Genomic DNA, 65,187 nt, shown 5'->3' with positions numbered 1-65,187 from the left:
TATCTGATAAGGCTGCTGTGATGGCGAAGGTTAGCTTTGTGTTTGTTTTAGACTGACGTGAGGTGCTTGGCGAATATCTTTTTATGCTTGGTATCATATGAAAGTGCCGCTTTTCTAGTTTAATATGATACCCAATATGTTTGGGTGAAGTGAACGGATCACGCGTTGTGTTGCATTTTGTTTCGGGTGTTATTGGTTGTGGTGGCGCTGTTGTTTGTGGCATACGTATTTTAAAGTTGTTATCAAACAAAATACTTTGTTGACTAAATGCACTTGGAGAGTTGATTTAGTGGCATTAGGTATTCTTCTTTAAGACACATTATAAATAAAATATCCTAACATCACTAAAGAAACTTTCTTACACACATGAACTTGTGTTTACACCTGTTGGACCCACCGGTGGGTCTGTCGGGCTTAAGGGGTTAATAGGCATTAATATCTGCCGTCTGGATCTAACGCGATCAGCCAGTGGAAACTTTGCATGTTTCATTGCAGATGCTAAGTGATGCTAATCTTAAACCAACACACTTTATGTAAACTTGTCCAAAAGTGTAAACTTTTGATTGGGTTTAGGCAATAAGGATCACTTGTTTAGGGTTAGAAATAAAACTACTATTGTGTTTTAAAATCTAGACCCTCTATTCTGAAGCTACAATGTTGATCATAGATCTTACTAAGCTTTCTTTACCAGAAACCTTTTCTTATTTTACTTTGGTTCAAAATATTAATTTTCCCTATCTTTCCGCTCTAAGCCTGTTTTGATGGAAAACAGCTGGGTTCTAAGTTTAGAACATAAAACTCAGTATTTGTGGATGTATGACATAAACAGTGAAAATAATTTACAGTTCATCCCTACCTTACAAGAGACTTACAGAGTCTTGTAAAAAGTTCATCATTTCATTCAGCAGTGTAAGATTGATGAAAGATAATGTGCTCTACAAAAAAGGGAATGAATTGTTTTATTTTCCGAGGCAATTAGGTCTTTTAATATGTGTCAGATGATGCTCAGGATTTTTAATGACTCAACAAACTGAACAACAAAGCCAGTAATGTTGTGGAGGTGGAACTGGGCTCTCTGATGGAGGTTTCAGAAGAGAGGATGTTGTTTAAGTTGAGGACAGTATGGGACACCTGACACCTGCTTTGTGACATGTTGCTCAGTCAGGAGCACATTCAGCACTTATCCTGTCATGATGCAAAACCAAAACAATATGTGGCCACCAAGCTGCCAAACTCTTCAATCTGACACTCCTACAACATTTCATTTCACATAAAATAGGTGGAAACCAAATATTTTCATATAGAATATACATAAAATATCCTCTATAAAAATTTTAATTTATTTTATTATTATTAATTAATATTATTATTTTTTTTAACTTGTCCTGTTTAACTTGTCTTGTCATTGTTGCAAAGACAATGATGGTCTGGCTGCTGTGTTGTGCCAAACAAATTTGCTCTGCCAAGAGGAGCTTTAAGGATATAAGGCTCCTCTTGATAATTCTATTCTATTCTATTCTATTCTACAGTCATTTAGCAGACGCTTCTATCCAAAGCGACTTATATCTAATTTTTTATTTCTTTATTTATTAAATATATTGTTTTATCTTATTTATTTGGAATTATGAAAATTATGTAATCGTGTTGGATCTGACTAGTGGGGACAGAAGAACAAAAAGGACACTAATGGAGAGGAGTAAAAAGGAAATAGAAGAAAGCGGTAACAAAGATACAGTGGATAGAAGCAACAACCCTTCAGTCCAACTTAACACCAGACAACCAACTACTACACCTGTACAGAAACATCACAAAACATTTCTTACAGCTTTTACAAGTAAACCAAGCTGACAATCATCAAGAGTTTGTAAAAAAAAACAAAGTAACCGAGACAGCAACAAGATGTATCACGACAACAACCAAAGTACCAAAGACACACACACATAAAAAAAAGGAAATTACCCTAAACAAAGGTAGCTCTTGTATAAACCCACTGGAAACTCAGTGACTGTGTCAACATGCAGAGTATGACGAATCAGGAGTGAGCAGAGATGAGTGTGATCGTGCAAATGTGACCATGCCTCTATGAACGCTAGAGGCAGACTAGGGTGGCCCAGAGACCTGGGCTATCAGTGGCGATCCCAGAACACAAACCCAAGCCCCCCCACCACAAAGATTAACCTGGACCTACCCTGAGGGCAGCAGAGTTAGGCCATTTATTCTTGTATGTTTTCTTATGATTTGCATATTGGTATTATAGGTAATTCATTTAATTACAAATTCATATTTCTCATGGAGCATAGTGAAGTGTGACAAAGTGGGTGAACCTGTAGTTCACCACTTGTCCCTATTATTTGGACTTTATTTCTTCTGGCATCTGTTATACTCATGTTTAACAGTGTTCTGTGTTTGAACCCATATTACAGGCTAGGAGTTTGGGAGTGGCCAACCCAGCACTTCAGAGCTACAGGTGTGGGTGATTTAAGGAAATGGTTTAGCCTAAATCAGAGCAGGTGTGTTTTTACAGGGGTATATAATCAGTTTGTTGGGGAAGCTCTTGAGAGGGGAGTAAGGAACCAGAGAATGCTTGTGGATACAACTGGGTTTAATAAACCTTGCTTCATTAAGAAACACTGGACTGCTGATTTTTTTTCTTCCATCTATTCAACCATTTTGGCCTCTATCTTTCATGAAGACATAAGTTTTCTCCAGGGATTAATTAAAGATAACAGAATCTGAATCTGACTAGTTGAATCATGACTAACCCAGACAACAGAAAAACCTGTATCAACGTGCCTGTCTTAAGTATTTTGGGTTAGGTAATCTCTTATTGAAATGCCTGTAGGCAAGCAACAGAAAGTCTCTGGCAGGAAGCCTGGCTGCCTGCAGCGCTTTCGTTATCATTCTAACACATCCACTGTTTCCTTTAATGCTATGCACAGAATTTCAGATATTATGTTGTAGATATGAGAAGAGCCCATTAAAGTATAAAGCAAAATTAAATAAAATAATATAAATATTTCAAAAGCAGGATATTGGTTTAGTTGCTCTTAATCTTTATAATGTGACAAGTTTATGATTATTTTTCTTTTAAGTGTTCAAACCCAATTGCAGCATTATGGACGAGACACTTAAAAGTTTTTTCTCACTGTTCACAATTTACTAGAAACTGCCTAAAATATTTCAGTTATTTTCTTCAGTGAGGACTTTACTTGGACACTTAAAATTTCAACAATCTGAAATTTTGAAACACAGTGTGTGAGTGACCTTGTCACTATATTTAGCAAGTTTTCAGACCTCTTTAGCACTTTTTTGTTTTAGTCAAAAAGGTGACTAGCAACAAGTCTAGCGACTTTTTCTTCTTTTGTAGACTGACGTGAATGAACGTAATTTATTCTTCTCAATGAGGAATGGGTGCTGCACAGACCCCTCCACCATCCAAAAGCACTCAGAATAGGCTTCACGCAACAGCAGCTCCCAGCTGCATTCAGAGCAGTAGATGATCAGCTCTGTTTCATGACCAGGCTGAAAATTAAACGTACAAAGCTGCTGCTGGATGATCCCACACTGGCTTACAGTCAGATATTAATGTCTATTAATGAAGAGTGTGGAGGAAATGTTGCAGACTCCTAATTAGTAACCCACACTTAATAAAATTAAACTACAAAAAAAGAAAATATTAACAAAAGAATATGTTTTATTTGTATTATTTTTGCCTTTTTAAACATTTTTATCTTGTTTTTTCATCAATTTTTGCCTTTCCCATGACATTCCTCTACATGGCAGCCTCCATTACAACTATATGTACCAGGGTATTATGCACATTAGAGGATGTTGACGTCATTTAGCGATTTCTGGTGACTTTTAGGACAGCCAATAGCTACCTTTCTCACTGAAGAGTTGGTAACAGTGGGTGTGTGAGTGTAACTGAAAGAGAAATGCTGATGGGATATGAAGCATTACCAGTAGTTGCATGCTGTTGAATGAATATTTAAATAAGATGTGCTTTTTAGTTCTTGCAATTATAAACCGGTGTCTCACCAGCCATGAACTTCACCGCACGTCACTGTTTTCTTCTCCCGTGTTGTAATTTGCAACATTTCCATAAATTTTCTCAACCTCTCCCCATTTTTCTGCTCATGACCAACTTGCCTTGTTTGTGTTGTGGTTTCCAGTTTATGTTCATATTCTTGTGCTGCACCTCATGCACTGTTGTCGCTGTGTCCCCTTGATGACTTACTTGTACTGTGACCCCCTCAGATTGCCTGACAGTCTGTATTGTGAATGCCAGAGTGAGATCTGACGTTGAATATAACTTGTGTGAGAGCTCTTTATCCTGGATTCCGACCACAGTCCGGTCTCCAATGTGCTCATCATTGGCTGTTCCAAAGTTGCAATGCTCAGACAGTTCATAGAGAGCTCATATAAAACTCTTCGCCTTCTCCCCTGGCCGCTGGACACGCTTGTAAAAACACGCCCTTTCATGTATCACATTCCCCCACGAGAAAAAGTAATAATTGAACTTTGCTATCACAAGCTTAATGTCATCCCAGGCCCTGTCCTCGGAGAACATAAATGGCTTTAAAATATTTTTGGCTTCAGCACCCATATTCAGTTGTTCAGTATGCTAGATGTTGCTTCACAAAACTTTTGCTATCCTTCACAAAAAAAGATGGATCCGGACAGACACTGATTACAAGCTTGATACTGCACACAGCCTGTTAATGCCATTTTGCTCAGTAGGTGTTTGTGGTCTGCATCTGTCTCAGCATCAAGTCAACATAACACACACATATCTGACATTATGTCCATGTTAACAGAGGAAATGTTTCTTAATAAAGCAGCAGAAGATGGAAATGTTTTAAAAGAATCAGAACTAAACACAAATGTTCATTGTGGAGTAAAAATACTAATTCACTCTGAGCTCCATCATGAAACACCTGCTGCTCTGATTCTGCTCACAATAAAGAAAAAAAGGGATGTTTGTCCCAACTGTACAGTCCTGGTTTGTTACCCTGATTTCTACCAGACCTGACTTGCTGACAGCTGATACTGAAGGGAAAAACATAAAAAAAATGGCTTAAATTACCTGCAGTTGGAGGTTCACACGAAGAAATTAAGTTCCGCTACAAGGAAAAGAGAAACTGCTGAACAGACACACACAGTGATGCGTTTGGGACCAAGTTAGAAAATCAGAGACTTCAAAATCAGTTCCAAAACCAGTACAGCAGTGATATCCTGCAGTATTATAAATGATGCATTAAGTTTTCTTTATTTTTTATTTTCTTTATTTCTTTTTTTAATTATGGGACTGAAAAAATGTTGCAGAAAGAATTAATGTTTTGACAGTTTGGAGAAAAACATGATAGAAAGAGAAAGGTAGAAAAGGGAGAGAGAGAGATGGAGACACAAGCAAGCTAACGGTTATGAAAGAAGGCAGAAATTTTGTTCTTGGTTTTACAGAAAATGTGTTTAAAGATGTTTTCATGTCTAAAAACTCAGCATATAGTATGTAGCAAACCAAACTGAAAAATACCTCTCGAAACATCACATCCTCCTCATGTCAGGAAGCCACGTCTGTTTTTTTATGACACTTTGAAGATAACGTGCCACCTCAAGGAGGAAATGCAGCTGTTTAATCAAACAGCAAGCATTTGTATACTTTGTCTTTATGGCTGAACAAAAAAGGCTGAAACCAAATTTATTGAAGGTTTGAAACATGAAGTTTTGTTGATGGTGCCAAAAGCTTTATGAAAATCCAGGAACAAAATGAAGCTGTTATCATTACAGAGATCAGTAAGGTCAAGGACAAGCCTGACATTTATTAGCTATATGTCTGTTTGTTATAAAAACATTTTGGGGTTCATGAATAATTTCTTTTGGCAAAGATTTTAGTTAAAATTTGAAAATTGTCGTTGAGAAAGCAGATTGGAAGCCAATTATCAAGCAGAAGTGGGTCTTTTCTGGGGTTTGGTAATAAGGTTAAGAGACCCTGACAAAGAGTGGGAGGAAGCGTTTGTTTATCAATGCTCTCTTTAAACACACCATGAAGGAAGAGGGCCAACTGTTCTGCAAAAGAAATGTAGAATTCAGAGATTAGACCGTCAAACATTACTCAGGGTGTATGGCTGCAAAAGGAATTGTGTATATAAGAAATATAATTGTACACAGAAAGGAGCAGAAAAGAAATCAAAAGCAAAAGTTGGACTGCTTACATTTAGAGAGCGCTCAGATAACCATCGTGCAGGCTCGGAAAGACTCTGTTACTAATGAAGACAGCAACACATACTGTCATCATGGAGGTGTTATGGTGTCATTTTCTATCAGGTGTAGAAATTGCAGCCCCTCAAATAACAACAGCTTATAGAAAAAATGAATCCCCAACAGGTAAGTCTGGTTAGTAGAACAGTGGATTTTCAGGAATGAATGAATGAGTGGATATTGTCATATTGTTGAGTGTAATTTATTGATGATCTTGACCATGGTGGTGTTGTTAGATGTAGAAGTGACCTTCAAGATAGGGTCCCAAAGAATAGTGGCGATGATGATAGGGTAGCTCGTAAAGAGATGAAGAGGGCGAAAGGTAATAAAGTAGGGGAAGTAGTTGCCCCGACTTGCCCTCCTGTAGATCCGCCCCTGACTGGGAGATAAGGCAGGCAACAGGTCGTTTGATAAATATTAGGGCTGTGCATCTTGACTGGTCTCACGATTCGATTCAGCTATCTTGTCAAAGATTCAGTTTGATTCAACGATTCATCCTTATGTGCTGCATCCGCAGTTTTCTTTATGACTGCACAATGATACTTTCTTTACCAATGAATACAAGCAGTCAGATAATTATGAACTCTGTTTATTTATAATTATTTCAGAAATCAATCTGAATGTCTTGATATTGACAAACATCATAAACATGTAAACAATGACGTCATTTTTAAACTTCATCATTGAACTTTATTGTTCCATTGCTGGAAAATCAAGAAACATTATAATACTGTGACGTTTTGTTATTAAAAATGGTTTAGCAGCCCTCTAGTGGTGAGATTTCTTGCAGTAAACAGTATGTTTTGTCTCTTCAGTCTTTCCGTAGTCAGTTCAGTCAGAATATGAAGGTCAATAATAAGTTTTTCATGTTCTCCTTTATGGCCAGAAAACATTTACCTGTAAAGATTCTAGTCAGTTTGTAACTGAACACAGAGAATATTGTTGAGGTAAACATTTGTTGATGGACAAAGTTGTTTTAATCCTGTAGTTTCTTCACACATGCTAACCAAAGGTATTTTCCACAGACGTTTACCTTAAGCTATCATAAAGGATTTAATACATTTTTTTGTGTAATGTATTTCCAGTGAGATACTGATATATTTTTTCTCTGTTTGTATATATACACTGTTCAAAAAATAAAGGGAACACTTAAACAACACAATGTAACTCCAAGTCAATCACACTTCTGTGAAATCAAACTGTCCACTTAGGAAGAAACACTGATTGACAATCAATGCTGTTGTACAAATGGAAAAGACAACAGGTGGAAATTATAGGCAATTAGCAAGACACCCCCAATAAAGGAGTGGTTCTGCAGGTGGTGACCACAGACCACTTGTCAGTTCCTGCTTTCCGGCTGATGTTTTGGTCACTTTTTAATGCTGGCGGTGCTTTCACTCTAGTGGTAGCATGAGACGGACTCTACAACCCACACAAGTGGCTCAGGTAGTGCAGCTCATCCAGGACGGCACATCAATGCGAGCTGTGGCAAGAAGGTTTGCTGTGTCTGTCAGCGTTGTGTCCAGAGCATGGAGGCCAGGAGCCAGGCCAGTACGTCAGGAGACTTGGAAGAGGCCGTAGGAGGGCAACAAGCCAGCAGCAGGAGAAACAGGAGGAGCACGGCCAGAGCCCTGCAACATGACCTCTAGCAGGTTACAAATGTGCGTGTGTCTGTTCAAATGTTCAGAAACAGACTCCATGAGGGTGGTATGAGTGCCTGGCGTCCACAGGTGGGGGTTGTGCTTACAGACCAACATCGTGTAGGATGTTTGGTATTTGCCAGAGAACACCAAGATTGGCAAATTCACCACTGGTGCCCTGTGCTCTTCACAGATGAAAGCAGGTTCACACTGAGCACATGTGACAGACGTGACAGAGTCTGGAGATGCTGTGGAGAACGTTCTGCTGCCTGCAACATCCTCCAGCATGACCAGTTTGGCAGTGAGTCAGTAATGGTGTGTGGTGGCATTTCTTTGGGGGCCACACAGCCCTTCATGTGATCTCCAGAGGTAGCCTGACTGCCATTAGGTACCGAGATGAGATCCTCAGACCCCTTGTGAGACCATATGCTGATGCGGTTGGCCCTGGGTTCCTCTTAATGCAAGACAATGCTAGACATCATGTGGCTGGAGTGTGTCAGCAGTTCCTGCAAGACAAAGGCATTGATGCTATGGACCGGCCCGCCCGTTCCCCAGACCAAATGAGCACATCTGGGACATCATGTCTCGCTCCATCCACCAACGCCACATTGCACCACAGACTGACCAGGAGTTGGCAGATGCTTTAGTCCAGGTCTGGGAGGAGATTTCTCAGGAGTCCATCTGTGATTTTGTTGTCAGCACATACAACTATGTAAAGAACAAAGTGTTTAATAAGAATATTTCATTCATTCATATCTAGGATGTGTCATTTTTTCCCTTTACTTTTTTGAGCAGTACATATTACCCTATTAAACTGATTATGTTTTGTGGGGTCAGGCAGTTTTTCTAAAAGTGAAGCTTTCAAAACGGATTCAGCCTCAGATATGCTGGGTTGTTACGGCTGCCAACTCATTGTTGCCACCTGTGTCTTGTCTTGCATGCAAATACCCATTTGCTGTTGCCTGATTGGGACTGGCTGTAACTGACACACCTTCACCTCCTCCCTCCTGATTGGATAACTGCTGGTCCAATCCCTGCTCCTGCTCTATTTCACAAGGAAATAAAAGACCGTGGCGACTGCTCAGTCAGCAGCAATTGGTTGGGCAGACAGTTTTTCCTTGGCCTGCTAGAACTTGGTGACTTTGACTGTGTGCTTTGGTTGGTGGTATTGGTTTGGTAAGAATAGTGTTTTTCCAACAGTGTTAGAACTTTGTGTTTTGCTTTTTTTTTTACTGATAGTCTTGTTTTCTTTTGTGTTTGGTAAAATGTAAAACCCTTTTGGCTTCTTTCAGTTGTATTTATAGTTAGTATAGTTGTTAAAGTTAGAATGTGTTGGGCTAGGATAGTTTTGTATTTGTAATTGTATATGGTGTTTTGTGTGTTATATAAGCATGGCTATTAGATCTGCTTCACTTTCTGTTTGTAGAATAGCTTAGTAGGCCAGTCTTTAGTTTCACTTGTTTACCTGGTTTTGAGTTTATAGATATCTGTTTTATTGTTTTCTTTGCTTTAAGCAGCTTTGTTAACCCCAACACTTGTGAGTTACTTTCTTTTTGCTTGATTCTTCATCACCATGTGAAACAACAAATTGTAATAGTTCCTATTTTACCACCTTTCTTTTCTGTTATGCCTCTCATTCCCCCTGAGTCGGGTCGTAACATGGACTGTTATAGCAGGTTAGGTCACACCACACAAGCAAGTGACAGCAGAATATACATTACGTTTTTATAATCGATTATGTTTTGTGGCTGCATCGATGCAGAATTGTCCACACCCACATCGTGATGGATTGTTAAAATGATTAAATTCAGACATTAATCAGAATGGCTCTGAATGTCCCTTGGAGTGTCCCAGACCCCAGGTTTGGAACCACTGAACTGCATGATGGGCTAGTTCGACATAATTCAGAATCTCCTCTTGTTCAGGACTGATGTGTCAGACAGGGCGGGGTGGTCTTTTCATATGTATTTCTGCTCTGTATGTAATTACTTTCTGAATTTGTTAAAAATGAAACACTTGAATGGCATCAGTAGCCTAGAAAGAGATGACCATTAGTCTGGCTGACGATACGACTTTATTTTTGCTGGATGCCTTACAAGTGTCAGCAGCCATCACCATTATTAATCATTTTCCGGTGCCTCTGGACTCTACTTAAACATTAAGTGTGAGCTACTATCCCTTCCAATCCAATTACTTCCAAACAAAAACACCATGCTATAAACTGCGTGTACCACAAACCAAATCACCGTCTAAGTGAACTCCCAGTCCCAGACGACACCAGTGAGTGAAGGACGCTCCAGCCGCAGCACTAGAAGACGGGAGGAGACAGAGTGTTAAAAAGCTAAAACCACTTAAATGAATTATGCTAAAATGAAATAAAAAGGATAAACCAAACCATGTAAAATCAACTAAAACAAATGGCAGCCAGTGCTGTCCAATAAAAAGTTCATCTCACCAGCGGGCCAGGGAATCAATGCTCCTAGTAGAGTTTGCCCGCTGGGTTTAGCAGTCGCACCCTTCAGTCTCTTCTGATTGCTACTCAGCTCCATGAATCCCTTCCAGCCGCTGCAGCCCTCTAGAGGCCAACTGCTACATATATGTATTTATTCTAGCTCCAAATAAAAGACCCTCCACTTGCTTGCATTTGACATGTTGCAGCTATAATCTTCACAGTGGAAGGTTTTTAGCCTAGCATTGCTGAGTTTTGTTAAGAATGAAATGAATTTGTCACTACCAAAACAGTCATTACCGTAACATATAATGAAGTTACGGCTGTGACCTGATTGTTTCGGTAATGACAAAATAAATTACTGTCATTTATTTTTAACCAAAAAATACTTTTAAGTTTTCAAACATAGAACATTTTTATTTTTGTTTTATTTAGTATTTTCCTAGGGAGAAATGAAACATGAAAACCCTACTACAAAAGGAAAAAGTGGGGCAGAGAGATTAAGAGCGTACAGGGAACGAGTAAGAAATGACCCAATGAAATACCCAGAATATTTAAACAAAGGAAAGAGAAAGAAATCAGAAATGAAAAGACGGAAAGCTGAAACCCATCAATGAATTATCAGATAGAGAGAAAGGAAGGGTCAGGGCACAAAGGAGGAAAAGACAACAGGATCACCGGAGATTTGTGAAAATACAGGAGAGTTTGAGAAAATTTGTCTGGCTTCTAGAGATGTGACGTTCATGAATGAATTAATTCTTTTGAACGGCTCTTTTAAATGAACGATGGGAACTGAGTCAAAGCTGTGAGCCATTTTTTTTATATTACAAATTTTCCACACTGCCTTCATCACATTTGTGACATCATAGAAGTTTGATGTCCAACACACTCCATTCATGAGAAGCATTTATGGGCAGAGAGTTGTTCAGAAACAAATACTGTGAGTTCTATCCAAAACATTTACTAGAATTTGCTTTTTTTAATCGATGTTTTTCCTATCATTTTTTTTTATCTTGTATAGTAGATTTTATTTAGGTACATATTTTGATTGTCATTCTTACATATTGTGAAATTTTGTAAGATATTGTGAAAACGAGCCGGTCTTTTGAATGGCTCTTTGAAAGGAACAGCTCCTCAAGATCTGGCTCCTTTCAAAGAGCCATAAATCCCATCTCTACTGGCTTCCCCACCACCTAGCATCTCCAGTGAGAGTGATCAAACAACAGAGCAAACACCAGGGCCTACACCAAGGTTAAGACTCTGAAAGAGCAAGCTGAAGATCAAGAAATTAAAGAAGAGGGAGGAAAAGTAGAGAAAAATATATCGGAGGTTGAAGTTAAGGTTGGTAACATTCATTCATTCATTCATTCATTCATTCATTCATTATATCTACTGCTTAGACCATTAACAATAACAACAGGGAGATTTGTCTCCATTACCTGTCCCCATACTATTACAACTTTTAATGGTGATCCCAAGCATGGGATATTTTTAAATTAAATTTCTAATGTGAATTATGTTATTGGCTAAAATTTACAGCAAGAACAAGAAAAGTTACAATAATATTACCTTTCAATCAAATAATTTTGGTCACTACCATAACAGAATAGTCACTACCGAAACACAGGTAATTTAGTATAAAATAAAATATATTTTAATACCAACAAACATTTCATGATTCTGATTGTTTAGGTGTATGTCTAATTTCATCTATAAAAAATTCTGAACACAATATAATCAAATTTAGAAATTTTACATAGAAAGATGATATGCAGATTTTATTAAATCTTTTTTTTTTTTTTTTTTTTATATTGACTCAAATTTATTTGGCTGTGAAAACCTTATAAATTAATTTTAGAAAAATAGTTTGTACAGGGGAAGATTAAACAAAAAAAATGCAAAAGTAAAAATAAGACTTTTATTTTAAATAAAATAGAATTTTTGGTAGCAAGAAAATTTGGCACAGTTGAGTTATTAAGACATAGTTTAAAAATACTAAATAAAAACTGAGTGTTCTTTTACTAAATATGTATCCCTTAGATGTAGTGAATTAGATATATGGTAGAAGTGTTCATAAATTAGAATACAAATTTTAATGAAATTCCGACTCTGAATTTGACCCTATTTGGTAGAATGGTCCACTAACAACGTTATATTCATAATATCTACATAAGGGGGTATAGTATTTTTCTCTCTTATGTTAAATGTTGGGTTTGTGTGCAAATTAAGACTGAACATTTTTTTTAAAACAAATAAACAACTACTGCACCATTTAGCTCTGAGATAGTTTTACAGTTGTTCATTTTAGGTGCATTGAGATAAGATGACCACAAGAGGGTGCAGTTTTACCATAAATGCTCAGCATGGGCAGGAAATGTAATTTGATAACTACATTTATTTATTTGTTTGTTTGTTTATTTGTTTATTTGTTTATTTTATTATTTATGTATTTATTTATTTATTTTTGTATTTACAGTGGAAAATGTTTGTCCATGTAAGGAAACCTGACATTTTATCTAACAAATTAGTTGATATGAAATGGATTCTTTCCTGTCTTAATCTTTTCATTTGTGGCAACAGAGGTCATATTTATATATAATAATATTATAGGTCATATTTTGAATTAAAGAATGGAAAACAAATAACAAATAAATTTGTAGGACATAAGAATAAAAGGTGATCTATAAGAACAATTCATTTCGTGGTACAGTTGTGCTGCAGGGTGTTTGAGTTACAACAAAGTTTTACATATCAGAATATCAGATATAAATAGCAATATTTTGCTCAATGGCAGGAATCTGTTGGCAGTGTATATAATCCATGATTATAGTTTTACAACAGTATAGAAAGAAAAACAGCTTGAACAACATAATTGTGTTCGTGTTTGATTACTCAGTTAAATATATCTGATAAGGCTTGTATTGCATTCAGAACAAGAAGCAAATTTAGTAGCTTCACCTCAACAACATAGCTGACTTTGTGGAGGAGTTTGTTGAGTCTGTTGGCTTTCCTTTCTTTCCCTGAGTAAGAAAAACATGGAAAAAAAAACTTTTTCTTTGTTTATATTTCTTTTGTTTGTTTGTTTTTGTGAGATTAAGTGCAAAAAAAGAAATATAAATTACACGTCTTATATTTGTTACAGAAGAGCTAAAAGAATGTCCAAAGTATAAAAACAGTGGGACTAATTGGTGGATTTAAAATGAAAGCATTTCAGCCAGATAGGCCTGCCGCCAGGGATTTTTGTTTGGTTGCCTACAAGCAGTCTGTCTTTCAGCAAGAGCCAGCATATTAAAGACAGGCATGTTGGTTCAGGTTTGTACAGACAGAACATTTTTATAATTGAGCAAAAGGTCTATGATCAGAAGAACTTTTTCCATATGTGTGAAGAGTTCCTCAAATAACCCTTAAAGCTCTACTAATCTGGCTTTTTCTGGCTATTTTATAAATCTCGACTCTGGAATGCACAACTTATACTGGTTTAATGTGAACCAGCTCCTACAGCAATACCGGTCTTAGTGTTACCCCTGGTTAATGCCCCTTGATGGAACATAAAGAATAAAAAACAATACAATACAGTACAATAACAAATGAAACCAAAATGCCATAAAGGAATTATGTACAATTCATACAGATTATAAGAACTCTAACCCTTTCTTAATGTATTTAAAGCTGTTTTCCAGCAGTCTTCAGCGCTCTCTGCAGGTGTTGGCAGTGTGTAACAGCAGTACAGCTACTAACAGTAATACAGCTGCTCAACATGCTCTCAACAGAGCAGGTAAAAGTGTCCAAGTAAAGTCCTCACTGATGTAGACACCCAGCTATTACACATCAATACACACTACTTGCTTTTCCCTCTGGCTGTTCAGTGTTCCCACAGTGAAGCATCTGCCTCCATCAAGTTAATCAAGTCATCAATCAAATCAACTTCATTGTCAATTCTAAAGCATGTACAGGACAAACAGCATTAAAATTACAGTTCTCTCAAACCTTGGTGAGATGAAATATAAGAATGTAAGCCAATTAACAAAACAAACAAAACAAGTACTATCACTAGGTAAATAAAACACAATAATTATTAAACATGGCAAATTACAGTCAGTGTAATGTATGTTTATGATTATAGTGCAAAGAAAAGAAGAAGATTGAATTAGTTTTGGTTTGGTTAAAGTGATTAAAGTGGCTGTGTGTTTGTTCCTGAGGGTGTAAAAAGTGTGGATGGGGGTGTGAAAATAAACTGATTTGCATGTTGATCTGGTTTTACATTGGATGTCTTAGCTGACACAACCGTCTGTATTTATCCACTGGCACTGGCACGAGGAGAACTCTGGCTTGTGCTCCTTTGGAGCTTCATTCTACATCATTAAATACTATAAGATGGCAATTTACCAACGATGTATCCTTGCTTATTATTTTGCTGGCATATATCAGAAATCCCCACATTACTGGGTTTGTGGATCAAATTGTTTTGTTCGTTCTTTCATTAAAGAAGAAAAACATAGATAACAAAGTAGGAAGAAAGAATAACAAATTCATTTTTAAGGAGATAATTAAGATTTTTTAAGCAGTTTCTAGTGAACTGTGAACAGTGATGCTGCCATTAAGTTTGAACACTTAAATGCAAAATAATCATTAACTTGTCACATTATAGAGAAATTAAGAGCAACAAAACCAATATCCTGCTTTTAAAACATTAATCTTATTTTATTTATTTTGTTTAAAACTTTAATAGGCTTTTCTCATATCTACAAATTATTATCTGCATAGTATTAAAGCAAACAGTGGATCTGTTAGCATGAATGCAAAAGCGCTGCAAACGCTTCCTGACAAAGATTTTCCATTGCTCACCTACAGGCATTTCAAAAACAGATTACCCAACCTGAAATATTTCAGACAGGCATGTTGATACAGGTTGTTCTGTTATCTGGGTTAGTCATGATCCAGTCATGATTTCTTCACTGTGCTCCTTTAGAAGTACAAATACATAATTAAATTAATTCCTTATAATACAAACACGCAAATAGAAACAGAAACATGACAAACATATAATAATAAAAAAGAGAATCTTTTATACAAAATATTTTGTATATTCTGTATGAAAATATTTGATTTCCCCTGAAACAGGACTATTTTATGCCAAATGAAATGTTGTAGGAGTGTCAGATTGAGGACTTTGGCAGCTTGGTGGCCACACATTGTTTGGTTTTACATCATGACAGGATAAGTCTGCTGAATGTGCTCCTGACTGAGCAGCATGTCACAAAGCAGGTGTCAGGTGTCCCATACTGTCCTCAACTTAAGCAACATCCTCTCCTCATCAGCGATCACAGCCAACAAGCCGCCACCGACCCCAGAAAGCACCCACCCACCACACACCCAGGGGGGAAGGAGAGGAGTGGGAGGAGAATAGTGGGTGAGCCCAGATCCAATGCGCCCCATCCCCAGGCCCACCCAGGCCTCCCCCACAGGTTCATGTGGTCCCTCCCCACCCCACCTATTCACCCATGATCTTGCACACTCATACTAGCACATGCATGCACACACTCACACACACACACATACACAAACACACACACCATCCACAGCATAAACACATACACACACACAACATACAAACGGCCCGGTCTCACACCCCTGGATCTCCCCCTACCAATCCCCCAAACCCCACTCAGCCCCCCTTCAAACCCTTGGGTCCCAGGGCAGCAACCAGACACTGGGGCATGCACCAACCCACACCATGGCAGCACATCTGGGCAGGCCTAGACCCCCGGGACATACGGACCCCACCACCCCAAAAGGGGGAGCCACTCCTAGGCACTAGAGCCCATAATCCCCACCCAGCCCCCCTCATAATAGCCTGGCTACCTATCCGAGGGCCGACGCAAACCGAATCAAGCACCACCAGTGGCCTCAACCCCCGCCATAAGGCGACCCCAACCGCAGGCCCCCACAGCCCCCCGACAGGGCTGGACCCCACCACAGAGCAGCCCAGTCCCACACCTTGGGAAACCACCAAGAACCCGCAACCACTAGTCACTCCCCACCATTTTCCAGCCCCCAAAGCAACAAAGTCACAGTCCTCCACCTACACTAAGTGATGGAGCTAATCACAGGGGACCAGAGGGAATGAAATTCAGCTTACTGGTTCTTTGAGGAGACAGACATTGTCTCAGTACTGATGTGGCCTACTCAGAGATTTCTGAACTGCTGAATACACAGATTATTTTTGGTTTTCCAGTTCACAAGGATAGTTTTCTTTGCAATGCATAATGCCGTGTGTATCATGTGTGCAGAGTTAATTGCCATATTAATGTCACCCAAGTCACCTAGTAGTAGGGCTGGGCGATTAATCAATAAAATCGATAAATTGAATTTTCCATTTCTGGAGATTTATTTTTATGAAAATCTGGAATTTTTTCCATAGTTAGTTAGCAGCAGACTTGGCCCTCCCTCCACACCAGAATGGTGTTTGTCTGACAGATTTTCAGTGAAGTGACCCTTCACTCACGCCTGGGATTTAGCTGTGCATATATCTGCAGTGAGAAATGTTGCTCTCTATGAGATGCAGAAGTCAACTTTAGCCCACAAACTCAAGTTAAGAGACAACCTTCATCAGGGGAATTATTTCTGCAGTGGATCCTGTATGATAAGGATTCAGATGGAAAGAAATCACGGATGCAGTTGTGTCGCATATTTCTATGTAAGAAGTCATTTATATTTATGTATATATATATATATTTCATTCTAGAATGCGCCGCTAGGTGGCAGCAGCAATTGTAGTAGCTCTGTTTTTAACTTGTGATTTTTTGCAATATAGCCGTCTTTTTGGGACATCGGCTGTCGATCTGTGTCTGTTCGGGTGGATTTTTTCGCGCTGGTCAGAGGCTGTGCTATACGGGAGATTTTTCTGAATATTTTTCTTTTTTGCAAGACTTGTTATTGTGAGTCTCCATGGCAACGAGACTTGTTTACCATCGGGATCAACTGATAAAACTCTCCAAACTCAAGATTATCAGTGAAACAACACTTCAAATCCCAACTGAGTTGAAAAGAAAGAGAAGAGGATGCAGGGCAGGAGCGAGGCAGAGAGAAAAACGGTGGCGATTCAAACCGTTTCTTCCAACGGTTGTTATGGGAAACGTGAGATCGCTAGTTAACTTTTATCAGCTTTGCAGCAATCTGCTGGGGCAGCGGCATCAGAACCAGAGACTTGAAAAGAATTAACAAACTGATCAAGAAAGCCGGTTCTGTGCTTGGAGTAACTCTGGAGCCGCTGGAGTTGATCATCAAAAAAAAAGAACTCTGTACAAGCTGACGAAGATAATGGAAGATCCTTCACACCCTCTACACAACGCCGTGACGAAACAACAGAGTGTGTTCAGTGGGAGGCTTGTTCAAGTCCGATGCAAGACAGAGAGATACAGAAGATCCTTCCTTCCAGCAGCTATCAGGCTGAAGAACAAAGCCCTTAATTAATTAATGTCATGTTTTACTAAAATTACTACTACTACAATATTGAATTTCCCTTTGGGATTAATAAAGTATTTTTCATTCATTCATTCATTCATATGATGGAAAAGCTATGACATTATATGCTTTATTTTTGTTGGCATTCATCTATATAAACAAATAAATAAAAGAAAAAAATCTATTAAAATCGGAAATCAGATTTGGTTATAAAAAATCTAAGGTTTTATTTTTAGGCCATATCTCCCAGCCCTACCTAGTAGACACAGTGTGGGGTTTGCAGGAAATTTACATTTAAACCACGTTGACTTATATTCACAAGCCTGGAGCCAGAACCTGTGAACGGGTGTGCAGGACCACAAGTCATGGAAATAGTTGTCAGTCGTGTTTTCAGTGCAGTGTGAGCAGATATTTAATTGTGACAGACCCATCCTGAACATTCTTTGTCCTGTATAATGAGTTCTATGCAGAATTTTGAATTGTATTAGTTGCATATTTGAATTTTTAGTCCTTTCAAAGGTGTTTAAACATATTTGTGACCATTTATCTTGATTAAAGTTACTGGATAAGTCAGCCTCCCATTTTGAAGTTGGAAAAAAGACAGACTTCTAGTTTAGATAATAGTCAATATGTTTTTAATAATAACTTTGGGGCGTCGAGATTCATTAATTCTGCTAACCTGATAGGTAGCTGTAAGTTTAATTGATTAATGGTATAATTTTTACATATAATAGATTTAAGCTTTCTGATAATTCAACATTCTAAAAACCAGAAAGCTGTCTAAACCACTGAACTGTTTGTTTTATAACGTTTATGTCACAAAGCCATGGATGTGAGGACCCAAATGCATGCAGACAAGGTATTGGACAGACCAGTGCTGGTAAAAAGGTTTTAATTAAGAAAATTTACCAGGAACAAAACGACAATGTTAGCAAAAACTCTGGCATGACATCTAACAGAAACTGACGTGGCAAGCGGAAAGCATTAACCACAGAAAAGCAACAGAAGCAACAGAAAGCAAGGGGGAAAGTGAAACCAATGGCTTAAATACACTGTAGGGGTAACGAGCCACATGGGGAGGCGAATGGACAAATCAGACCAAGTGAACTAATGAGCAGAAACCAAAAAACACAGATCATAATACTAAACGCCAAAAACCAAGAACATAAATCAAAAACATGCCCAGAAAAAGAAAGAACACAAGTAAAACAAGAAACATAAACCGTGAATCATGACAATTTATTAGAAATAACTAACAATCTTCACTGTCTGATTCCCTGGCATATGTTACTTGTTCATATGTTTTTCATTTATGCATCTTACTACTATGAGCAATTTCAATACAAAAAAAAAAAAAAAAAAAAAAAGTTTGTGAAATTTTGGATTTCCGACTTGGTCCCAAACGCATCACTGCTGGGTGCGTCTGTTCAAATTTTACTCTCCCTTCTGGTGCAGCGGAACGTCGTGTAAAAATCCTCCATCTGAAGGTAATTTAAGTGGTATTTAATGCTTGTCCCGTTAGTGTCAACTGTCAGTAGGTCAGTTCTGGTGGAAATCAGGGTGAAAAACTCAGAACCAAAACCAGGACTGTAAAGTTGAGACAAGCATCTACCACGTTGTGTTACGACGCTGAATTTCGCTTCCGATGGATAGATTCCGATTCACCTAATGTCTAACAAATGTCATAAGATGACCCTAATGTGCATTTTCACAAATAGAATAAAGGTTTCACAAATAAGAAACGGTGTTTTAATGTTGTTTGATGTTTCAGTTCAGGGTTGAAGAGTCTTAAGTGTTTTTTTTTATATATCAGGACCTGGTCTAATGTGGTCTAGGTTGCTACAAATTCAGCGAATCGGAAACTTTGCATCGACTTGTGTATTCACGTTGTTTAAGCTGAATGGAATTCTAATTCTTCCTGAATTTGCGGTGTTTACTTTACAATGATCAACTGTGTGTGTTTATTTATTTATTATTTCTAATTACTTGACTGATGACTCTATTAAGAAACCTAACATGACACATAAACATGTGCGCATGTGCAGAAGGCATTGGTAGCAGGAATGAATAGGTAGGATGAAATGTTAGAAAACCGGAGTTGCCCCCCCCTCAACCCCCCTAAATAGCGCTTGTAGAGAGAGACACACATTTGAGTATAGGGCATATGGGGGATGGGGGGGCATCTTCACTAGTCTAAAAACATAAACTTATCACAGTAGTAAGGGAATGTGTTTGGTTAATTATTTCTCCCTTTTAATGATACCAGTTGGTGTTGTTTTATACATCATTGAAAAGCCTGATTAGTCACCTTTTACAACGAAGTATAGCTTGCAAGGATTGGGCTTCTGTTAGAAGAGCAACACAACCCCACATTGTTCCTTTAGCTGCATGGATCAGTATGAGGACAGAGAGGAGGGAGTCCCTCATGAGAGCCAGAGCAAAGCTCAGAGGTGAGATTAACATCTTTTAATGTCCATACCTCTTTTCATGTCAGAGCTCAATACTGACATTACCAAACATCTGTATTCACAGGAATCAACCTGGACCTGGACCTAGACCTGGATTTGGACTTGAATCAGAACCAAAACCTGAACCCAGCTGTGTGTCCCTTAAGAGTGACAACTCAAAGCATTTAATCATTCATTTCAAATCAGACCAACGTTCAGCTGCAAAGAGGTGAGCTGTGTGTTAATGTTGTAACCAGGTTTCTGAGAATTTGCTTTTTTATCACTAGCCAGTGTGGCTGGTAGATTCCTGTAGTTACCAGCCAATCAGAATTTCATCTCATTTGAAACAATCTGCCTCAAGATGAAGCTTAGTAGATTTTTTAAACTTTATTTTTCTTGTGGCCAGTTTCAAGCTTTACACCATTCTACCACTGCCACATTTTGCCTTTTATTCCAGGCTTAAATTTAGCTCCTTATTTGGCTGCATTTTATTCAGGCATTTTGTATGTAAATTACACCATACATGCTAAAGTAAGCACGCAGCCAACAGATTTATGGCACATTATGATATTGTGTAGTGATGGCAGTGCCAGGATATATATTCCCTTTCCCATTCACCAATAGGCAAACCAATTTAATTTAATTTAATTTAATTTAATTTAGACTGGCCAAAGTGGGTTTCATGAAGTTTACGTTCAAACAGAAAGGTCAGATCAGTCTCTGTAACCTGAGAATAATCAAGAGGTTTCTGTCTCCGTAGTTGAGAAGAAACACAGCAAGTCCATAAAACTTCTTCTGGACCGACTTCAAACTGGTTCTGATGCCAGTCAAAGAGGAAAAACAGTATTTCCAGATCATGTTGGCCTCAGCTGAACTGTTCTTATGTTTCAGCCCCATTGTGAACATCAGGGTGAAGTTTGGCTCCAGAACAGAAACCCTGTTAGTTTTCATGTTGGAGAGAACATGGGACCGGTTATTCAAAAACTTTAATCCGGATAAAAGCTATCCAGATCTAGGAATCCCATTTTTTGGGATGGTGGATCACATAATCCGACTAACTTTTACCCTGGAGCTTCAAGGCAAAATAGGATTGGATCACTCTGATCCGAAATCCCGTTTTTCAGGATCGCGAGGTCCAGATTTCCAGCTTGTAAATCAATGTGTAATAAATCAATGGTAAATCAATTTTCCAGCAGCAGGCCGAGCCAGATTTGGACCACTTTCTGGATCCATCTGGTCTCTTTGACAACTCCCCTGAAAACATCTCTTTTAAACTTCAGCAGATTTTCTGATGATGTGTTTTCATCAGGAAATATTTGCTGAACACTGAGCTTTAATAAAATATCTGCTTGTTTATTAGGATCCATCAGAGACTAGAACCTGACCCAGGTCCTGGAGCTGAATCCAGCAGTGTGTCCTTGATGAGTGACCAATCAAATGAGCATTTGAAAGACTTGAAACGAAGGCGTGGACCCGATGGAAAGTAAGTTGTATGTCAATATTAAAAGGTAAAAGTCGAAGCTTTGATTTGAGTATTAAGCAGTGAATCTCTGCTGGCTGCATGATTCATATGTAAACCGTTAAATAATGTGAATTTCCTACATTCTCAAAAAATCAAAAGTACAAACTCCTGCTTTTTGATCATAGCACTCAAACTTAATTTGTATTTAGTTCTGGTCAAAATTAGTCAGTTTCAAAGCTGCATGTTTTCAGGGTCAGTGTGTAACTGATCCTCCTCCTTTCAGAGGAGAAGTCTTCCAGTTTTCATCCAGCTTCCAGTTTCATGAACCTGCTGATTTCTGTCTGCAGAGTGTTGCTGCTGCCACAAAGTGGAGCTCTGACATTGTTCCACAGCAGCCACACTCACAGAAAGGCTTAAACACTGAATACATTAGTCTGAATCAAACAAGTTGTTCTCTGTCAGGATCCATCAGAAACTTAAACCTAGAACTGGACCTGAGCCACGTTGTGTGTCCGTTTAGAGTGACTGTGTTTGTAAGAATGGTACTGACTATAGAGGCCGTCTTCTGGCTGTAAAGACCAAAGGTGTAGTTGAAGATTTCTGCAGGTCTGTGGCTAGTTTATACATTCTTTACTAAAAAAGTCTTGCTATTAAAACAGAAAAAGTGACACAAGAATAATCTAAACAAATAAATGAACAGTTCTTCTTTTGAGCAAATGAATCTAAGGACAGTCTAATGGACTAAAAGTAAAATTTATAGGCAAAAGAAAAGAGAGTGAACAAAAGATAAAATGAGGGGAGAGAAGAAGATAGAACAGATAGAGAGCAACAGCATCAGACAGACAACAAAGTTCAGCATCAGCCTGCCGATCTGTTTCTGGGTGTTATTGATATATGGCTTTTACTTTGCATGGTAGCGTTTTAACTTGCACTTTTAGATGTGGTGGTTAGACCAACTGTGTGAACCGATAATTGTTTTCTGAAGTGTTCCTAAACCCACGCAGTAATAAATGATCACGGTTACATGATCTCTTTTCATTTGGATTAATAAATTAAATTAATTAAAGTATTCTCCTTTGTGTTTACATGGAAATAGTAATTCCGAATTGAGATTTACATTGAAAACATATTCAATCTCCTTTATTCATTTCAGCTTAAGATCTCGAGGTTGCAAAGGTTCTGTTCTGATTGGACAGGGAGTGGATGTGACACATTTATGTCTACTGGAAGTTAAACAAACTCCAGCTCCTGCTTCTTTTCTTTTCAGCTACCACATAATAAGAATCATGTTCGCTTTGATTTTGATTATAGTGTTAAAGCAGCTCAACACTAGTGTATAAAAGGCTGTTATTGTTGAAGGACGTTGTCCGTTTCCTTCCTGCCGCTGGTAGGAAGTGATGTAATGTTCAGCAGCTTATTACTTGATTAGAGCGTGCAGCAAGAACATGCAGCGCCGCTGACAGACGGTGTTCACATTCCTGCTGACGACCCTCCTTATAGTTAATTAAACATTGGGTCTTTTTTCGTTCAAGTGTGCCTTTGTTTGCCTCTCCGAGTGTTCAGTGAGTGACGAGAAAAACTGTTACAACACTGAGTTGGCATAATAAAGTGCCTGGCCACTGAAGCCTGTGAAAGACAATCCCTGACCTCTTTGTCTTCAGTCCATATGTCCTGACCGACATAGCATCTTGGTGCCTGCTATTCATACATCTGACTTAGCGCCCAGTCCTCCCCTCCTAAACAACTAGCATACTACTAGTAGGGAGAGAGAGTACTGTATGTGCGTCATCGCAACAGGACCAGGGAACGATCATCTTCTCCCCTTTAAGAGCTCGCAGTGGTGCAGAAGGATGGGAAGCTGTCTGCTCTGATTGGACAGTTTGATTAGTCACCATCCAATCAGATAGACACGGACAAAATTCACAACCGCAACTTAAAAGTTTGCTTCTGTGGACAGGATGTTTGCAAAAGAACTTCTGTTATTTTCCACAAATACAAATTCTTTTTACAACCATGCAGATTCTCTTCTGCATGTTCGCAAACTTTTGGGAATTTTTCGGTCAGGTTTTTTTTAGTGCAGGATGACAAACTTTATTTACAAGTACAAACTCTGAAATGATTTGCAAACATTCATTTACATCTGCACAATCTTTATGATTTTATATCGAGCCCATAGATTCTTCCTGATTCCTCCACAGAGTGGACCAGCAGAGCTCAGAGCTTCCCAGTGGTCAGTCTGACCAGCAGCATCAAACACAGCTGGACTCCATATTTATGGTCTGTACATCTACAACAACTACTTTTCCATCTCTTCTGTCCACATCATCTCCATGCTGACCTTTGTAGACCAGTGGCTTGTCAGTGTGTCCAACATGAATCTGATGTTTGGCTCCATGATTTCAGTCTGATTGTTTCCTTCATATCGTTTCTCTTCCAGCTGCTGGAGGACAACATTATCATTTTTGTGAAGAACGAGCTGAAGAAGATCCAGAAGCTTCTTAGTCCAGATTTCCCAGATTGCTCAGTGTTGGAGGGTGAGGGTGAGGAGCAGAAGAGCAGCAGAGAGGCATTTGTGAAGATCACAGTGGACTTCCTGAGGAGGATGAAGCAGGAAGAGGAACTTTCTAAAGATTGAAGCTGCTGGATGAATGACACGTTTACTGATGTCTAAGAACATAGAATAACATTCAGATAGTTGTTGAGCAGTATGAAATGTTTATTTACTGATGTTATTTCTTCTTTTCATTCAGAACTTTTTTTCTGTAGTTTGTGGACGTAAACTAAAATCTGGTCTGAAGAAGAAGTTCCAGTGTGTGTTTGAGGGGATTTCTAAAGCAGGAAACCCAACCCTTCTGAACCAGATCTACACAGAGCTCTACATCACAGAGGGAGGGACTGCAGAGGTCAATGATGAACATGAGGTCAGACAGATTGAAACAGCATCCAGGAAACCAGACAGATCAGAAACAATCATCACACAAGAAGAGATCTTTAAACTCCCACCTGGAAGAGATGAACCAATCAGAACAGTGATGACAAAGGGAGTGGCTGGCATTGGGAAAACTGTCTTAACACAGAAGTTCACTCTGGACTGGGCTGAAGACAAAGCCAACCAGGACATCCAGCTGACATTTCCACTGACTTTCAGAGAGCTGAATGTGCTGAAAGAGAAAAAGTTCAGCTTGGTGGAACTTGTCCATCACTTCTTTACTGAAACCAAAGAAGCAGGAATCTGCAGCTTTGAAGATTTCCAGGTTGTCTTCATCTTTGATGGTCTGGATGAGAGTCGACTTCCTCTGGACTTCCACAACAATGACACCCTGACTGATGTTACAGAGTCCACCTCTGTGGATGTGCTGCTGACTAACCTCATCAGGGGGAACCTGCTTCCCTCTGCTCGCCTCTGGATAACCACACGACCTGCAGCAGCCAATCAGATCCCTCCTGACTGTGTTGGCATGGTAACAGAGGTCAGAGGGTTCACTAACCCACAGAAGGAGGAGTACTTCAGGAAGAGGTTCAGAGATAAGAAGAAATCCAACAGGATCATCTCCCACATCAAGTCATCACGAAGCCTCCACATCATGTGCCACATTCCAGTCTTCTGCTGGATCACTGCTACAGTTCTGGAGGATGTGCTGGAAACCAGAGAGGGAGGAGAGCTGCCCAAGACCCTGACTGAGATGTACATCCACTTCCTGGTGGCCTCAGTTTACTCAGGAGTGTTCACACAGATCTTCATAGAGGAGAGAGGACTGTACCAGGAGAAGGTGTTCAGCTTCGTCCATCTAACTGTTCAGGAGTTTCTGGCTGCTCTTCATGTCCGTCTGACCTTCATCAACTCTGGTGTCAACCTGATGGGGGAAAGAGAAACATCCAAGATTCCTCAAATACTTAATCTACAATGTGTAGATCAGTGGGCTGTGTACAAGGCCTTACAGAGTCCAAATGGACACCTGGACTTGTTTCTCCGTTTTCTTCTGGGTCTCTCAATGCAGACTAATCAGAGTCTCCTACGAGGCCTGATGACAGACACAGGAAGTAGCTCACAGACCAATCAGGAAACAGTCCAGTACATCAAGAAGAAGATCAGTGAGAGTCTGTCTACAGAGAGAAGCATCAATCTGTTCCACTGTCTGAATGAACTGAATGATCGTTCTCTAGTGGCGGAGATTCAACAGTTCCTGAGATCAGGACGTCTCTCCACAGAAAAAATGTCTCCTGCTCAGTGGTCAGCTCTGGTCTTCATCTTACTGTCATCAGAAGACCTGGAGGTGTTTGACCTGAAGAAATATTTGTCTTCAGAAGAGGCTCTTCTGCGGCTGCTGCTAGTTGTCAAAGCCTCCAGCAAAGCTCTGTAAGTACACATATAGTTGATTGTGTATAAATCTAGTGCTGATCAGAGACCAGTAAAGGTTGAAAGCTCAATTTTTCAGACATTAAGTTTTAAATTTTTTACAACCGTGTGTGTGTCTGCGCCAAGCTAGAGTTGATTTTGGTTGTGACAACCATACCTTTAGTTATACTGCTAGGCTTAGCCAGGTGGGGGGGCGTTGCATCATGCATTGTGCACTTCACTTCCTTGCTCTTTATTTTCAATGACTGCCCTTCCTGAGCCTGGCTCTGCTGGATGTTTTTTCTTACAGTGAAAAGGGATTTTTTTGTTTTGTTTCTCCTGTTTGCTGCTCCATCGATGCTCAGGATGGGGGACTGAATAAAAAAAAATTGTCTGATGCAATCTGTTGGTTTTCTGAGCAAGCCAATTAAACTAAACTGAATTTAAATTCACCATGTGGACATAATAACAAGCCTGACATTTCATCCAAGATCAGGACTGCTTAAGTTTTTATGACTGTCTCGGACACTCACTATCAGCACCGGATCCCCTCAGGGCTGTGTACCTTCCCCCTTGCTCTTCCTGTATACCAACAGCTGCACCTCCAGCCATCAGTCCATAAAAGTCATCCAGTTTGCAGATGACCCCACACTCATCGGGCTCATCTCAGACAATGATGAGTCTGCTTACAGAAAGAAGGTAGACCGGTTGGTGACCTGGCGCAGCCACAACAGCCTGGACCATCACCCAGGACATCAAACGGGAGCCAACCATCTGCTCCCTCATCTAAACAGCCCAGCAGAGGATGTTCTTCCTGAGGGAGCTAAGGAAAATCAAGCTGCTCGCCAAGATGTTGGTGCATTTATACACGGCCATCATCGATTCCATCCCCACCTCCTCCTGTCATGCTCCGTGGTACGGCGCCCTGTTTTTCCAGCTGTCCTGAATGCACCTCCTCTCCACACTCACTGATTGCTGATGCGCTCCACCTGTGCCAAGCCCTTTATTCACCTGCCAGTGACAACTCACCCCTGCCAGATCGTCTCGGTTTCACCCTGCACGTATCCAGCCTCTGTTCCCAGTCTGTTTCCCAGTATTACCTGTCTGTCTGCCTGCCCGTTGCCGACCCTTTATTCCTGCACCTGGACTTTTCGTCTCTGCCCGCTCCCTGAAAACTCAGCCTAGTCTGCCAGCCTACCTGTTGCCAATCCTGTATTCTGTTACCTGGATATTCGTCGCCGCCCGCTCCCTTAGTGTTACTCATCCTTGTCTGCCTGCCTGCTATTCATCGACCCTTTATTCCGGTATCTGGATATTCACCTCTGCTCGCTCCCTGATTACTCAGAGTTGTCTGCCTGCCTGTCCGCCGTTGACCCTGTATTTCTGAACCTGGACTTCTGCCTCTGCCTGCTCCCTTACTAGTAATTCTGCCTTGGTTGTTATCGGATTATATGGTTTACTGACCTCTGGATTGCTGACAGGATACTGTCTCTAGATCACGGACTCTATTACTTCTCTGACGGAGAAACGCAGAAGCGCTTGCTGCAGCCTTCATACCTTTGGACTTTCTGATCTCCGCAAGTTTCCTGAGTTCATTTCTATTAATTTCATTTTGTTAAATAAAACTCCATCACTTATCCCTGGGTTTCTGATTATTTATGAGTCCAATCTCCTGATACGTGACACCTCCATCACCGTGTGTTATGCTGGAGTCACTTCCAGGGACGGGCACAGACTGCAGCGCATTGTGTGTGTCGTAGAGAAGGTGCAGGCTCCCATCTCTCCAGGACCTGTATGTCTCCAGGATTCAGGGACGTGCAGGTCCGATCACAGCTGACACTTCTCATCCTGGACATGATCTGTTTGTCCCTCTCCCCTCAGGCAGGAGGCTGCGGTCCATCCAGACCAGAACCTCCCGCCATATGGACAACTTCTTCCCCTCTGCTATCAGACTCATAAAAACTAAATAACCTTGTATCAGATTCATGAACAATCAGCTACTCAGCATTGGACTCAAGTACCAACTCTGCCATATTTGCACTGTGTGGTTCACTTCACACTCACACACTTGTTTAGTTATACTGTCTTTATTGCATGACCTTATTTATTTATTTATTTCCCTTACTAGTCTATGTTCCATGTTCCATGTTTCACCATCGCATCAAGAAAAGTTCCTAGTTTCTGAAACCTTCACTGACAATGGCAATAAAACTGATTCTAATTCTGATATATTGTTTGTCTTTTTCTCTGTAATTGTTTCTTCAGATTAAGTGTGTGTGGCCTCTCTGAGAAGAGCTGTAGAGCTCTGTCTTCAGTTCTCAGCTCTCAGTCCTCCAGTCTGACGGAACTGGATCTGAGTAATAATGACCTGCTGGATTCAGGACTGAAGCAGCTCTGTGATGGACTGAAGAGTCCAAACTGCAAACTGGAAAACCTCAGGTCAGAATTAAAGTTTAACTACTTTTGTGTAATATCTTTGATATTAATATGAAATATTAATATTCAAAATTATTTAACTTTATTGGATAAAATCTAGATTTTTGGAGCACCACTCTTTATATTTTTTACACTGTAAAAAAAAGGGAATACCGTGAGTTGATGTTTACATAAAAATATATTTAATCAATCTCTATACGTCAGTGAGTTCAGTTTGAAGGAACAATTTTTCTTCCATAGTAACTACAGAAATGACAAAATAAAATATGAAATCATTTATTAACCACTGATAATCAGATTAACAGCAAAACAGCATGAAAGAGAGAAATAAGGAATGGTTAAGCGTCACTTTATGACAAATGAAAGTACTTCTGGGGGAAAGCTGTAAGAGAGATTTGTTTAAAGCAGAAAAACAGCAGGATTCTGATAGAAAGAGGATGAGGAAAAATTAACCAAATAAATGCTTTTTAGGCAGTTGGTATCTTTGTACTGCATGAGACTGGAAATATGGAAAAGTTTTACTAAATTAATTAAATTAATTTTCTTTCTTTCTTTTTTTTTATTTTTTTTTATTTAATGTTATTTATCCAGGGTACAAAAGATGGAATATGAATTTCCCTGGAATTTCTGATTCATTGGCAATAAAATAAATATTTTCAGGTCATAATAACACTGAGCATGTTGTAAATAGAGTCAGCAGAGCATCATCTCACTGGTAAAACCTGAACATGTAACATTTATCACAAACTGAGACATGAACTCATAAACTTGGAGCAAATGAAACAAAGTCAGTAGTGTGAGAAAAGTCCAGTGTCTGAACATTTGACGACAATCTATTTGTCTTGCAGCCGTTCCCTCTGATTTAATGCCATATACGTTGTTTTCTCTAGCCTGTCAGGCTGTCTGATTACAGAGGAAGGCTGTGCTTCTTTGGCCTCAGCTCTCACCTCCAATTCATCCCATCTGAGAGAACTGGACCTCAGCTACAACCATCCAGGAGACTCCGGAGTTAAGCTGCTGATGGCTGCATTGAAGGATCCAAACAAGCTCAGGTATAGAATATGGCAGCCCCACTGTCCTCGGTGTAACCAGGATGGGTAAAAAGCAGATAAAAATGTCCAAAACTGGGACTAATAATGTATATATTATTATCACATTGGTGTAGTGAGTCTTAAAAAGAGAACGTCTGCAGGAACAATGAGAATTATTAGTTGGTCAGAGTTTCTTCAGTGTGGATGTCTCTGCGTGTTAAAGGGACAGTGTGTCATTTCTTGAAACATCCTTTCTGTCCTCTGACATCGGATCAGAAACAGAGATGGTCCAGGACATGTCAGCCTAGCTTAGCATAAAGATTTAGAAATTCCTGTGCGTGCTCATGTTCTAATAAAGTTCCCATCATACATCACAGACCATTTACCTTTTAGCCATATATGGTGGATCCAAAGCTCCTGAATGTTGATACTAAATGATGCTCCTGGTATCTTTCTTCTTAGAGTGATGAATACCAATCTTATCTTTAATTTAGTTGCATTATTTGCCTCAAAATGCACATTAAAGGTCATGAGACGGAAGTGTCATGTGCTGACAGATGGAGGTGATACAGACATGAAAAATAACAAGCAGAATGCCAAAGAAGTAAATGAACCTGAAAACTGTTTGTCTACATTTCTAAAGTAACACTCAATACACATAAAAAAAACTTTATGTACAAATGGGTAATATAAACTTTCTGAATTTACACAGTTTACACTTCTAATATTTGTTTTCATTCAGTTGTGTTCTTACAGTGGTTCCAGATGTAAAATCAGGAAATTAAGTAATGGGATAATGATAACGGGTAACGGGCTCTGACACAGAACCTGCAGCTCTGTCGTCGCAGTTATGTTACGTGACACAAACATTTCAGAGGGCGGGTGCATCTCTTACAACTTGTGTGTGTCCAGAGGATGATGCAACATTTTGTTTCAAACAGTCAAAGTTCACAGATAGTTTAATAAATCGTTTTTATTGCAAGAAATATTATCCACCATTCACTCTGATCATTAATAGCGTATCAAGCAAGTCTGTCCTAAATCGTTTTTATTTGTTCCACCATTCACTAGGTGATGACCTATTTGAAATTAAATACAACATTGCCGTTGGTCGTGACATTTTATAAAGTTACTGGCATGTCCATAGTGGCGTTTGAAGGACAGAGATGTAACGTTTGTGGACCTTGACCACTGCTGGTTAGGACGTGATGGGACGACAAAATGTTGCTTCATTCTCGTCTCTCCTGGACTGACGGAGCCCAAAAAGCCTGCACCTGCTTTCACAGCGATGCGCATCACAGACATGATCTGGCGTGTCTCCAGCCCGGCATTTAAGTTTCTGTTGCCACGGTTACCAACTGCCATTTAGTCAGCACAATAATTTACAGCAATAAGTCTATTTGACCGGAACTTCTTTCATCGGTGTCCATTATCACTTTTTAATGGACACCCTTCAGCCAATCAGAATCAAGTATTCACCCAGACCATGTGTTACCCAGACCGTGCTTGTGGCCATTTATATTGATTAAGGGCGGCAGAGCGCTGCCCGGAGTGGCTAAGGCCAGCGCCTTTGTCCCCGCCCCTTTGAGACTGGCATCCCTCTGGACCAGTCAGGCTGCAGCTCACGAGGAAGCTGAGGCTGAAAAGGCTGCAGCCGAGGCAGGTCTGGAGGGGGAGAAGCCAGAATGGCTCCGGCCGCTCTTCCCCTCATGTTGTGCACCGGGAGAGTGTGTGTGTGTGTGTGCGTCGCGACCACCTCCTTTTCCACAATGGGTGCTTACAGTGTTTAGTCTTATGGTTAAGTTTACTTTATAGTGATAGTTTTAGGGCTGGGCTAGGTTAGTGTTTTATTGTGTTGTGACGATGGTCACTTTAGTTTATGGGCCTGCTGTGTTTTGTTTGGTTATAGTTTCCTCACCGAGTGGCTGTTGTGTCTTTGTGTGCACTCGGTGAGTGTTCAGTATAGGCTTTGGTTTGTTTCTTTCTGCAGGTCCGCTAACCCCAGCTCAGCTTTATTTTGTTTTACAGGTTGTCCATCACTTCTCACGGGAATTGTAAATAAATGTGCTTTCATTATAATTTACCACCTGTCCACGCCGTGTTCTTTGTTACGCGCTTCCATACCCCTAAATCGGGTCGTAACACCATGGTATAAAAATAATTAATTTTCTCTGCTTTGCTTATGATTTTCTTAGTTTTATATTTCTTCAAATTCTGCAACTTCTGCTGCTGTTCTTCACTGCAACAGTTTTTATTAGATGTGGGTATTAATGAATTAACCCATTAATTAATGCAGAAATTATTTTATGGCTCTAAATACATGTACACACGCAAACCACTGTTCACAGGAGGAAGGTACTGGGTAAGGATGGCCATCATCAAGCATCTCATCCATTCAGTGTATTTGTTGTCAGAGGTCCATTCCACCATAGATCGAATGTGAGAGCAAACTCACCAGTGTCAGCTACACTGTGGCCGACCGCACGCAGATACCACGTGAGCATAAATCCCCCTTCAGTGTCAATCAAACAGCTTTCTGTTTCTGCTTCTTCTTGTTCGGAGATGCTTCCTTCAGTTGGATGTATGTCCAGATGTTTGACTGCTCCTTTATCAGTGTAGAACAAAGTGTGCAGGAGATTCATGTTTGCATGCAGAGATGATGCTGCTCTGACTCCTCTCCTCCTTTCAGGGTGGAGCCTGCTGGAGAACAATGGTTGAGACCAGGTTTGAGGAAGTGTAAGTGTGTTTTCACTGGATTTATTACATTCAACCATCTTCATTCTGTCACGACTCATTCATCAGTCAGCATAAAATGTCAACAGATCAATAACTGCAGCTGGATTGTTTTTGTTCTCTCCATCAGATTCCTGTCCACTCACCATCGACACAAACACAGTGAACAAAAACCTCAAACTGTCTGACAACAACAGGATGGTGACATATGAGGAGAAGCTTCACTCGTATCCTGAGCATCCAGACAGATTCGATGAAAGGCCTCAGCTGCTGGGTGTAAATCTTCTGACAGGTCGCTGTTACTGGGAGGTGGAGTGGAGAGGAGACGTTTATATCTCAGTGACTTACAGAGGAATCGGGAGAAGAGGAAAAACCAGTGGCTGTTTGTTTGGTCACAACGATCAGTCCTGGAGTCTGTTCTGCTCTGATGATGATGGTTACTCTGTCTGCTACAATTACAGAAAAACACACATCTCTTCCTCCTCATCTTCCTCCTCTTCCTCTGTCTCTAACAGAGTAGCAGTGTATGTGGACTGTCCTGCTGGAACTCTGTCCTTCTACAGAGTCTCCTCTGATGCCCTGATCCACCTCTACACCTTCAACACCACATTCACCCATCCTCTGCTTCCTGGACTGGGGTTTTGGTCTGGGTCACTTGGTTCCTCAGTGTTTGTGTGTTGAGTTTAAAGGGTTTCATCCTGTTAGTGAAACTCTGACAGATGAACTGATATTTCAGTTTGTACATTCCTGCCTCTTCCACTTAAAAACATCTTCTCAGATTCATAGATTCAGTCACTGTCTCTTGAAAACTCTTCTAAATGATTTTGTGGAATATTCTTCTTCTTCCAGTCTTTTAAAGATGGGAGTTGATATACTTTGCGAAGGCAGATGTTTTTTTTTTTTTTGTTTTTTTTTTCTTGGTCCGTTTCCAGTAAAAGTTTCACACTAAATATTATTATACCGTGTTACGTTTGTTGACTTCCTGTTTCTGGGGCATTTTCGGAAGAGTTGGTGTAACTATGTGTTGCTGTGTTAGCTGGCATGGTGGTTGGTGGTAAATACAGTCGTCGTGTTTGTTGGACTTTGTCAACAATCATGTCAGCGCCAGTTACAATACTGAAGAGTATTTTAGTTTGCTTGGCTCATTCTGTCTTAATTTGGTCTAACATTATTATTGATGTTGATATTTTAATTGAATATTGATTTTCCAGATGATAAATCGGTCCTTTTTGTCTCAAAGTTTACCAAAGTGTTAGTTTTTTGTTCTGTTGAAATAAGTTTAATTTTATATTTAAAATATAAAGTTTGAAGAACTGAAAAATGTAATTAATGAATCACATTTTTTATTTAAATCTGTTAGTTTTCCAAATGATGTCTCATGCTTTATTTGTTATTTTAACATTTATGTTAAGTAAACCTTTTTATTCCTCCAAATAATTTGATAAAAAAAAAGGAAATGATGATTATTATTATTATTATTATTTAATAATATAATTATTTACATATTTAATAACAGTTCAGAAAGCCACGAAAAAAATTTAGAGATATAAAGTCGATGCCTTCGCACAGTTTAGAGATAAACTGATGAAACTAAATAATTTACATCACTTAGGGTAACTTTTACTCTGAACTGCTGATGCATTTAGAGCTTAAAACAATAAATTAGCTTCTAATGCTCTCATTACTCTATTCAGAGTTTGTTTCATTTTAAGAATAGAACAGCAGATTTATGTTGTTTTTACTTTAAAAAGGCTGACAAGAAAAATGAGAAGCGTATGAAGAAGTAAAGAACTTCATAATGAAGAAGAACATCGCAACGGTAATAAAACAGGGAAAGTGTAGCAAAGTATTGCAGACCACCTGAATACATAATTAACATCTCTTAAACCACAGTTGTTCTCTGATTTATGAATCCATTGAAACTGCAGGTGAATCTGATGCAGATGTGAGTGAAATGATGTGTGTCAGGCTTTTAAAGTACCATCAGAAGTCTTCATCTTCTTTCCTGACTACAGAAGAATCTGCAACATCAAAGAGGATTTCGTAGGACTCCAGGTTAGAAAAATTATTAATTACAGAACAAGTGTTACCAGTCATCCTAGGAGACTCATTGTTTCTTCAATGTCTCACTGGACTGCACCTACATTTTATTAACCTTTATTTTGCCAGTCCCCCACCCTGAGCCCATCTTTCCAGACCTTCATCTTAGGTGAGAAGCTGGTGACCTCCGTCTTTAGCAGAGTGAATGCACAAAAAGCCTCGGGCCCTGATAAGCTCACATGATGGGTGCTTAAGAGCTGTTCTACTCAGCTAGGTGGGGTTTTCATCAAGCTCTTCCAGCTACTCCACGTCACATGCTAAAGATTTTTATGACCTTAGACCCATTGTCATAACATCTGTCTAATGTAAATGTATGGAGAGAGTTGTGTGCACCCACCTCTAAGCATAGTGGCAGACCAGCTGGATCCACTCCAGTTTGCCTATAAGGCCAAGAGTGGAGTGAAGGATGTATGCTTCACTCTATTGGATACTGTGGGGAAGCAGCTGGATTCCACACACCAGGATTTTTTATATGGACTTTTCTTCAGCATTTAACAGTGTTAACATCTACATTTTAATGCACCAACTTGTGGAGCTACAGGTTCACCCAGCACCAGTCCTGTGGATTAACAGCTTCCTGCAGGACAGGCTGCAACAAGTGCTGGTTAATGGTTTTAAATCTACCAAACCATTTATAAAGACAGGAATCCCCCAAGGATGTGTTTTATCTCCTGTTCTCTGTCTACACTAATAACATTTCCCGTGGCAGTTTTTTAAGTATACCAATGATGTGGCTTTGGTAGCTTATGTGACAAATACAAATGCACTGTCTGCAGGTAAAAGCATTTCCTTGAATTTATACCGAACAACTTCACATCTGATCTGGTTAAAGAATCTCTGAAGAAAATGTCTACCATTTTGAGAAAATGTTTTCATTAGTTTTAAACGACTGAATAAAAACAGTGAATTAAAAGCTGAATTCTCAGGCTTTTTTGTTTTGGCTGGCTCTCTACCTCTTCCTCACCTCGCTGCATTTTTCAGCCTTTAACTGTTTGCCATCTCTATTTACCTGCTGCAATAGATTGGACTCCAACAACAATGGTTTTTGTTATGGTAGGCCAGTTAATCTTGATATATTTTTATGGTTTCCTTGGCTTCTTTCTATCTTTGGACCCAACCACTGCTGTAAATGTCTGATCAACCTGTTTTGCTTTTGCTTCTCTGGTCTCAGACACACCTTGGTTCATAGGACTGACACCTCATGGATCAAATATCCACCACCTCTCCTGCCTCATTTCAGCATCTCTTTATTGTAACCATTCACTTTCTATTTCTAGATGTGAGGAACAAACTTTTAAGGAAGTTTAACATGGTCTGTTTTTTTGTATATAATCATTTGACAAAAACTGAAACTCAACACAGGCGTAACAGGTTCTACCACTGGTTATGTTTTTGTTTACACAGGTTGTCCTTTTCAGGCACTGAGCGTTTGTCCATAGAAAGGTGTTTTCCACATTTACCAGTCATATGACACCTTTAGGCACCTAACAGGCAGCAGGTGTATATGGCTGCTTGAACTAACCACCATCCACCATATGAAGGACAAATTATGACACTGTGGTGGAATTTTGCCAGAGGTGAAGAAGTGGCTGAATTTTGGTCCTAATGTCTATTTTTATATCAAACTTTTAAAATCACAATTTTACTGATTTCTAAGCTCCACATTTTTACCATGGATGTTGCAGTTAATCAAGAAATCTCCACTAAAAAGGTTAAGACTTCAAAGCATTATTTTTAAAGCAAACCACAAGTTAAGAACTTTATTGCAGTTTAAAAATTTAGAAACAAAACATGTAAATTTTTCTTTTATTCATGAATCTAAGTAAACTTGCACCCCCAGCCTAAAAAAAGATAATAACCTGTTTAATCCCATTATACTTTAATATGAGATGATTCCTCAGTAAGGCAATGACGGAGGAATTAAAACTATTTGGGATTTCAGGAGTAAAAAGTAAACAGAAGTAGAAATGGGGTAAATGGTTGATGTTTGGCCAGCTTCCGAACAGCCTGCCAGAACCGCAGGGCTGCAGACTGATGTTTTTAAAAAGAGACTCAAGACCTACATTTCTAGCTTAGCTTTTAACTGAACTGTTGTTTTTAGGTGTGTGTGTGTTAGAGAGAAAGAGTTAGTGTGTTTTGTTATTTTATATTATCTGTAATATCTAAACATTGTTGATTCTGTTATGCAAAACATTTTGTGCTAATCATGTTTGATTAAGTGCTTTATAAATATGATTGACTGACTTTATGAGTGAAATTACTGTAAAAACATCTTTAGTGAGGGTGTAGACTGTTGTTAAAAGGATCAAGTCTTTATTATAAAGATAAAACTGCCCCTCCTACCTGTCCCGCCTCCATCACAGCTGGAGCTCTGAATCATTCCAGGAAGTTCACCTGTACGGCTTTCTGTTGAGACCTTTCTTCTTTAACTCTGTCAACAAACCGTAAGTTACAACTTTGTTGTTTATTCTGCTTTATAATGTCTAGAGAATATGTTCACTTCTGATTTCAGTTCAAACTTTCATCAGTCTGCTGCTTGAAGAGAAATGAAATGATGATCAGCTGACGTTTAACCCTTTAACAACCCCACTAACTTGAGTTTTAACAATTCTGCTGACAGTTTATTGCATATATCAATTTATTCTGTTTAGTTTAGTTATCATTATGATTTCTGAGACTCCACAAATACAATTTGTAACAAACATAAACTCATTGTGCTCCTCTAGTGGAGAATGGTTTGCAGCTCCCCCTGAATAAAACCATCAAACTGTTGCTCTACATCCGTGCTAATGAGCTTCTTTTGTTTTCATGTTGCTGTTTGTTTTGTATTTGCTGTTTATAAAAAAGTCCAAGCAATTTACAATTATTCTTCACATTATGATCCTCTTTGTCTTGTCAAGAGAAACTTAAAGATGTTTATCAGGTCAGCGTAAGTAAACAGCATTGTTGCTTCGTCGTTATCATGATGGCTTTGGTTCTGCCATGGTTTTATTTAATGAATGAACGAGTTTATTTATTTTGAACATGATAAAAAACGAAAGCAACAGCAAAACGCATTTTAAATGGTAAATGGACTGTACTTATAGAGCAATCACAACAAAAAAATTTTGCAATTCAACAAAAGATTTTAGAAAAAAAACTAAACCATTTTAAAGTGCTTTACAAATTAAGTTGGATTGGATTGATGTAAAACAGAAAATCAGAGCCAATAAGAGGAACAGCTGATCTTTTAACAGAACAGATGATGGAAAGGAGGATTTCACTTGATGTACAGATAAATGATTTTGTGTTTTCTCTGTAGATGAAGGTAAAAGTGTGTGTGAGCTGATATGAATTAAGCAGCATGGATCAGTGTGAGGACAGAGAGGAAGGAGCCCCTCCCTCTAAAATCCCTCGGTTTGAGGAACATGAGAGCCAGAGCAAAGCTCAGAGGTGAGATGAACATCTGTAGCTGTTCGTAACTCGTCTCTATGTTACAGCTCATCGCTCATTAGCAAACATCTGTCTTCCAGAAATCAGCCTCAACCTGAACCCAAATCTGAACTTGGACCTGGACCTGAGCCCAGCTGTGTGTCCATGAAGAGCGACCAGTCGAAACATCATCTTATTAATTTCAAATCTGACCAACTTCCAGCGGCAAAGAGGTGAGCTAAACATGAGCTAAATGTTTTAAAAGTGTAACATGGACATTCAGCATTAAAGTGAAAGAAAGGTGGTTTTTATTATGACTTTTTCTGTGGTGAAGAAAAAAAAACACATTATTCAAAGTATTTCACTTCTTTGCTTAAACAGTGTTTTACAAAGTGGCCTCATTAGTGATGACAAAAAAAAGTTCAACAATAAAATTTGAGTTGAGAAGCAGAGTTATCGAAAGTAGAGCTTCAGTAGGACAAGGGTTTGCAACCTTTACAACTCAGAGCCATTACATAAAACTAAGTTAAGTAAAACTTGTGTAGAGCCGCAAATTCTAACAATATTTTGAAAAAAAAAGAAAACCTATGACAGATATTTATTTTAAAAATTTTCAGGAAATTTGTTATAAAATATTTTAAAGAACCACTATTTTATTTCTATTTTTACATAAAAAAAAACATAAACTTTTGCAAAAGAGAATAGAATACATTTTCTTTTTTGAAATGTAGATATTTGTGAAAAATGATGTTTAAAAAACAGCCCAAAGTCTCCAACCTGATGAAAAGAAAAGTAGATTTAAAATATTATTTGGTACTTTGTATCATTACTTTGTGGAAAATTAAGTTTAATTATTCCATGCAACAAACTGAAACTGCTAAAAACCTGCATTTGTTATAATCTATATTTCAAAACATTAGTTGCTGCTTCATCCTTTCCAGTCTGTGTTATTAAAGCCATTGTGGAAAAGCCACTTAAAGCTGTGGAGCTGCTGGTTTCAGGACTGCTGCAGAATCAAAAGGTCTGATCTGTCTCTGTCACAAACTGTGACCTGAGAATTATCAGCTGATTTCGATTTCAGTGGTTTGGTGGAAACATATCAGGTCCATAAAATTCCTTCTGGACCAACTTCAACCTGGTTCTGGTGTCACTCAGAGGAAAAAAATCCCCAGGATTTCCATATCCTGTTGTGTGTTCGGCAGGAAATCTTTGCAGAACATTACTCTGTAATAAAATATTTGCTTTTCTATAAAAATCCATCATCTTTAAATTAGCTGTTGCTGGATCTGAAGGGGTGGTGGGGCAAAAGAAAGGACAGAGTAAACAGAAGAGAAAAATAAGATAAGATAATACTTAATTGTCCACTTGCACAGAAAACTGTATTGCAGCACCGAGTCAACAATCATCACAGACAAGACTGCAATCATACAAAAACAAAGAGTCTATAAATATCCACTAAAATATCAGCAACAAGAAACACAAAATCCACATTTAAGAATGCATACCCCAGCTGATGCTGTTGCATAGAAAGCATCTGTAAAATCTAAACAGGAAAAACCAGACAACCAGCTGCCACAGAAAACAGAAACAGAAAACCACTTGGAACTTTTATTTATTTATTTATTTATTTATTAATTTATTTATTATACTTTAGTAATCCCAAACTGGGAAATTCTTTCTCTGCATTTAACCCATCCTAGTTGCTAGGAGCAGTGGGCTGCCAGATTATAGTGCCTGGGAAGCATTTAGGGTGTCGAGGGTCTTGCTCAGGGTCCCACAGTGGTTTACCTTAGTTGCCAGAGCGGGGACTTAAACTCAAGTTCTCCAGACCCAAGCCCAGCTACCAATCCCCTCCTCAAAACATGAACCAAAGCAGACAAAACAACATTAGCAGTCATCACCTCAGAGCACAAATCCCAGCCAACCTACAACAGAGATGATCACGCATCCACCCAGAAGACTGCAGAGGAAGGCCCCACCCAGAGAGCACCATAGCCATGAAACACAGGCCTCAGGGGGCCTGGGATGGCAGACACCAGCCCTACTAGGTGCTGGTCACCCAGAGGCGAACAGAGCTCAGGGCCCCATGAGCTGAGAGCTCTATAAAACCTGAAAGCAGCTTTTCTGTGTCACTGAATGTGAGATGTTTCTTCATGATTCTTCCTCAGCTTGGACCAGCAGAGCTCAGAGGTACCATTTGGTCAGTCTGCCAAGCAGCATCAGACAGAGCTGGACTCCATATTTAGGGTCTGTACAAGTGCAGCATGTATTTTTCCATCTCTTTTGTTCACAATCATCTCCAGACTTTGTAAACCCATTCCTTCTGAAGTTACTTTGCAGAGTTAGGGTTAGGAGAGTATCATTGTTTCATTCATATTATTTTCTGTTCCAGTCGCTGCAGGACAACATGATCACTTTTGTGAAGAACGAGCTGAAGAAGATTAAAAAGCTTCTGAGTCCAGATTATCCAGAATGCTCAGTGTTGGAGGGTGAGGATGAAGAGCAGAGGAGCAGCAGAGATGCATTTGTGAAGATCACAGTGGACTTCCTGAAGAGGATGAAGCAGGAAGAGCTGGCTGAGCGTCTGCAGAGCAGTAAGAGGATTTCTTTAAAGATTGAAGCTGCTGGATGAATGACATGTTTACTGATGTCTAAGAACATAGAATAACATTCAGACAGTTGTTGAGCAGTGTGAAATGTTTATTTACTGATGTTATTTCTTCTTTTCATTCAGAACTTTTTTCTGTAGTTTGTGGATGTAAACATAAATCTGTTCTGAAGAAGAAGTTCCAGTGTGTGTTTGAGGGGATTTCTAAAGCAGGAAATCCAGCCCTTCTGAACCAGATCTACACAGAGCTCTACATCACAGAGGGAGGGACTGCAGAGGTCAATGATGAACATGAGGTCAGACAGATTGAAACAGCATCCAGGAAACCAGACAGACCAGAAACAACCATCAGACGAGAAGACATCTTTAAACCCCCACCTGGAAGAGATGAACCAATCAGAACAGTGATGACAAAGGGAGTGGCTGGCATTGGGAAAACTGTCTTAACACAGAAGTTCACTCTGGACTGGGCTGAAGACAAAGCTAACCAGGACATCAAGTTCATTTTTCCTCTGACTTTCAGAGAGCTGAATGTGCTGAAAGAGAAAAGGTTCAGCTTGGTGGAACTTGTTCATCACTTCTTTACTGAAACCAAAGAAGCAGGAATCTGCAGCTTTGAAGATTTCCAGGTTGTCTTCATCTTTGATGGTCTGGATGAGAGTCGACTTCCTCTGGATTTTCACAACAATGAGACCCTGACTGATGTTACAGAGTCCACCTCAGTGGATGTGCTGCTGACTAACCTCATCAGGGGGAACCTGCTTCCCTCTGCTCGCCTCTGGATAACCACACGGCCTGCAGCAGCCAATCAGATCCCTCCTGACAGTGTTGGCATGGTGACAGAGGTCAGAGGGTTTTCTAACCCACAGAAGAAGGAATACTTTAGGAAGAGGTTCAGAGATAAGAAGAAATCCAGCAGGATCATCTCCCACATCAAGTCATCACGAAGCCTCCACATCATGTGCCACATTCCAGTCTTCTGCTGGATCACTGCTACAGTTCTGGAGGATGTGCTGGAAACCAGAGAGCGAGCAGAGCTGCCCAAGACCCTGACTGAGATGTACATCCACTTCCTAGTGGTCCAGACCAAAGTCAAAAGGGTCAAGTTTGATGGAGGAGCTGAGACAGATCCACTCTGGAGTCCAGAGAACATGAAGATGATTGAGTCTCTGGGAAAACTGGCTTTTGAGCAGCTGCAGAAAGGAAACCTGATCTTCTATGAATCAGACCTGACAGAGTGTAGCGTCGATATCACAGAAGCCTCAGTTTATTCAGGTGTGTTCACACAGATCTTCATAGAGGAGAGAGGACTGCACCAGGAGAAGGTGTTCAGCTTCGTCCATTTGACTGTTCAGGAGTTTCTTGCTGCTCTTCATGTCCGTCTGACCTTCATCAAGTCTGGTGTCAACCTGATGGGGGAGAGAGAAACATCCAAGATTCCTCAAATCCTTAATCTACAATGTGTCGATCAGTGGGCTGTGTACAAGGCCTTACAGAGTCCAAATGGACACCTGGACTTGTTCCTCTGCTTCTTCCTGGGTCTTTCACTGCAGACTAATCAGAGTCTCCTACGAGGCCTGATGACAGAGACAGGAAGTAGCTCACAGACCAATCAGGTAACAGTCCAGTACATCAAGGAGAAGCTCAGTGAGAGTCTGTCTACAGAGAGAAGCATCAATCTGTTCCACTGTCTGAATGAACTGAATGATCGTTCTCTAGTGGAGGAGATTCAACAGTTCCTGAGATCAGGACGTCTCTCTACAGATAAAATGTCTCCAGCTCAGTGGTCAGCTCTGGTCTTCATCTTACTGTCATCAGAAGACCTGGATGTGTTTGACCTGAAGAAATATTTGTCTTCAGAAGAGGCTCTTCTGCGGCTGCTGCTAGTTGTCAAAGCCTCCGACAAAGCTCTGTAAGTATATTTATAGTTGATTGTGTATTAATCTAGTGCTGATCAGAGACCAGTAAAGGTTAAAAGCTCAATTTTTCGGAAAGAAAAAATAAATTCTGATAAACTATCGAAATCTCAGAAAGATGTGACTGTTTGGATGTCAAGAAAAATCTGAATGTGCTGTCATCAGAAGGCAAAGCTTATGTGCCCCAGCACATACTGATTATTTTAACCTTTGTTCATGCAGACTGTTAAAGATTTCAGGCATTAAGTTTTAAATATTTTACAACCATTGCTTAACTATTAATTTTTTTTCCATCTACACCTAGAGCACTGTGAATGTGTGTGTGTGTGGATAGTTATACTGCTAGGCTTGGGAGGGGGGGAACAGACGGCCGTCCCATGACGTACTGCACACTTGTCTTCCTTGCTCTTTATTTTCCATGTATAAATATTTTAAAAAATTGTTTTCATTAGCTTGTGTTTCTTTTTTTTTTTAAATTCAGCGGAACCATGGCTTGGAGTTATGGTGCTGTTTAAGCCCCATTTCCTGTCCTGTCCACCCCCAACCAGTCAAGGCAAATGACCGCCCTCCCTGAGCCTGGCTCTGCTGGATAATTTTTCTTACTGTGAAAAGGGATTTTTTGTTTCAGAATCAGAATCAGAAATACTTTATTAATCCCTTTGGAAATTCCTCAGGGAAATTTGTGTTTCCAGTACAACCCGTCCAAGACTAGACAGTAACAACATATAACACAAACAGGATCAGGCATACTGAGGCAGCAGCCGTTTCTACAGCGCTCCTTTGTCTTAGATATAGGAGAAAGATAACATTAGGGGAATAAGATGTGGCTGGAGAGAATAAAAAAAGGCATCTCCACACTGGGCCTAGGGGCCCATTATTGAGATACAAAAAAATACTCCTCGGTACATAAAGCACATAACTCAGACATTCACAACATCAGAAACACGTGGCAGGGAAGAGGGGTCTCCCATCGCAGCAAAGTGCGGACGCAGCTGAGCGCGTCCAATCAACCCACCGCCCGGGAGTGGAGGGAGGGGGGAAGGGACAACCCAGGCAGTGAATCATCAGGGGAGGTGCATCTGTAGTGGTGTATGTGAGTGTGGTGCGTGTGTGTGCGCAGTAAGTGAGTGAGCATGTGGACTTTGTCCCAGTTCTCCACCAAGTCTCTGCCACCTGATGATAGTGGGCATCCTTGGGAGCTGATCCAGGTGAAAGTCCACCGCCCGTGAGGATGGTGGGGGGACTGAGCATCCGTCAACATAACATTCCAGGGAGCTTTTTAACCAGCCATCCAAGGCCAGTACAGGGAGCCGAATTTGATAACAGCATCTGTTTTGGTTTCAGGCCAGAGCTGTTTCGTCTGCCTTGAGTCTATCAGTGGTCCCACTGGCGACTCTCCAATCATCCGAATTGTGGGTCAACTTCCATCCAGCCAAGCCGACAACTTCTCCAAGTTGGTGTCCACCTTACGTACAAGCTCAGAAATCGCAACCAGTTTGCCATCCAGAACTGAAATAGCCTCCAGTTTATGATTTAGCTCCTGCAACGCCAAAGTGTGATTGTTCATAGCTCGACACACACCGGCACAGAAATCCGGCAGCTTGCCTGTGACCGCCGACAGTGTCTGAATTTTGCGATATGCCAGGAAACCGCCCGCTCCAAACAGCAGAAACCCAGTTATCATGAATCCGAATGTATAGATGTCTTCAGCGTCCTCGACAGACAGGATCGACAGGCACATGACTTTCCACACTCCCCAGGAATCCATCACATATCCAGCCGAAAACGTTCCGCCAGGACAAGCAGGCTCCCCCACACCTGTTTTCCGGTTCGAATAAATTTGGTCGATTGCATTTAGGGACCAGCTGATCAAATCCATAGTTCAAGATTTGAGTTTTGGAAAGAAATGCAGAGAGAGGCTCAGAGATGACAGGACAAGTATCAGGGCAGAGTGGGAGGAGGGAGGGAGAATAAAAGCGTCTGCCTTCGTTGAGAGCCGGAAGCAATATGTTTGTTTTGTTTCTACTGTTTGCTGCTTCATCGATGCTCAGGATGGGGGACTGTATAAAAAAAAATTATCTGATGCAATCTGTTGGTTTTCTGAACAAACCAATTAAACTAAAGTGAATTTAAATTCACCATGTGGACATAATAACAAGCCTGACATTTCATACAGGTAATCTTTTAGTCTTCATCCAAGATCAGGACTGATTAAGTTTTTATTATGTATATTCTTCAGATTAAGTGTGTGTGGCCTCTCTGAGAAGAGCTGTAGAGCTCTGTCTTCAGTTCTCAGCTCTCAGTCCTCCAGTCTGACGGAACTGGATCTGAGTAATAACGACCTGCTGGATTCAGGACTGAAGCAGCTCTGTGATGGACTGAAGAGTCCAAACTGCAAACTGGAAAATCTCAGGTCAGAATTAAAGTGTAACTACTTATGTGTACTTGCTTTGATATTATTATGAAATATTAATATTCAAAATTATTAAACTTTATTGGGGAAAAAATGGGCTTTTGGAGCACCACTCTTCTTTATATTTCTTACACAGTGAAAAAAGGGAATACCGTGAGTTGATGTTTATGTAACACCTATAGATCGTCTATGGCTTACTGGGCTCAGTGTAAGGTTCGACTACTGGAGCAATAATAAGTATGTAGTGCATTAATAACCACAGACCAGGGAATAAATTTGAACTGCCGGCTTATTATATTAATTGAACACAGAAAATGTATAACAACACTCTGACATACAGCTGACACACAATTTCAATCCACTTCTCTTTCAAGCGAACTTTTCCCTTTCTTTCCAAGTGATTTAGTTTATTAATCCTGTTTAATTTAAACCTATTTTTTCTCTGGTTTAAAGGATAATTTTTTCACTACAACCTAGGTTTTTTCTTGTTTGCACTAAGTTCACGTTCTGTCTTTTCTCTAAGTTATTCAGCTTTATTCTGGATAAAGTTTTAGTTTTAGTTTCAAGTTCTAGTTAAACTCTTTCTTTAAATTTCAACCATTCTCAATTTTGTCTTTTGTGGTACCCAACAAAAAACTGCTTATAATCACAACTCAGATAACAGCATTAACAGATATGATTAAGAAAACAACAGTAAATAAAATTTACAAAACTCAAAATGATTCAGTAAAAGACTGAATAACCTTGTTTATCACAGGTAATAGTCTTTGTCCCATTAACTGTCAATCCTTTGATTATCCCGAACGGTTAATCCAATGTCTGTGAATCCACTGCAGCTCTGCGTAAAGATTTGGATAAATCCTACCAGTTCCTGATGAAAACCACGCAACGTCCAGGAGAGGCGCTTGGCTTCTGTATGATGCACGGTTCACGGAGTCTTTGGGTGGCTTGCCATCTTGTATCTCGAACATGGAATCCCACTCCGGTACTCGCTCAGAATTTCCAGGCCAAAAACTTAATAGCCGAGTCCCGTCCGGCAACATACACAGTGTAAAACGTCACCAAGTCACGGACAGGATGGAAAAAACAACTAACTCCTCTCAGAGTGCGGAAACAACTTTAAGTAGACGATTTTTTCTGTTCTTCTCTGTGTTTTTTTTCTTTTTCGCAGCTCTGTAACAACCGTCTGCCCATCTTCCTCGTTCAGGAAAAAAAAAACAGGAAGTAAACTAAAACAAATCTGGTTGGCAGTGGCGCACATGAGTCACGCTGCCATTCGGCCCTTCAAAATAAGAGTCTCAACACCCTTTTTTTTCTGCTATTTTAAATAATAAGAAAAAGAAGTAATACCATGAATTCACACATTTTAACCACTTTCTTCAGGGGTTTAAACTCATTTTAAACATTACATCATGAAATAAAGCATTGCTCACCGTTTTAGTTTTTTTTTTTTTTTTTTTTTCTCTTTTATCTATTTATGGCTTACAATGCATTTCTTTAACGACTGTTTTATTAACAGGCTTTTATATTAACAGGGTTTTGTAACCAAGGTTACATTTACATAAAAATATATTTAATCAGTCTCTACGTTAGTGAGTTCTGTTTGAAGGAACAATTATTCTTCTATAGTAACTACAGAAACATGACAAATTAAATTATGAAACAATTTATTAACCACTGATAATCAGATTAACAGCAAACAGCATGAAAGAGAGAAATAAGGAATGGTTAAGCGTCACTTTATGATAACTTACAGTACTTCTGGGGGAAAGCTGTAAGAGAGATTCGTTTAAAGCGGAAAAACAGCAAGATTCTGTTTTTCTGATCAGGAACAATTAACCAAAATAAATACTTTGTAGGCAGTTGGTATCTTTGTACTGCATGAGGTTGGAAATATGAAAAAGTTTAACTAAATTAATTAAATTCATTTTCTTGTTTTTTTTATTTTTTTTTTATTTAATGTTATTTATCCAGGGTACAAAAGATGGAATATGAATTCCTCTGGAATTTCTGTTTCATTGGCAATAAAATAAATATTTTCAGGTCATAATAACACTAAGCATGTTGTAAATAGAGTCAGCAGAGCATCATCTCACTGGTAAAACCTGAACATGTAACATTTATCACAAACTGAGACATGAACTCATAAACTTGGAGCAAATGAAACAAAGTCAGTAGTGTGAGAAAAGTCCAGTGTCTGAACATTTGATGACATTCTATTTGTCTTGCAGCTGTTCCCTCTGATTTAATGCCATATACGTTGTTTTCTCTAGGCTGTCAGGCTGTCTGATTACAGAGGAAGGCTGTGCTTCTTTGGCCTCAGCTCTCACCTCCAATTCATCCCATCTGAGAGAACTGGACCTCAGCTACAACCATCCAGGAGACTCCGGAGTTAAGCTGCTGATGGCTGTACTGAAGGATCCAAACAAGCTCAGGTATAGAATATGGCAGCCCCACTGTCCTCAGTGTAACCAGGATGGGTAAAAAGCAGATAAAAATATCCAAAACTGGGACTAATAATGTATATATTATTTTCACATTGGTGTAGTGAGTCTTAAAAAGAGAACGTGTGCAGGAACAATGAGAATTATTAGTTGGTCAGTTTCTTCAGTGTGGACGTCTCTGCATGTTAAAGGGACAGTGTGTCATTTCTTGAAGCATCCTTTCTGTCCTCTGACATTGGATCAGAAACAGAGATGGTCCAAGACATGTCAGCCTAGCTTAGCATAAAGATTTAGAAATTCCTGTGCATGCACATGTTTTAATAAAGTTCCCATCATAAATCACAGTCCATTTACCTTTTAGCCATATATGGTGAATCCAAAGCTCCTGAATGTTGATACTAAATAATGCTCCTTGTATCTTTTTTCTTAGAGTGATGAATACCAATCTTTTCTTTAATTTAACTGCATTATTTGCCTCAAAATGCACATTAAAGGTCATGAGACAGAGGGGTCGTGTGCTGACAGATGGAGGTGATACAGCAGAATGCCAAAGAAGTAAATGAACCTGAAAACTGTTTGTCTACATTTCTAAAGTAACACTCAATACACATAAAAGAAACTTTATGTGCAAATGGGTAATATAAAGTTTATGAATTTACACAGTTCATCACTTTTAATTTTTGTTTTCATTCAGTTGTGTTCTTACAGTGGTTCCAGATGGATCAGTAAATTAAACATAATTAATTTTCTCAGCTTTGCTTATGATTTTCTTAGTTTTACATTTCTTCAAATTCTGCAACTTTTGCTGCTGTTCTCTTTTTTTTTTTTTGAACTTTTATTAAGACAACAAATCCTTGACATAGTTGCACTCAGAGTATATAACTTATTTCTAATGACATGCATAGTACATTTACAAAAGGACAGAAATAACAATTAGAAGTGTACATTTATATCAGTCCCATTAAGGAAAAAAAAAAAAAAAAAAAAAAAAAAAAAAAACTGATAGGCAAAGGGATAGAACATTTATGTCTTGTCCACATAGGAGATCACCGGTGACCATCTTTTCAAGTACAAGTCTCTCTTCAGTCGCAAAACTGCAGTTATTTCCTCCATAAAAATCACAGATTTTAGTTTCTGAGTCCATTGTTCCAGGGTAGGTGGGAGCGGTTTAAGCCAGTTTATCGTTATTGTCTTGTGGGCAATTAGTACTAAGACCTTTAATATATACATTTGTTTTTTGTCCCAGACCTCAGATGTTAAGTCACCCAGAATTATTTGATGGATAGGATATGTTATATTAAGATTCAGGATCTTTTTAATTTCCCCGTTTATCCTCTCCCAAAAAGGGCTGATGACGGGACATTCCCAGAAAATGTGAGAAAAATCACCTATTTGGCCACACTTTCGCCAGCAGAGGGCGCTAATGCTGTGTTCATAGGTGGATATAATTAATGGGGTCCTAAAAAATCGCATTCTTAATTTCCAACTAAATTCCCTCCAGTTTGGACTATTAAGACATTTATGCCACTCCTCCCAAGAGTATTCCCAGTCTATATCATCTATAACTGTATTGAGCTCTAATTCCCATTTATTTTTCACGTCTAATGTCCCGTCGGCTTGTTCCTTTCTAATGATTTTGTATAGAGAAGAAGTAATTTTCCTTATGTCGTTTTTGTCCTCTATATCAATCCAATATTGCTCAAAATTTATCGGCTGGTCCCTCACTTTTTCGAATTCCTTGTGTTTCTCTAAATAATGTCTTATCTGTATATAGCGAAATAGATCATTACTAGACAAATGGAACTCAGTCTGAATCTGGGAAAAGGATTTGAGATGTCTCCCACAGAACAACTGATTTACATTTGTTAAGCCCATATTGGCCCATCTATGAAATCCACTATCGAGCTTTACAGGTATAAAATCGGTTATGGTCAATATTTTGGATGCTCTGGACAGAGAGAGGGGTAATTTAAGTTGTTTTCTCACCTTTTGCCAAACACCTAAAGTAAATTTAACCCATTCATTCTGTATTTTCAGTTTTTGTCTTTCTTTTGTGTCCATAAATAATAAAGCTGTCATGGGTCTATCTGGTACCGAGCACTGCTCTAACTGGAACCATCTTGTGTCTTCATCCATCTTAATCCATGTGACCAGGGCCTTCAGCTGAGCCGCCCAGTAGTAACTTTTCAAGTGTGGAAGGGCCAGGCCACCCTTTTCTTTCGGGGAGTGTAGTACTTTAAGTCTCACTCTGGGTCGTTTGTTTTGCCAAATAAATTTTGAAATAAGTTTGTCCATCAGTTGAAAAGTACTTGTAGGCACTGTGACTGGGAGGGAGTGGAAAAGAAAGAGAAATCGTGGCAAAACATTCATTCTGATGGTTTCGATCCTACCCATTAAAGAAAGAGGGAGCATCTGCCATCTCTCTAGATCATTTTTAATGAGATTTATGAGTGTGTTGTAATTGGATTTGTATAACTTCGATGAGTCTTTGGATAGGGTCACTCCCAGATATCTAAACCCTTCTTTTGACCATCGGAACTTGACATTGGCATTTAGTTGGGCAGGCCAGCATCCTGAAATCATCATTGCTTCGGATTTTCCTTCATTTATCTTGTAGCCAGAGATGTCACTAAACCTATTCAGACAATGCATGAGAGGTGGAATAGATGACAGTGGGTTGTTAACATACAGGAGTATGTCATCGGCAAATAAAGATATTTTGTGTTCTAGACCTCCATGATCTTGTATTCCCTCTATTTGGTCATTTGTTCTGATCCATTCCGCTAGCGGCTCAATGCAGAGAGCAAAGAGGATCGGAGCCACCGGGCTACCCTGACGTACCCCCCTCTTTATAGAGAAATATTCGGAGCAATAACCATTTACGCGAATTCTTGACATTGGGTCTTTGTTCAGTGTAGTAATCCAGCTAATAAAGGTGGAGCTAAATCCGAATTTCTCCAGTGTGTAATTTAAATATCTCCAGTCCACCCTATCAAACGCCTTCTCAGCGTCTAGCGCAAGGAGCATTGAAGGGTGGATAGATTTCTTAGCAATGGATTGAATATTCAAAGCTCTTCTAATATTATTTGATCCTAGTCGTCCCGTAATAAACCCAGTTTGATCTGGTTTGATCAACTTTCCCATGTATGTTTGTAGCCTTTTTGCTAATATAGAGCTAAGGATCTTTACATCGGTTCCCAATAGGCTAATCGGCCGGTAGGACGCGCATTCTTTCTTATTTTTCCCTTCTTTATGTATAACTGATATTTTAGCTTCTGACCAACTTTTTGGTGGGTCGTTCATATTTAAGGCGTAATTAAATACCGTACACAGCTTAGGAGTGAGTTCTTTACTAAATATTTTATAAAATTCCCCGCTGAACCCATCAGTTCCTGGACTTTTGTTGTTCTTCAGTAATTTAATAGTTTCTTCTATTTCCTTTTCAGTGATTGGCTGAGTAAGATCTTTTGCCTCTGTTGGTGATAGTTTTGTTAAATTGAGCAATTTAAAAATGTTAATCATGTCGTCTTTATCTTGCGTTATATCGGGCGTGTACAGATCTTCGTAGAACTCTCTAAAAGCAGCTGCAATTTGTTCTGGACGGGAAATTTCCTCTCTTGTTGAGGGGTGTGTTATTATTGGAACTACACGACTGGCCTGAGCCTTCCTGAGCTGAAAGGCCAGCAGTCGGCTCGCACGGTTGCCCATCTCATAATATTTTTGGCCCGAAAAACGCATAGATCCTTCTGCCTTATATGTAAGTAATTTGTCGAGGGCGGCCCTTTGGTCTTTTAGGCGTGTCAGTACATTCTCATTTCTAGTAACTTTGTGCTTTCGTTCTAAATTTCTAATTTCATTCTCAATCTCTTCTTGCTTTGCTAATCTCTGTTTTTTAAGTTGTATTGTGAGCTCAATGCATCGGCCTCTTAACACTGCCTTAGCTCCATCCCATAATGTGGACGGGGATACTAAGCCGTTGTCATTTAGTAAAAAATATTCCTCTATTGAATCTTTTAATTGTTGCCGTCTTTTTGCATCGTTCAGTATGGAGACATTCAGCCTCCAATATTTAAAGTGCCTTTCTTTATATAGGGTGAGCGACATCCTAACTGGCCCGTGATCTGATAAGGTTATGGGTTCTATTGTAATGTCGTTGACTCTGTAAAGTTCTTGTTTCGATATGCAAATCATATCTATTCTTGAGTATGTGCCGTGCACGTTAGACAGGAAGGTGAAATCTTTTAAACTTGGTTTTAATGCTCTCCAGGTCTCAATCAATCCTAGTTCCTCTAACAAGTGGGACACAGCTTTACTTTTTTTATTTGGAGCGGAGTGTTCTGGGGGTAGTTTATCTCTCTTTGAATCTAGGACACAATTAAAGTCCCCTCCAACTATTATCATACCTTTTGATTCTTTAGCGAGAATGGATGCTATCTTTATAAAAAATGAGGGGTCATCTTCATTTGGGGCATAAATATTCATAATTGTCATATCTATACCCTCCATAGTGCCCACCAACCCTATATACCTTCCTTGTGGATCTTTTAGTTCTTTCTGTACCGTAAAACAAGTGTTTTGGTGAATCAGAATTGCCACGCCTCTCTTTCTGCTCTTTGGGCAGCTAGCAAAAAACACCTGGTCAACCCATTCTCTTTTTAGTTTCTTATGTTCCAAGTCATTGAGATGTGTCTCTTGCAGTAAAGCCACTGAGCATTTGAAAGATTTCAGTTGGTTTAGTATCTTTTTCCTTTTAATCGGATGGCCCAGTCCTTTAACGTTGTAGCTGGTAATATTTATCTCCCGCATATAATTAGCAAAATAAATGATTTAAATGATTTGTCTGTCATTAAGTTAAGAGTCTTATGGCCATTTCTCTCGTCTTTTTTAGTTATATCAAACTGTACTAAACAAACTTTGCAAGTTGTAGATAATGAGTGCATGAAGATGAATATGTCAAGGGGAACTAAAACAAGATTTGAACATATCGAACAGATAAGGCTCCCACAGAACCGACCGGCCATCGACATGGCAATAGCCGGCCCCTGTTGTTTTCCAGGCAGAACGGCGTGACATCTCCGTTCTGGGAAGTTGGCACAAAGTGCACACCAGATCACAAACCAAGATAAAGAAAAATTCTGTTTGTGAAACTCAAACCTGATCTCAGGTCTCATATAAAAACAGGCGTTATTACTGGTAACCCGCGATTAATCAGATAGTTAAACACTTATCAAGCATTGTGACAAAGGCTTTAGTCATGAAATTCTTACCCTTATCATGTAGAGAGTGAAAAACCAAAAGGGGAAGGCAGAAGGAATAACATACCTTCGAATTATGTCAGATATACTCTCTTGTAGTGAAAATCAAACATAAACTCGCAAATCCGCATCAGATAGTGAATCATTTCCTCCTCTTCTCCCGTTCTCCCGTGTTTTCCAAAGCTCTCTGGAAAGTTCTCTGTCCATCTTCTCTCTTTCACTAACTTTTACAAAAATACCCATCTCTTGAAGTGTTGGTACGGCTTCGATAAGCGTTGGGAAGGTCTTTGGTCCGCTCTCCAGGTCAATCCGGAGCTGTGCAGGGAAGCGACACCGCGCGCGCACCCCCTTTTCCTTCAGCTGTTTTATCACACCGCGCAGTCGTGCCCTCTTCTTCTGGACTTCTGGGGAGTAGTCGTGATCAAAGTAGATGGTCTGTCCCTGGAACTTCACCTGCTTTTGGGCCCATGCCTGTCGCAGAACCGCCTCCTTCACTGCATAGTCCATGAATCGGATGATTATGGAGCGAGGTGGATCTGTGTTGGGTGGCTTTGGCCCAAGCGCCCTATGGGCTCTTTCGATCCGAATGTCCTCCTGTGAGAAGCGTAATTCTGTTTTGATGAGCCCTTTCACAAAGCCAACCATGTCCTCCTTTTCACATCCCTCAGGCACTTGGTATATGCGCAAGTTATTCCTGCGGAGGCGATTTTGTAGATCGTCGCGATGACTTGTGAGGGCAACCTCTCTTCGTAGCAGGTATCGGAGCACCCTTCCATTTCGTTGGCTAGCATCCTCTGTTGAGCTAATCCTGCTCTCTATCTCCTCTGCGCGATTTTCTAGTGTGGTCAGTCGTTCTGTCATATCTTTCATCGAGCCTTCAAGTCTTTCCAGGGACGCTTTTGTTTCTGAGAACGAGGCCTGATTCTCTCGTCTTAAATCTTTAAGTTCACGAAGGATCTCCGCCATGTCGAGCTCGTTAGATGTCGGGCTAATATTAGCCTCAAGTTGTTCCGGGACCGTTCTTTCTTTGTCATCTTTCGGTGCAGACTGTTTTTTTTTTTTTTTTTTTTTTTTTTTTTTTTTAACCTGTCTTGTCCAGCATCGTTGCAAACAGAATGATTGTCTGGCTGCTGTCTGGTGCTGGGCAATTTTACTCTATCAAGCAGGGATTTATACTACATGTATAAAGTCCCTCTTGATGAAAAACTTTATTGAATCAGACTCTTAATGCTGGACTCGACCGGAGGGGACAGAGAGAGAGAGAGAGAAAAGAAAATAGAGAGAAGAGGGAGGGGAGAGAGAGGGACAGAAAGGGTGTGGGGAGTGCGGGTGGGGACTTGAAACATCATACAGAAGACCATGTAATCCATACTACTTACAACATATATAGCTACGATCATCCTAGCCAGTAGGTCATTACACAACTAGTTGATAATAGTAACAATAATAATAATAAGAGTAAGAGTAATAATAATTAAAGCTGCAAGCAGCGTTGGAGGCCCTCGCACCTCTGGCGCCGCTTCGGCCTATTGCACCGCCCCATCGGCCAACAGCCTCCCTCCAGCAACACAGCCGCTCTTTCCCACAGCCATAAACCCATTCTTCCAGAGTTTATCTCCATCGAGAGGTGATTTTCGTCATGAGAGGATCAGCTTGCACCTCAGCTTGTCCAGTGATGACATCTGAAGCATTCATGACCTTGTTTCATACAAACGATGTTGAATTCCCACAAACCGGAGCATGATTTCACCAAGAGGAAAATTCCACGTGGCCACTAGGTGGCGCTATAGTCGTTTTCATGTTGAACCATGTTCAGGTTGGAACTCTAATGACAACAGGAAAATATCACCTCCTTTGTTCAACTGACAGCAGAGCTAGAGCGACTTCCTGTTTCATGGCGAAAAATATGACCATAGGGGGCGATATAGAGACAAATAACCAGCATATGTCTATTTGAATCAGTTCCAGGCCTGACCACTGTCCTCCCTGCTGAGTTTGGTGGAGATCAGGAGTACATTGGGTCAGTTACAAGTACTTCCTGTTTCATGGCGGTGGACGCCATTCAACATGGTTTTGCTTGACAACGGAACTTGAGGTTTTTTTTCTGTAATGTCATGAAAGGGTTTGACCTGATCTGAAGCACTGTAGAGTGTCTGAGGTTAATCCCTGATGAGCTGGACCCCGGTGTCTGAGAAAGGCACTTCCTGTTTCCAGGGGGCGTGGCTTAGGCCAAGACCAGAAGTAGGTACATGTATCTGTTCAGGAGCAGACCCTGATTAATTACTGTAAGTGTCATATTGATTGGATGAAAATTGAGGGATTTATACAGATTAATGTTGTCACGGCGCCTTATCCAACTTTGTCTTGGCGCCACGGTCTCGCCATGCAGCGTTGAGCAATGTCCAGATGACAACATCAGGACTTGTAGTTGTGGTTGGCATGGAACTGAAGTGAAACATTTGCAGTTTGCTACAGAATGAGTGTTGTATTTCAGAAATAATGGATTACATGCTTGATGGCGAAACATCAAAACTTGATGAGGCGCCGCCGCTGAACGCCACTTCCTATTAGAAAATTTTCAATAACTTTTGCCCACACATGCCTCTGGAGTGTTCAGACTTAGTTTGAGGTAATTACGATAAAATCTGTAGGAGGAGTTCGTTCAAATGCAAGGCAAAGAAACATGCAAAAATGACCACCAAAATGACAATTTTTACAAAATGGCCGACTTCCTGTTGAAGTTATCATATAGGTCCAAGAGGCTTTTTTGTACATCCTTCCAAGTTCTATCAATGTTGTGGATTTCAGCCATATCGGTCAATGTAATGGGCAGTTATGATCAATGCAATATTTATAGGGGGCGCTATAGAGCCATATTGCAATTGTTCCAGCAGATGTTAATGTGGCTGAGTTCCTTTTCTGACCACACTCTTTCGTTGTGAGTTTGGTGAAGCTCAACATTACAATGGGTCAGTCACAAGTACTTCCTGTTTGATGGCGTCAGACCACTATTCGCCATGGTTACGTTTGGTGAAGCAGCTTGAGATTTTTCTTGTGGTTTCATGAAAGGGTTTGACCTGTTGTGAAGCACTTTCGAGTGTGTAAGTTTCATTCCTGAGAAGATGGATCCCTGCGTGTGAAAAAAAGCACTTCCTGTTGGAAGTGGGCGGGGCTTAGGGCTGGACCGGTATTGGTCATACAGATCTATTCAGGGCTACACCCTGAGTAATCTCTGCAAGTCTGATGGGGATTGGATCAGAATTGAGGGATTTATACTGATTTATAATGTCATGGCGTCTTTTCGAAGTTCGCCATGGCGCCACGGTATCGCCCTGCAGCGTAGAGCAACAGTTTTCACTGGATATCATCACCAACTTATTTTCTGTTGTCTGACCTAGTTTGGACCTGGTTGTGTCCAAAACGTGAGATAAGTGGGTCTCCGAGTAAAAACCATGACTTCCTGTCGCCAGGGGGCGTGGCCAATTCATAACCTAAATATTGACATGTAGATGTGTTCAGGATGGGACTGGCATCATACATGGCCATTTTAGTTCAGATATATTGTTTTATGTGGAAGTTATATCACTTTCGTTCTTCACGGCGAGATGTCAAACTTTGAGGCCCCACCCCCTCCATGCCCTTTCTCCTATTAGAAAACTTTCAATAACTTTTAAAGACACATGCCTTCTGAACATCCTAAGCTATTTTGGTCGCGATACGATAAAATCTCTAGGAGGAGATAGATTTTGAATATGTCAGCAAAACGCCAAAATGGCGACTTTGACCCAAAATGGCCGACTTCCTGTTTGTTTTAGGGCTTTACTCCAAGAGGATTTTTTGTTCGCCCATGCATTTAGAAAATGTGTAGTGAATTTCATGAAGATTGATGATGTGCAGTGGCGGGGCAACATAAATAGGTGGCGCTCTCGTTCAATTTTGCACAAACAGTCCCGAACACACGACAAAACGTAAATTTCCGCATTCCTTTGGGGGGGTACGCAAAACTAGGCGCGTTTCCGCGCATGTTCAGGTCCCCTACCATGCGATTTACTTTTGAGAAGAATAATAATAAGAATAAGGAAAAAACGGAGCAATTACAACAGGCCTTCGCACCGCCTTCGGTGCTCAGGCCTAATTAAAGCTGCAAGCAGCGTTGGAGGCCCTCGCACCTCTGGCGCCGCTTCGGCCTATTGCACCGCCCCATCGGCCAAGAGCCTCCCTCCAGCAACACAGCCTCTCTTGCCCACAGCCATATACCCATTCTTCCAGAGTTTATCTCCATCAAGAGGTGATTTTCCTCATCAGAAGATCAACTTGCACGTCAGCCTGTCCAGTGATGACATCTGAAGCATTCATGACCTTGTTTCTTACAAACTGTGTTGAATTCCCACAATCTGGAGCATGATTTCATCAAGAGGAAAATTCCACGTGGCCACTAGGTGGTGGTAAAGTTCTTTTAATGTACAACCATGTTCAGATTGGAACTCTAATGAGAACAGGAAAATATTAGCTCAATTGGTCAACTGACAGCAGGGTTAGTGCCACTTCCTGTATAATGGCGAATGATTTAAACATCACAGGAAGCCATTTTAATCATGATGCTGTAAGAAGTCAGTCATATTTTCAACCATGAGTTCATGAAGGATGATATTAATGAGTTAGAATTAGTTATACAGAGGATAAAGGGTTAAAATGGTGGGACTTCCTTTTCCCAGGGCTATGGTGTTGAGAACATCAGGACATGAACTGGCTTTTTTGTTTGTCCTGGCATGTTATATAAATATGCCACATTTTACTATGTCGTTCAAAGCAGTGGGTGGAGCTGATAGACTAAATATTGATAGGGGGCGCTATAGAGCCATATTACCAGCATATGTGTATTTGAATCAGTTCCAGGCCTGACCACTGTCCTCCCTGCCAAGTTTGGTCGAGATCAGGAGTACATTGGGTCAGTTACAAGTACTTCCTGTTTCATGGCGGTGGACGCCATTTGCTGTGTTTTGCTTGAGGAAGGAACTTGAGGTTTTTTTTCTCTTATATCATGAAAGGGTTTGACCTGATCTGAAGCACTGTAGAGTGTGTGAGGTTAATCCCTGACGAGAGGGACCCTGCTGCAGGAAAAAGGCACTTCCTGTTTCAAGTGGGCGGGGCTTAGGCCAAGACCAGAAGTAATTACATATATCTGTTAAGAAGCAGACTCTGATTAATCAGTGCAAGTGTGATGCTGATTGGATGAAAATTGAGGGATTTATACTCAATAATGATGTCATGGCGTTTTATCCAACCTTGTCATGGCGCCACGGTCTCGCCATGCAGCGTTGAGCAATGTCCAGATGACAACATCAGGACTTGTAGATGTGGTCGGCATGGAAGTGAAGAGAAATATATGCAGTTTGGTACAGAATGAGTGTTGTATTGCAGAAATAATAGATTCCGTGCTTGTTGGCGAAACATCAAAACTTGATGAGGCCCCGCCGCTGAACGCCACCTCCTATTAGAAAATTTTCAATAACTTTTGACCACGCATGCCTCTGGAGTGTTCAGACTGAGTTTGAGGTAAATACGATAAAATCTGTAGGAGGAGTTCGTTCAAATGCAAGGCAAAGAAACATGCAAAAATGACCCCAAAAATGACACTTTTTTCAAAATGGCTGACTTCCTGTTGAAGTTATCATATAGGTCCAAGAGGCTTTTTTGTACATCCTTCCAAGTTCTATCAATATACTGGATTTCAGCCATATCAGTCAATGTAGTGGGCAGATATGATCAATTAAATATTTGTAGGTGGCGCTATAGAGCCATATTGCAATTTTTCCAACATATGTCAATGTGGCTGAGTTCTCGGCTGGTCCGCGCTCCTCCCTGCCAGGTTTGGTGTAGATTAGCAGTACAATGGGTCAGTTACAAGTACTTCCTGTTTGATGGCGTCGGACCGCTATTCGCCATAGTTACGTTTGGCGAAGAAACTTGAGATTTTTATTGTAGTATCATGAAAGTGTTTGACCTGTTGTGAAGCACTTTCAAGTGTGTAAGTTTCATTCCTGAGGGGATGGACCCCGGCGTCTGAACAAAAGCACTTCCTGTTGGAAGTGGGCGGGGCTTAGGGCTAGACCAGAATTGGTGATATGAATCTGTTCAGGGCCGGACCCTGATTAATCCCTGCAAGTCTGATGGGGATTGGATCAGAATTGAGGGATTTATAGTGATTTATGATGTCATGGCGTCTTATCGAAGTTCGCCATGGCGCCACGGTCTCGCCCTGCAGCGTAGAGCAACAGTTTTCACTGGATATCATCACCAACTTGTTTTCTGCTGTCTGACCCAGTTTGGACATGGTTGTGTGCAAAACGTGAGATAAGTGGGTCTTCGAGTAAAAACCATGACTTCCTGTCAGCAGGGGGCGTGGCCAATTTATAACCTAAAAATTGACATGTAGCTGTGTTCAGGATGGGACTGGCATCATACATGGCCATTTTGGTTCAGATACAATGTTTTATGTGGAAGTTATATCACTTTCGTTCTTTACAGCGAGACATCAAACTTTGAGGCCCCACCCCCTCCATGCCCTTTCTCCTATTAGAAAACTTTCAATAACTTTTAAAGACACATGCCTTCTGAACATCCTGAGCTATTTTGGTAGCGGTACGATAAAATCTCTAGGAGGAGATAGATTTTGAAAATGTCAGTAAAACGCCAAAATGGCGACTTTGACCCAAAATGGCCGACTTCCTGTTGGTTTTAGGCTTTTACTCCAAGAGGATTTTTTGTTCGCCCAAACATTTGGAATACATGTAGCGATTTTCATAAAGATTGATGACGTGCAGTGGCGGGGCATCATAAATAGGTGGCGCTCTCATTCAATTTTGCCCGAACAGTCCCGAGCACCCCAAAATATCAAATTTTTCACATTCCTTTGGGGGGGTACACAAAAATAGGCGCGTTTTCGTGCATGTTCAGGTCCCCAAAAATGCCTCCAATGTTTAAGAAGAAGAAGAAGAAGAAGAAGAAGAAGAAGAATAAGGAAGAAACGGAGCAATTACAATAGGCCTTCGCACCGCCTTCGGTGCTCGGGCCTAATAATAAGAACAGAAATAATTAAAAAAAGAAACAAAATATGATAATAGATATAAGTGAAACTGCTGTATTCAAGAACACGCGCAGAGAAACCTGTGTGGATGTGTTGGAGAACTCGGCCACACGGCGACGCAAAGACTGTGTGGAGACGTTCAGGAAGGAGTGACCATGCAGAGTGATCATGCAGATGCCACCTCACTTGAACAGAGGCCAGAGTCAGGCCAGCGGTCCCGAGACCCAGGCCACCAGCCCCCCCGCAGGCAACAGATCCCGACCGGTCCACAGAGACGACCACTCGCCCGCCCAGGAAGGCAGCAGCAGGAGACCCCAGCAGGAGCCGCCCCGCGGACACAGGGCACCGGCCCCGGCGGGCCGAGGCCAGCAGTCCCCGACCCCCCCGGGCACCGGCCGCCCGGGACAGACGGGGCAGAGGGCCCGGGCCCAGGAGCGCAGGGACACCCCCCACCCCCACAGGCCGAGGGCCAGCACGCCACCCGGGGGGACCCGGCCCGCCCAGACGGCCACCACCAGAGGCCAGCCCCACACCCCAGCGCCCAGCCGCACACCCCGAGAACCAGTCCTGCCCCCCCCCAGACCAACACACACACACACACAAACACACACACTCTCCTTCCACTCCTCCATTTATCCTCCCACGCATACACCATTCAACCCTCACATACTCTGTCCTCCTACACCCACACACCATCCTTCCACCATCCATCCTTCCGCACACACACCATCCTTCCTCCCACACACTCACCATCCTTCCACCATATACTCTCCCACACCTATCCCATCCTCCCACACACACATCATCCCTCCACCACTCATCCTCCCACACATACACCATCCTCCCTCTCACACACCATTCATCCACCTTCACACCTCCCATACACACACACACACACCTTCCTTCCACTACCCATCCTCCCACACATACATCATTCTCCTACACCAAACATCCACCTTCACGTACCCCATCCTCCCACACACACACACCACCCCTCCATCACCCACTCTCCCAAACATACACCACTCCCCCACACACACACCATCCTCCCTCCCATACACCATCCATCCTCCCGCACACACACCATCCTTCCACCATCCATCCTCCCACACACTTCCCCCATCCCTGCACCATACATTCTCCCACACATACCCCATCCTCCCACACATACATCATCCCTCCACCATTCATCCTCCCACACCCACACCACCCCCCCTCCCACACACCACGCATCCACCTCCACACACCCCACCCTCCCACACACCATCCCTCCACCACCCATCCCCCCACACCCACACCACTCTCCCACCCACCCCCCCCCCCCCCCCCCCCCCCCCCCCCCCCCCCCCCCCAACACACACAAACACCATCCCCCCACCACCATCCTCCCGCCACCCCACGCCACGGGGGGACAGCCCCAGCCAGGAGGCGAGGAGACACGAGCCAGGCCCCCAACCCCCCACCCCGCCCCCGCCCCCCACTCCCCACTCCCAAAACAGCACCTTCCCCCCAGGGCCAGCAGCCAAAAACCCCCCGGGACAGCCCGCCTACGCCCCGGGCCAACGCGACAGGCCACCCGGCCCGCCCCGCCCCCGGGCCATCCATGGAGACAGGGGCGCTTGAAGACCCCATCCCCCCTCCCTCCCCCACTAGTGATGGAATATATTATGTCCTGTTTGCAATTAAAAAAAGAGGGTTAAAATTGGGGGGCAGTAACTGCATTGAGGAGGGGGTGGGGCCACCTGAGCAGTCCCACCCACCTGACCTCGCATGTTCCACCCCCCAAAACGTGTTTGTATGTTGCAAATGTTATTTGTGCTCAGTGACTAAGTGGAATTAAAAGCTGGGAGGCATGCTGCCGCTCGGCGAAGCAACAGGGCCACTATGATGACCCCCCCGCCCCGCCCAGCGCAACAAGCACACCTCCCACAGCCCTACCTGTGTATGTAGTGAAGAGTGGGGGAGGGGAGGGGTCAGGAGATGTAGGTCCAGAGGGGAGTAAGCCTCCCCCCTGGAAGACGACCCGCCAGTGGCTTAGGGCGCCCCCGTCCCCCGCCGGCCCCGAAGGGCGTCACAGGCAGGTGCAGACTGTTTTGTTGCGGTGTTTCTCCTTGAAGTCATGTTTAGCCTCCACTTGTCTTGTAGGGAAATCGTTAATTTTGCGGAAATGTAGCCTAATTGTCACAAAGTTAACGGGAGCCAGTGAAAGTTGCGTCTTGTTCAAAACATGGCGTCACCGGAAGCCCGCTGCTGTTCTCTTTTACTGCAACAATTTTTATTAGATGTGGGCATTAATGAGTTAAACCATTAATCAATATAGAAATTATTTTATGACTCTAAAAACATTTACACACACAAACCTCCATTCAGTGTATTTGTTGTGTCAAAAGTCGATTCCACCATAGACCATAAACTATACGTCCTTCTCCAGCATCATCAAATCTCTTCTTTTTCCCTTAAAACATCACTTTCTTCCTCACAATCTGGAAGTACTAGAACTTTTTAAAACAGCACTGGATTAGAAATACTGACATTAAAAATCATACAGTAAGATCAGTATTTACAATAAAATGTAAGCAGCAGAAATTATTTAGGCAGGTAGAGGGAAAATAAAAGAGAAATACAGTTTGAGGGGTGTGCTATAGTAGTATATAGGGTTTCTGTGCATTTGTGTGTACTTGCATGTGTACAGGGCTATTGGTATGTGCATGTGTGTATGATCTAAAGTCATGTTTCCTTTAAACTGTTGCTGCTGTTGTTATTTCCACAAGCAAAAAGAGGGAAGGGAGCCTGAATACACGATCCTACTTGTCCTAAGTGTTTTTTTTTTTTTTAAACCCTTCTATTGAAGTCAGTCTTACCAATCAAGCCTCAGAAATGGAATTGACACACTGCAACCCATTGATTGGTTGAACTAATCATTACTTCCTGTGCAACTTGGCAATATAAATATATGTCTGCCATTTTTGTCCTTTGTTTTTGTTTTGCATTCTTTGTCATTATTCAAGGAAGGCTCATGCCACTATGACATCATGCTATTATGTAGCTGGCGCATTGATCACTTTCCAGCTTACAGTGTTGTTCAAGTTCATGCTTTTTATAAACTTGTTCAAAGTTCAGTTAATTTCACAGCTTTAAATGGCTAAGACTATCTTTTCAGTTAAATGATTTTCCCTTGCCTTAATATGACACAGCAGACCTTTCTTCTAATCTCTTGTATTTCTTCCGCAATCTCAGAGCTTTTTTGCAGACACATATACCTGTATCATCTGCATACATGTAGCTTTCAAAGCTTTCACAGCTTAATGTGCATTGAAATGAAGTCATCAGAGCAAATCTGCTCTGCAGAGCATATTTTCATGAGGAGAACAGTAAGACGTTAGGGCGGATAGAAGATTGCAACTCTTGGTTAGGTCCGTTTTTTCCACAGTGCTCTTCATCTCTCCAGAGATCAAAAGGCGAAAATAGCTGAAAGAAGAAATTTTTCCACAAAGTAGCTTCACTGGTCTCAGTGTCAATCAAACAGCTTTCTGATTCTGCTTCTTCTTGTTCGGAGATGCTCCCTTCAGTCGGATGTATGACCAGATTTTTTCAGAGATGATGCTGCTCTGATTCTTCTCCTCCTTTCAGGGTGGAGCCTGCTGGAGAACAATGGCTGAGACCAGGTTTGAGGAAGTGTAAGTGTGTTTTCACTGGATTTATGACATTCAACCATCTTCATTCTGTCACATGACTCATTCATCAGTCAGCATAAAATGTCAACAGATCAATAACTACAGCTGGATTGTTTTTGTTCTCCCAATCAGATTCCTGTCCACTCACCATCGACACAAACACAGTGAACAAAAACCTCAAACTGTCTGACAACAACAGGATGGTGACATATGAGGAGAAGCTTCACTCGTATCCTGAGCATCCAGACAGATTTGATGAAAGGCCTCAGCTGCTGTGTGAAAATCTTCTGACAGGTCGCTGTTACTGGGAGGTGGAGTGGAGAGGAAACGTTTATATCTCAGTGACTTACAGAGGAATCAGAAGAAGAGGAAAAACCAGAGGCTGTTTGTTTGGTCACAATGATCAGTCCTGGAATCTGGTTTGCTCTGATGATGAAGGTTATGCTGTCTGCCACAATTACAGAAAAACACACATCTCTTCCTCCTCGTCTTCCTCCTCTTCCTCTGTCTCTAACAGAGTCGCTGTGTATGTGGACTGTCCTGCTGGAACTCTGTCCTTCTACAGAGTTTCCTCTGATGCCCTGATCCACCTCTACACCTTCAACACCACATTCACCCATCCTCTGCTTCCTGGACTGGGGTTTTGGTTTAGGTCATATGGTTCCTCGGTGTTTGTGTGTTGAGGATAAAGGGTTTCATCCTGTTAGTGAAACTCGTACAGATGAACTGACATGTCAGTTTGTACATTTCTGCCCCTTCCACATATATTCAGTCACTGTCTCTTGTAAACTCTTCTAAATGATTTCGTGGAAACTTCTTCTTTCAGTCCTTCAAAGATTTAAGTTGTTATACCTTGAGAATGCAGATGTTGTTTTTTTGTCCATTTCCAGTAAAAGATTCTCATTGAATATTAGTATACCGTGTTACAATACTCAGAGCATTTTTGTTTACTTGGGCTATTCCGTCTTTATTTGGTCTAACATGATTATTTATTTAGAAAAAGTTATCAATGCACTCATTTTCTCCAGACTCTACTACTGCAACTCCCTCCTCTCCTGTCTTGACAATAGATCCCTCTCTCGCTCCCAACTTGTTCAAAACACAGCAGCTAGGCTTTTAGCAGAAGACAGCATATTACATTTAGCCTTGCTGCACAGGCTCCCTGTACGTTTTAGAATCGATTTTAAAGTTTTACTGATTACTTTTAAAGCTTGTTTAGGTCTGGTTCCCGGCTACATTACAGATTTACTGACACACTATGACCTTCCCACAGCCTTAGATCCTCAGGCAGGTCCCTTTTAGCTGTGCCAGGGTCCAAACTCAAGACCAGAAGTGACCGAGCTTTTACAGTCCAAGCCCTTCGACTCTGGAACGACCTGCCTGAGGAGATAAGGCTGGCACCATCAGTTTCATCTTTTAAGTCACATTTTTATCCACTGGCCTTTTTTATAACATTTTTATTGACTTTATTTTTAAAATGTACTCGTGCATGTATCTTTTCATTGTTGATTTTATTACCTTACTTTGCACTTTGTAAACCTTGTTTTCTAAAAGTGCTATAAAAATAAAGATTTATTATTTTACTATTTATATTGATTGTTTTTTTATTGAATATTGATTTTTTCAGATGATAAATTTGTCTTTTTGTCTCAAAATTTACCAAACTGTTATTTTTTTTGTTTAAAAAAAAGTAAAAATTTTTATTTTAAAAATATAAAGTTTGAAGAACTAAAGAATTTAATGAATTAATCACATTTTTTTTATTTAAATCTGTTAGTTTTCCAAATGATGTATTGTGTTTTATTTGTTATTTTAACATTTATAACTCTTTTTATTGAAAGGAAAAGTTTGGGACAGTACCTTGTCTTGCAGTTCAGTGTGAACCTGTGCTAACTATTAAGTTATTATTATTATTATTATTATTATTATTATTATTATTATTATTTCCCTTTGATATCTAGTTGCTGTATTGTGCTGAACAAATTTGCTCTGCCAAGGGGAGGCCTATGGGTAAGGCTCCTCT

The 65,187-nt window shown here is 40.6% G+C and overlaps 2 protein-coding genes across 5 annotated transcripts; both read left to right on the top strand.

Annotated features, from left to right (window-relative positions):
• The first annotated feature begins 19,207 nt into the window (after window positions 1–19,207).
• LOC121629515 (NACHT, LRR and PYD domains-containing protein 3-like) lies at window positions 19,208–35,263 on the top strand. Of its 4 annotated transcripts, none has more exons than XM_041969126.1 (10): window positions 19,208–19,298; window positions 20,139–20,261; window positions 20,344–20,487; window positions 21,619–21,741; window positions 23,919–23,997; window positions 24,158–26,077; window positions 28,322–28,495; window positions 29,383–29,544; window positions 32,213–32,259; window positions 32,387–35,263. In XM_041969126.1, the coding sequence occupies exons 6-10, from the start codon at window positions 24,447–24,449 to the stop codon at window positions 32,935–32,937; spliced, it is 2,565 nt and encodes an 854-aa protein (XP_041825060.1). In that variant the 5' UTR covers window positions 19,208–19,298; window positions 20,139–20,261; window positions 20,344–20,487; window positions 21,619–21,741; window positions 23,919–23,997; window positions 24,158–24,446; the 3' UTR covers window positions 32,938–35,263. The 4 variants fall into 4 exon arrangements, with proteins under 4 accessions (XP_041825060.1, XP_041825070.1, XP_041825087.1 ...); XM_041969136.1 differs by having other exon boundaries at window positions 19,227–19,298; window positions 20,078–20,261; XM_041969153.1 differs by having other exon boundaries at window positions 19,228–19,298; window positions 20,196–20,261.
• A 1,390-nt stretch (window positions 35,264–36,653) lies between these two features.
• On the top strand, window positions 36,654–64,648 carry LOC121629503 (NACHT, LRR and PYD domains-containing protein 14-like). Its single transcript, XM_041969117.1, has 10 exons — window positions 36,654–36,800; window positions 37,658–37,788; window positions 37,869–38,000; window positions 39,936–40,014; window positions 40,160–40,361; window positions 40,502–42,287; window positions 44,531–44,704; window positions 46,978–47,139; window positions 63,121–63,167; window positions 63,297–64,648. Exons 2-10 carry the CDS (start codon window positions 37,700–37,702, stop codon window positions 63,845–63,847), a joined length of 3,222 nt encoding a protein of 1,073 aa, XP_041825051.1. The 5' UTR covers window positions 36,654–36,800; window positions 37,658–37,699; the 3' UTR covers window positions 63,848–64,648.
• Window positions 64,649–65,187: the final 539 nt, after the last annotated feature.

The sequence above is a fragment of the Melanotaenia boesemani genome, chromosome 2, assembly GCF_017639745.1.
Source record: "Melanotaenia boesemani isolate fMelBoe1 chromosome 2, fMelBoe1.pri, whole genome shotgun sequence".
In the NCBI taxonomy this organism is placed as follows: Eukaryota; Metazoa; Chordata; class Actinopteri; order Atheriniformes; family Melanotaeniidae; genus Melanotaenia; species Melanotaenia boesemani.
This window is presented reverse-complemented; position numbering and strand designations above follow the sequence as displayed.

Bases quoted from the DNA above. Each gene is read 5' to 3' on its own strand.
- LOC121629515 (XM_041969126.1), top strand. From the start codon at position 24,447: ATGTTATTTCTTCTTTTCATTCAGAACTTTTTTTCTGTAGTTTGTGGA. The intron at 28,496-29,382 runs GTCAGAATTAAA...TGTTTTCTCTAG, and splicing joins TGCAAACTGGAAAACCTCAG to CCTGTCAGGCTGTCTGATTA. The intron at 32,260-32,386 runs GTAAGTGTGTTT...TCTCTCCATCAG, and splicing joins GAGACCAGGTTTGAGGAAGT to ATTCCTGTCCACTCACCATC.
- LOC121629503 (XM_041969117.1), top strand. From the start codon at position 37,700: ATGGATCAGTGTGAGGACAGAGAGGAAGGAGCCCCTCCCTCTAAAATC. The intron at 40,362-40,501 runs GTAAGAGGATTT...CTTTTCATTCAG, and splicing joins GGCTGAGCGTCTGCAGAGCA to AACTTTTTTCTGTAGTTTGT. The intron at 42,288-44,530 runs GTAAGTATATTT...TATATTCTTCAG, and splicing joins AAAGCCTCCGACAAAGCTCT to ATTAAGTGTGTGTGGCCTCT.